Raw genomic sequence first — 72,089 nt, 5'->3', positions numbered from 1 at the left:
ATATTCATCATGCATGGCTCAGGTTACATATATTTTGGTGTCCCACACCAAGCATTCTGTTTTTGTTTGTTTTGTTCCATAACACAGTACAAGGAAGGCTCAATTTTCCAAAGGAGATGGGTTAGAAAAACAACATGAACAGAGTTTTTGGCTTTGCCTCAAAATATAAAGATGTTTGCTGAATATAATTTTGTTATTTGTTATTTTTAATCATGACCACCTAATAAACAGTGTTGAAACTGATGCATCATATGGCCCAGGCATTCAACAGGCACATGAAAAGCTGCTTAACATCACAAATTATTAGAGAAATGCAAATCAAAACTACAATGAGGTATCACCTCACAGCAGTTAGAATGAGCATCATCAGAAAATCTACAAACAACAAATGCTGGAGAGGCTGTGGAGAAAAGGAAACCCTCTTGCACTGTTGGGGGGGAATGTAAATTGATACAGCCACTATGGAGAACAGTATAGAGGTTCCTTAGAAAACTAAAAATAGAATTACCTTATGACCCAGCAATCCCACTACTGGGCATATACCCAGAGAAAACCATAATTCAAATAGACACATGCACCCCAATGTTCATTGCAGCACTATTTAGAGTAGCCAGATCTTGAAAGCAACCTAAATGCCCATCAACAGATGAATGGATAAAGAAGAAGTGGTACATATATACAATGGAATATTACCCAGCCATAAAAAGGAATGAAATTGGGTCATTTGTAGAGACATGGATGGACATAAAGCCTATCATACAGAGGGAAGTAAGTCAGAAAGAGAAAAACAAATATAACATATTAATGCATATATGTGGAATCTAGAAAAATGGTACAGATGAACTGGTTTGCAAGGCAGAAATAGAGACACAGATGTAGAGAACAAACATATGGACACCAAGAGGGGCAAGCGGGGCAGTGGGTGGTGGTGGTGGCGGGATGAGTTGGGATTGACATATACTAATATGTATGAAATAGATAACTAATAAGAACCTGTGTATAAAAAATAAAATAAAATTCAAAAACAAATCAAAACAAAAAAAATAAGGTCCAGGCATTGACAAAAGTAATTAAAGAAGAGACAAATAAATGGAAAGACATTCATGTTGATGGATTGGAAGTTTTAATATTATTAAAATGTCCATACTACAGATTCAGTGCAATTCCTATTTAAATCCCAATGACATTTTTTTTTTACAGAAATAGCATAAACAATTCTAAAATTCATTTGGAAACACAAGGAACACCAATTAATGAAAAGGATGCTAAGAATACACAATGGGGGAAATATAGTCTCTTCATCAAATGGTGAAGATATCAAACTGGATATCCACATGTAAAGAATGAAACTGGTCCCATTTCTTACACCATATACAAAAACACAACTCAAAATGGATTAAACACTTAAATGTTAAGGCCTGAAACTGTAAACCTCTTTGAAGAAAACACAGTAGAAAAGCTTTATAACATTGGTCTTGGTAATGATTCTTTTTTTTTTTTTTTTGGATATGTCATCAAAGCACAGTGAACAAAAGCAAAAATAGATAACTGAGATTGTATCATAAAAACAAAAACAATAAAACAAAACAAAATATAACAACAACAAAAAAAAACCTTCTGCACAACAAAGGAAACAAAAAGTAGAGTCAAAAGGCAATTTATGGAATGGGAGAAAATACTTGCAAACCATCAATTTGAAACAGGGTTAATAAACAAATTATATTAAAAAACTCATGACTCAATAGCAAATTAAAACAAAACAAAACAAAGCAAAACAAATAACTCAGTTAAAATAAGAAGTGATAGAATTGGCCAACAGGTATATGAAAATGTACTCAACATGACTAATCATCAGGGAAATGCATATCTAAAACACAATGACATATCACCTCATGCTTGAAGGATGGCTATTATCAAAAACAAAACAAAACCAAAGACAAGTATTGACAAGGGTGTGGAAATATGGGAACACTTATATATTCTTGAAGGAGTGTGCAATGTTGCAGTCGTTATGGAAAACACTTTGGAGATTACCCAAAAAATTAAAAATAGAACTACCATACAATCCAGTTATTCCACTTCTCGGTATTTATCCAAAATAATTAAAATCAGGATCTTGAGGATATATTTGCATACCCATGTTCACTACAGCATTATTCACAGTAACCAAGATGTGAAAATAACCTAAAATTCCATCAACAGATGAATGGGTAAAATGTGGTATATACCTGCAACAGAATTTTATTCAGCCTTTAAAAAGAAGGAAAGCCTGCAATATGAAACAAAAAAGATGAACTTGCAAGGCATTGTGCTAAGTGAAATAATCCAGTCACAGGAAATCATATCAAGATATATCAAGCATACAAAACATTCATACTCCTAAAAGCAGAGAGATGAATTGTGGTTGCCAGGGGCTGGGGAAAGGGGAGATGAAGAGTTGCTATTCAATGGTTATAAAGTTTAAATTATGCAGAATGGATGAGCCTGCCCATATTTAACAATATTGTATGGTACACTGAAAACTCTTTTAGGAAAGCAGATCTCATGTAAAATGTTTTTTCTACAATGAGGGAGGGGGCTATAGTTAAACAACAACAACAACAAAACAAACAAACAAACAAAAAAAACAAGGTTGCAGGATACTTGAGGACACAGCTGGACCTGAGGCTAAACTTTCTCTTGTTCTGGACCCTACCTACAACTAGCAACCTTAATTTTTTTTTAACTTATTGAATTAGAATTGTTCACTGACATATTTAACATGTTAGCATTAAAATTAGAAGAGGCCAGCAACCATTGTGCTTCTTTGTATTGATTGTGGTTTGAAGTACAGTAACTTGCTTTTCATCTTAAGCAAGCTGCAAAAAATTGGACCTTTAGAAATTTACTAATATGATAAGTCTTTTAATCTTCAAAGGGCTTATATCATACCTCTGTCAATTGTATAACTCACCATATCCTGTCATCCGTATAACAGATCATCTCTGTATTATTTTGTAATACAGAGAAAGAAAATTAATATATTTCTAGGTTAAGACACTGTCTTTGTTCCATAACAGCAAACTGATACTGATCATTTTCACTAATCGGATTGGAGAAAAGAGCACTTTCCAGATCAATAGCTACATGCCAGTACCTGAGAATATGATTATTTCCTCCAACGGGGTACCACATATGGCATGGCAACTGCAATTTGAAACATCATCTGATTATGTGTGCAATAATTCTCCAATAACTAGCTGGTTTTTACACTACTCCTAGATGTGAGATTTTTAAAAAAATTGATAGAAAACATCACCTTGCATCTTTTAAATATTTATTGGTCACCCTAATCTTTGCAATTACTCAATGGATGTGGTTTTGCTTTAGGTTCTCTATTTTGGTTGAGTAAGGCAGATCAAAGAGCTTCCATTTGATACTTGCAAATATAATAGCTTTTAGTATACAGATCAGGATACCAGTATGGGGACATTTTCAGTTGCCAGAAAATAATTATCTAGTTCAATGTTATCAGCAACTGGATAAATTATTGCCTGATGGTTCAGCACATCCATTGGGAATATTGTGAGATTAACTTGGGCTGAAAGTTAATTTCCTACCTGACCTCCCTAAATCTCCTTTCTGACCACAGGACAATAATAGTATCTAGGTTCTCTAGGTATTGGCATCAATTTATAGCCTCTGTCATATAATCCCTGAAACATTCTAGGTATTTTTGTTTTCCCAGTGCTCATTCATCTGTGAAGATGCTCATAGAGGCCTTTGGAAAATACTTGGATAAATATTTAGAGTATTAACACTTAACAGTGGCACAGGGTATTTTCTCAGGGAAGACACTTCTATCATGGGATCTTGATGTATAGAGTTAGCTTAGGTTTCAGAACTAACTGAGAGGCTAAGAATCTTTGTTGTGTTCTCTAATGTCAGAATTCTATTCACCAGAACCCTTTACTGTTATATAGATTAAGAAATAGTAGATAATCAAAACGTTTAATTCCTAGTGTCCTCATGATTAATTAGTAACTACCACAGATCCTGGCTCAAAATACTCTGTTTCCACTCCATTCCTGATCCCCATTATGGTCATTGCATGCATTTTGCCTCTAATGGTGAATGTTTCAAACTGAACTCTATCCATCTTGTATTCAATAATTTACATGGAAAATATGCTATCCACTTCATTGTCATTATTCCTAGCATCCAAAAGCATTTATCATTGAGATTTCCAAGAATGCTTGTGCTCCCCTTGCCAATATATTTTTCATTGTCTTCTTGAATGTGTTTCCTGGCCCTTAAGGGATATAGTTTGCAGGAATGGGGTGTAGATTGTAGTTAATAAAGCTGTTCAATCAATCTTATCATAAAACTTCGAATTTCATCAGAAAAGTCCTAGCATGTATGCTTCATTAATAAGCCACTATTGTTTCTATCTTCAGTTAGTTGACCAAGAAAACAACCAGATCCATTTTAAGATATACAAGCTAGCTTATATTAATTCATAAATCAAGGATAAGTACCTTTGATGAATAAATATGGAGTGAGTTAGTGGAGGGATAAAGATTATTTCTGGGGGTAGGTAGGTTAAAAGCCTGTTTTCTATTTTTATTTATTTTTATGTCTTTGCATCATAAATGGGACTCAGTGGGTAAAACAGTAGGTCACTTCTCCCCAGGTCTTCCAGATTTAACATACCCATATTTATAAGTCCATCTCTTTCATTTCTATACTAGATATACATTTCTTTGCCCATTCAAAGACAACACTTAAACAAAATTCACTTCTCTCTTCAGCTTTTTTCTTTTTTTTAAAATTCTCCCACTTTTTATAAAAACCTCCTGTGATTCCACAATTTCCTCCAAATTCTCTCTGCCCTTTTACCAAAACTCCTCAAAAAGATCACTTATTCCTCTGTCTCCAATTCACATCTTATTTGCTTTTCCTCAAGCTTATCCCAGTCAAGATCTGACTCCTCCTCTCTCCATGCACTTAAGAGCAGGGGTCTTCTTTTTGTTTCTGGAACATGATATGCTGGCTACTACTCAGGGATTTTGAAAATGGTTCCTTCTTACCATAAGTAAGTTTGTTTGGCCATATTTATTATTTATACCTTATGTCTTTCATGTGTTTGCTATAATTTTCATTGAAGGCTTTTCTGGCCATCCTATTTAGATATTAATATATCATTCTTTCTTCAAAAATGCTACATAATTTCCTTAATTTTTATATTGAATGCAAATGCTTGTTAGATAGAAATTTCCATTAAAATAAAGGCCTTTTTAAATTCTATTTTGTTTGCTGATATATCCGCAAAACGTATCTGGCATATGAGAAATTCTTAGCAAATATTTGTGAATCAAATTTAAAAGTGTATATTTCTAATAATGACATTTTGTTAACACTAAATCATGAGTAAGTTCAAAACATATTTGAAAATTTATTTTGTTTTATGGTATACTGTTTATATATATATATATATATATATATATATATACATATATATATATATATATCAGTAGTTATAGATTACTTAGCAATTGTTTACAATTAATTTTCCAGTTTTATTCTATTATAAAATGATGTACAAGATTTGTTTAGCCTATGATCAAAAAATCCATAGGATAGTTTCCTGAAACTGAAATTACTCTATTCAAATATCCGGACATGTTTAAGGTACTCAGTTTTAATATCTTACCTTCCAGAACACCTGGACAGATTTACACACAGAAACAATCTCATGAGAGTATCTGTATGTTTGATCTCTTTAAGGTTCTATAGATAGTTCTGTGCTTTGGCACATAAGATTTTTTTAAATCTAAATGATCAGTGAAATTATTTTAAATTTTAATAACTATGAAAAATATTGAATTACTAAAAGGATATTCAGGGAACAACTATTCCCTGAAAATTGGAAAATAATATAATATATTGATACAGATTTTGTACCTTAAGATTGATCCTAATATGATCTAACAAGAACTGAAAAAGTGTAAAAAAAAAATTGTGGTGCTTTGATATAGTATTTATCCTTATAATTGTCAGAAGCTCTCAGTTTTTTTTAATATATATGTTTCAATTTCATACATACACCAAAGTCTTTGAGTACAATAAAGATTAAAGGTGATTTTTAAAATATATTATTTTCCACATATTTTGCTATTTACAAAGGCTTTTCAAAATCAATTCATCATATGATATAAAAATAGGATATGATATATCATATGATATAAAAATAGGATTACATACTTTTTCTTGAAGTTGCCAAAATAAAACTCTAAGGTGATGAGTAAAACTTGTATGAAAATATACTGTTATTTCCTTGTATTGCAGATATACTCTGATTGCAATTCAAATATTCTTTGAGTTTCACCAATAAGAGCTCTAATAGCATTTCATATCTAAGGACCAATACTTCATAGGTATAATATAATATCCTGTATTAAAAAGGAAAACTATGATTCTGTCTACTCAAAGAAATAGACATGGCTGGCTTTCCACTTTCAGTCATTTAAGTTTATGAATATTGTTTATTTTATGACAATCTTCTGTTCCCCATGAAAATATCTCGTGCTCCGAATTTATTTTTCTTATTGGAAACTCATAATATCAGCAGTCTTTACAACATTAAGGTGTCAGCTCCACTCTTGTGGTTCAAAAAGCTAGCCTGTTATATTTCCATATTATATTACATTTTTATTATTGTATCTAAGAAACCATCATGACTTGTATGAGTTATTATGGAATAGAGATCACATACTAAGAACTATAAGGGCCATTCCATGATAGAAATTAACAAAGGAAATGGTATAAGAAATAAAAATAGGAAATTGTGGTGCATTGTGTAAATAAGCAGCTCTGCTACTCTGCTCAAGTGCACTATTAATTCTCTGGGATGTGAGTCCATGTTTGCCAAATATTCCAACTTCTGGAGAGAAACAAAAATGCATGTTTTTTTTTGGTGAAATAGCTTGATTTTTAGTGTTGTTAATTAATTTACATTTTAAAAAGACTGAATGCCAAATAGATTACAAGAAGAGTATCAGTCTGGCTTTATTCACTGGCAAACTGATTCACAACTTGCAGACAGTTATAGAAAAACTGGGGATGCTTGTTCCACTTTACATCATTACTTAAAGCTTGGTACAGATATTACAACCATCTGTCAAGTGATAAGATCATTATCTAATAATTTTAAACAGAATGGTAGGACTTGCAATGTTATCTCAATAAGATAGGATACTCCTGTTAAGGATCTCACTATATAATGGTAGAGATTTAATTATGGTATAGTGCTATAAATACAAAGTCACAAGGCTTGACTCTGGATTCCTTCAAACTTTTAAGTAATATGTAAGAGTTCTTGAATGGTAACCTGTATTTTGAGGGGTTTGAAATTTTAAAAATGCTTAATATTTCCAAAAGAAAAATTCAAACCGAATAATATTTTTGGAACTTATAATTAACTAATTTTCTTTTCTTTTATTTTATTTTAAATTTATCAGCATGATAGTGTAAGACATTTTTTATTATTTTAATTAATTTATTATTATTATTATTATTATTATTTTTGTGGTATGCGGGCCTCTCACTGCCGTGGCCTCTCCCGCCATGGAGCACAGGCTCTGGACGTGCAGGCCCAGTGGCCATGGCTCACTGGCCCAGCCGCTCCACAGCATGTGGGATCCTCCCGGACTGGGGCACGAACCCATGTCCCCTGCATCGGCAGGCAGACTCTCAAGCACTGCACTACCAGGGAAGCCCAAGACTTTTTTAAAATATTCACAAAGCTCCACACAAGGTTTTCTTTTTTTTATGCACATTCATGGTATTGTGTGTGTCTCTGTGTGTGTTTAATTAAATTCCTTCTATGAAAGTGATGGAAATATTACTGAAAGAATACTACTGGCATTAGTAGTCACAAAACTAAACATTTTGATGGTTAAATAATTATTTGAAAAATGTAGTCTTTAAAATGTAAAAACATTCTTTATGTATTTCAGACTTTCTCTCTTTGACTCTCGATTAGCTGCTTTGATGTAACCAGCACTTAAGTGCCATTCAAAAAAGTATACATTTAGACTGAGATTATAATGGAGTAATCATATTTTGTATATTACCTTATAATTCCAAAAGTTCTTTTAGGTCACACAAATAAAATACTTTGAATTTTTTTTCTATTGATTCAATAGCTTGATTGTAAATTTATTGTTCACTGAAAATCTTGTCTTTATTCTCAGGCTTATAGTGAGATGTGATTATATTGCTTGGGATTTTTACTCTATAGAGTAGTTATGAATTCTACATTTTATTGCAATTTTTATGAAATTTTCTAAAATATAGCTATATAAATACCAAGCATGACTAGTGGCATTTAAAATTCTACACTCGTTTTGTAGATGTATGGAGCAGTGAAATATAGGGTAATGATAACCGTAGAAGAACCTTAAAACAGTTTTAAATACTTGAGATATCAGCATATATTGATTTGGCAAAGCATTTGAAATATACTTTAATTTCATAAACAGAATGTTATCCCTCTTTTAAAAATTGCAAATTATTTGTACACATAGCATTCAACATGACTGTTGGCTTTGAGCTCAGAACCCCAGCTGAAAATAGTTTGGCCAAAAATGGGAATTCATTGATCCCTCGGTCAAGTATGGCACTAAAGTTGTAGAGTTAACCCAATCCATACACAAGAATAACACCAGAAACAGCTCTCCCCTTTCTCTTTTACTGTCTATTCTGATTGTTGGTTTCAATATCAGCCAGATCTTGTCCTTTGACTACTGACAGCCCTTGAGGTGTAAATCTAACAGTTCAGTAGAGATGGATAAAATATTTATTTTCTATTAGCTCTAGTTTAATAATAAAAAAAAATTCTTAAGAAGTTATTCAGGTAACTGATATGATTCATCATCTGATAGATGAAATTTATGAGTTAGCAGGCCATTGACCGTCTCATCTTATATTGGGTAGTGCTTCAGGACATGAGATTTAGTACCTCCAGGAAGTCCCATTTGTTGTCACGTATATTACCCATCTTGAGTGGGACCACCATATTTTCCCTCTCAGGAATAGGTGACCTACTATGCTAACCACCAGGTTCCTATTCAATGAAAAATCATTGAATGTATTTTGAACCTATGGGAAACATAGAAATTATCACAATCTGTCCATTAGTTCACACTTAAGTGTGAACCATGAGCAATCTTTTTCTAGTCTTTCCTCCTCACAAGTAACATCTAATCCATATCCAATTTCCATGAATTTTGCTTTCTAAATTTCTTCCTAATGTAGTCTATATATTTTTCAATTAAACCCAGATCTGAGGAGTAAGGATGAAATTTAACTCATCTATATTCATTGCAACAGCCATCCTATTTTTTAGATAAGGGGAGTAGACATCCAATGAGTCTTCCTGTATCTTTTCCAAATTAGTCTTCATGTTGCTACTAAATATTTTTTTTTAAATAAAATTTGACCAAGATAGCACATCAATCTACCTTCTTTAAATTACACCATATACTAATCATGACCACATTAATACTCTAAGCATCGTTGTTTTCTGAGCCCCAGATGCATATACTCTACTTCTAATATTTTTCTATCTTTAGATATCACTTTAGCATTTCTAAGTTAATGGGAATGAATTTATAATAAAACATAATTTTATCAGAAGACTTTCCTTTACCATAATTTTGATATGCATAATTTTCATAATATCTCAAATAAGTTTTCAATAATAAATTGGCAAATACAGATTACTTCTGTGAGGGTGTGTGTGTATTACAGTATTCATGTAACCATCAGTGTTATACAAATAAATGTAGTAGAATGAAAAATTCCTGTGATATTGTTCTGATAAAAATGATTACAGATACTTCTGTCATCTAAAGATAGTACATAGTTTTATATCAGTGGGAAAATAAATATTTTTTGCTCACTTTCCTCTATAAGAACCTGGAAAGGGAGAAAGAAAAATTTATATTTCTAAACTTTGTCATGTCTTTTACATATGAAGTGATGAGACACTGATTAAATGATTCTGTTCAGCAAATCCCATTAAAAATACTTTCTATATGAAAAAATAAACCCAGAGCTGAAGAGTAAGAGGGAGATTTAATTCATCTATATGATGAAATAAACAGAGGAGCTGGAGCCACTGAGCACTGGAGAACTTAGAGGCAAATTAATCTCTTATTCAATGGTGGAGCCATGTCAGGAGGTGAAACCCTAGGAAAATGGATAATGAGAACTCATTTGCAAGATGACTAAAGGACTACATAATAGTTTCAGTTTTAAAGGTTTTAAAGTTGGAAATCATGTATACATCCAGTATATTCCCCTAAAACCTTTAGCAAAATATAATATATGCACGTAAATGTTTTTTGTGAGTGTTGTGTAAGAAAACTCAATTTAAAGGGGCTACATTCCTTGGCTAGTTTTGAGTAGTTAACTCAATTAATCCAATTAAGTATTGTCACAAAGTTGTCAATTAAAAACAGCAATAGAATCTCAGTGGCATACAGAAATGAATATTTGCTTCTCATATATAAGCAGTGATTAGCTGATTCAGACTTAACTGGCTGTTTTCCAGGTATTTTTCATCCTTCTCCTGGATCAGTGAGCATGTTTGGACATATTCTTCAGGATGGCAAAAATGAAAGAGTGGAAGAAAAAGCATGCAATAATTCTTGAGGTGTAGGGATGAAACTGACATATCATCACTTCCATCTCTTCATTATTTTACTGGTCAAAGCAAATGAAAAGACTAATCCCAGATTCAAATGTGGGACAAATATCTCCTTCATTTTAAGAAAAACTACAGTCATATATCAAAATTCATAGAGAAAGGGACATTGGAAAAATTATGTATAAACTGTTCTATATTCATCTCATCCCTATACTGGAATAAAAGATAAACTTTGCTCCAAATCTTCTCCCTTGTCTCCCCTAGAATGTGCAGTGTTCGTGGAAGAAGCACCAGGCTTCAGAGCAAAGTATAATAAGAGAGTCTAGACATTTTTCTCATCAAAGATAAGAGTAATCAGAAATACCATTCTGAAGTACTTTTGAGGGATAAATTTGAAGTTCTTATGAGTCCACATGCAGCACAGTCTGTATCTTGAGCCAATTATTATCTAAGTAATTAAGGCAGTCATGTGTGAATCTTCACTGATTATCTAAATAATTGAGACAGTCATGTGTGAATCTTCACTATGCCTACTTTTAAAGAAATAATAAAAATGATATTTGACCCATTCTTATAACATTACTGCATATTCACAAGTAAATATTGGAAATCATTTTGGGATTGAGATTGCATCTTCAACATTTAAATTTCAGACAGAAAGTATTATCAATATTCTAAAAACATTTGAGATTGTAAATGTCTTAGGATTTCCTCCTTTATGTTGCAGGCAATAGAATAGTTTGAGTTATTATGCAAACCAGCATCAAAAAGATACATCTGCATATATCAGAGGTCACAATCTTGTCTTGGGTAAGACTGATTCAGAAAAAAATGAGGTCTTGTATGTTAGAGCATTTAAGCATAGTAGAGCTTATACCCAAGAGAATTGCTAGGAACAGCTTCAGGAAATGCCAGAGACTGATTCAGAATTGAAGACTTAAAATAGTAGATGGATTACCACAAAGTGATGCAAAAATTTATATATGAAAGGAGTCCGGTGCAGATAGGTAAAATATACTGTTATGAAGCCTCTGAAGCCATCATATAAAAGTCATCAATAGTTTACAATGTCATGTGCATCAGAATAACAGCACTTAAATATCTGTAAAAGTGTATGTTGAGGAAAGGGGATTAAAACTTCAGTTTTAATTAAGCACCAAAAATAAGCATATATCACTTGATTGATATTAGTGTTATAATGATATCAAGCCAAAAATAGTAGAGATGGGTAATATTAAATGAAGAAGGGAAAAACAGAATAAATCTAAGTAAGTCACCACAGAAACTCTTTGGGGGGGTGGTGGTGGGATGAATTGGGAGATTGGGATTGACATATATACACTAATATGTATAAAATAGATAAGTAATAAGAAACTGCTGTATAAAAAAATAAAATTCAATTTAAAAAAAAAAAAGAGAAAGTATTTAGAGTGGCCTTTCAGGAAAAACATAATATAATGAAAGAGTTTTCTTTCTCTAAGTCTAGTTAATTGAGGAAAAATAAAAAGATAGTCAACAATTGCTACTCTCTTTAAGGAACAGTACAAGAATGCATTATGCTGGACACTGAAACTCAGACTAGGAGAGCTCATGAAGGCTGACAGCCAGATAAGTCAGTGGCCTCAAATTTCAAGGAATAGGCAGTTTACTGACCTCTAGATAGACATCTTTCCAAACCATGCACTGTGTTATTTTGTTTCCAAATATTTCAGGGTTTTTCAGAGACATTTCTATACTTGATTTTTAATTTATTACCATTGTAGTCTGAGAACAGACAATATAACTAGAATATTTTAAAATTTAGTATACTTATTTTGTTAACCAGAATATGTAGGTCTACAAATATAAAATTTTGGGATGAATTAAAGGACTGACCATTTTGAATTGTGCTATTTTTACATCTCTCTGCAAATTATCTGATCAAAATAATGGAAGCTTATATAAAAGTTAAAAGGTTTCATTTTATGCCATAATGTCTATTAATTAAGTTAATAATTTAATTTCTTTTCTCTCGAAATGGTCTGCAGAAATAACATGTTTTCATCATTCCTCTAAAGGCAAACTTTTAAGGAATTTTCTGAATCCCAATTCTTAACCAGGAGAAAAATTTCCGTCGAGGAAGATACTTCAGGAGGCCTTCCCAAGATGGCGAAGTAGAAAGGCCCTGAGCTCAGCTTCTCTTGCAACCACATGAAAATTACAACTATTTACAGAACAACTATTGATGAAAAGGAAAATAACTTATCAGAAAAGATCTTCTACAACTGAAGATATAAACAAAGAAACAAAGTGAGATAGGTAGGAGAGGCAGAGTTGCAGTATAGTCAAGACTCATACCCCCTATGGGTGATCCACAAACAGGAGGATAATTACAATTGCAGAGTTTCTCCCCGAGGAGCAAGGGTCTGAGGCCCACATCAGGTTCCCCAGCCCTAAGGTCCTGTGCTGAGATGAGCCCCCAGAACATTTGGCTTTGAAGGACAGCAGGACTTACTTTTGGGAGACCCACAGGGCTGTGGGAAATAGAGACTTCACCCTTAAAGGGCACAGACAGAATCTCACACACTCCAGGACCAAGGGAAGAAGCAGTAATTTGAAAGGATCCTGGGTCAGATCTAACTGCTGATCTTGGAGAATCCCCTGGAGAGGCAGGAGGCAAATACAGCTCACCCTGGGGAGGTAGACACAGATGGCAGCCATTTGGGGGAAACTCTTCTACCACACAGACATTGGTGCTGGCATGTGCCATTTTGTAATGCTCCATCCAGCTTGCTAGCCCCAGGACCCAGCTCTACCTCAGCCCACTATCCTGTAGGTACCAGTACTGGGACGCCTCAGAGCAAGCAACTAGATGGAAAGGGACATAGCACCCCCCTACCAGCAGATAGGCCATCTTAAAACCCTCTGAGCCCACAGCCACCACTGGACATGGTCCTACCCAACAGAGGGACCAGGACCCATCCTGCAGGTACTAGACCCAGGACCCCCAGAGCCCTGCAACCAGAAATCTCAGAACCAGGTCTGCCCACTTGTGGACAGGCACCAGCCCAAGAATCCCTGGTCCTTGGCCTTGCCCACCATCAAATCTGCTCTAGAATTGGGGCCAGCCTCACCTACCAGAGGGTAGACACTATCCCCAGGACAATGGCAGCCCTGCAGCCTGCCATGGCAGGAGCCTCCTTAAACACCAGCAGACCAGTATAAGCCTCAGGACATCCCAGGCCCCTCAGTGAACTTTTTCAGGAATTGACCTCACTCACCACTGGTCAGACACCAGGTATGGGGCCCTAAGCCTTGAGGCCAGACCCCACCATTGGGTCTGCCAGTTAGTGGGCTAGTACTAGCCCTAGGACCTGTCTTCAACCACCACTGATTGAGCTCCAGGCCCTAGATCTTCTGGACCATGATTCCACCCAATAGTGAGCCAGCATTAGCTCTGTGAATCCCCAGGGTTCCATATCCAGCTGCCTCATGACCCAACACCACCAACCAGTGACTTCCACACAAGGCAGGGCCTGGCAACCAACTGGACCGGGGGCCAAGCAGACCTACCAGACCCACCACAGTGGTCAACCTATCATAACAGAAGAGTCCATGCAACCCACATACTGGGCACCCCTAGAGCATATAGCTCTGGTGACCAGAGAAGGGTGTGCTGTTGGGACACATAGGAACTCTCCCACAAAAGGCCACTTCTCTAAGGCTGGGAAACATAACTAAACTACCAAATACATAGAAGTGATAATAGCAAGCTAGGCAAAATGAGGTAACAGAGGAACATGTTCCAAACAAGATAAAACCCCAGAAGAGTTAAGTGAAGTGAAAATAGGCAAACTCATGAGAAAGAGTTCAGGGTAATGATCCAAGATTACTGAAGAACTTGAAAGAAAAATGGATGCATAGAGCTAGAAGTTAAAATATTTAGCAAGGAGCTAAAAATATAAAGAACAATAAAAAATATGAAGGATACAATAACTGAAATGAAAAAGTTACAGAGAAATTGATCAGCAAGCTGAAGGGCAGAGTAGTGGAAATCACTGAAGCTGAACAGAAAAAAAGCATAAAAAGAAATCAGGGGAGTTTAAGAGAACTCAGGGACAACATCAAGTATACTAGCATTCACATTATAGGGGGTCCAGAAGGAGAAAAGGGAGAGAAAGGGGGAGTGAACATATTTGAAGACAAAATAGCCAAAATTTCTCTAACCTGGGAAAGAACACAGACATCTCAGTCCAGAAAGCAGAGTCCCACCCAGGATCAATCCAAGGAGGACCACAAAAACACACATTGTTATTAAAATGGTAAAAAATAAAGTTGAAGAGAGAATATTAAAAGCAATATAGGAAAACCAACAAGTTACATACAAGGGAACAGCCATAAGGCTATCAGCTGACGTTTCAGCAGAAACTCTGCAGGCCAGAAGGGAGAGACACTATATATTTAAAGTGATAAAAGGGAAAAATGTATGACCAAGAATATTCTACCTGGTAAGGCTCTCATTCAGAGTTGATGGAGAGATCAAAAGTTTTACAGACAAGTGAGAGTTAAAAGAGTTCAACACCACCAAATCAGCTTTACAAGAAACGTTAAATGAACTTCTCTAAGAGAAAAAGAAAACGCCAGAGCTAGAAACATAAAAATTATGAAAGGAAAAAGCTCATCAGTAAAAGCAAATATACAGTAAAGTTAGTAAATAAACCATATACAAAGCTAGCAGGAAGGTTAAAAGGCACAAGTGGTAAAGTCATCTGTATTGACAATAAGCAGTTAAGGGATACACAAAACAAATAGATGTAAAATATGATGTCAAAAAGAGTAATCATGAAGGGAGGAGAGTAAAAATGCAAGCTTGTTAAAATGCGTTTGAAATTACGAGATCAGCAATTTAAAATGAGTACATATATATTGCTATATATGAACCTCATGGTAGCCACAAACCAAAAATCTATAATAGATACATACAAAAAAAGAAAGGAATCCAAAGATAACACCAAAGATAATCATACAATCACAAGAAAAAAAAATAACACAAGAAGAAGAAAAGAGATAAAAGAACTACTAAACAACTCCAAAACAATTAACAAAATGCTAATTATAAAATATAACTGCACTGAAAAGAGTAAAAGAGAACCACAACTCCATCCACAAAACATTATCAACCAGGTACACAATATTTGTTTTGGTACTTGCTGGAGGAAAAGGAAACCTGAAACTATAAACACACTTGCTACCTAGATATTTCTCTGTACATAATGCACAAGTAAAAAAATCTTAAAAAACAATGAGGGAGAAGAAAATATGTCAGGAGACAATATATCTCTATCTTTAAAATGCAGAAGGAAATAACTGCTAAAATATTATTCAAGGTTAAGGGAAAAGTAAATATATTTTCACATAAGTGTGAAAAATCTCCTTCCTATCTCCTTTCTGGGGAGTCTCATACTTTCTTGGCATCTACAGGACACAGTAAGATCAGTTGATTTTACTATTACAATACCTCCAATCACATTTTAATCTTTATACATTGCTAAAAGAGGAAACTTCATCATTTTGTGAGATGCCAATAAATATATAAATGGAAATTATATTATCTCTATGCATATCTTAGGAAAGAAAAAATGTAAAAGAAAAAGAAAATCATTATCCACATGGGGAACCTTGAAAAAGTTTAACTAAGTACCTGTACCTGGAAGTAGTTGCAAGGAAGTATCTCCAAAAGTGCATAAATTAGTGAAATAATATTAAAGTAGCAATTCAATAAATGTATTTAACCAAAAGCAAGCATGTATAAAATAAAATTGGAAAGATTGTTCACAAAAAAACACAAAAAAAAACAAAAAGGAACACCATCCAAGTAAAGTCAGGACTGAGAAAGAGGATGCAATCACAGAGAAAATATCAATTAAAATATACATATGAAGACTATTGACAGCCATATGCCATGATAAATATGAAAGAAAATGAAATGAATAATTTCTATAGAAAAATATATATATTAGAAAAATTATTTCAAGATGATATAGTGTACTTAAAGTGATATCAGAAGTGTTAGGTTAAAAATGACAGGAAGAATCTTTTAGAGGTGATGTATAGGTTTATGGCATAAACTTGTGGTGATACCTTCATAGGTATATAGTTAACTCCAAACTCATCAAGTTGTGTACATTAATTATGTAGAGTTTTTGGTATGTAAAGAGAAAAAAATGTGTCTTCCCACTCCAAAACAAAAACATATTGTGCAATTAACACACCCACATCCACACACACAAAGAGCTCAGATTGTTTTAAAAAAGAATTCTAAAAATAAATCCAGAAAGAGATAATTTCCATTATTTTAGAAAGGAGAAAGACTTTCTAAATCACCTTATGAAACTAGAATTACTTTTTAATAAATTAAATGGAGATAACACAGGTAAGAAAAACCATAGATGACTATCAAAGTAAAATTTTAAACAATAAAGTCTACAATGGTATACAATAAACAAATTATATTTATCTCAGAAGCATAAGGTTTATCAATAAAAGTATTTATCAAAGTAATTTATAACATTCACAGATTAAAATAGGAATAGCTTTAAATTATTTCAATTAATGCTAAAAGTGAATTTTATAAAATTTGTGTATTCATAATATAATATCTCTGCAGCCCAGTAATAGAGGAGGTCTGATTTAATTTGATAAAGTTTGTCCACCAAAAACTTACTGAAAATAATATTTAAGAAATATAGAATTATTATATTTAAAATAAGGGAAATCACAAATGCTTTTCATTTTAATTTAATTGGGAAAACTCTAGTGAGGCAAATTAGAAAAGAAAATAATAAATTATATCAGGATATAAAAGGGAAGAAACAAACTATTGTTTTCACATGATATAATTTACCAAGAAATAATATATTTACAGAGAATTGATTATAATAAGAAAGTTGGGCTAGCTTTCATATATGTTTGTGTGTGTGTGTGTGTGTGTGTGATATGTGTATCAATAGCATTATTATACATTAACAACTGTTTGGAAAATATAATTTAAGGAAACCATTTCAGAAGGGAACAAACTGTTAAGTATGGGGAATAAATCTACTAAAAACTTGTGAGAATTTTATTCATAAATTTATAAATCTTTATTGATAGTAATGTATATAGAACAAGTTGCTCTATTAAAATATAAATATTAAATATAAACATTACATATAACATATAAATATTACATCCTATATATGTGGATGGGATAGATTTTAAGAATAAATAATGAAAAAAACCAAAGGTTATGTGCATGAAGAAACAAACATTTTATGGGTAAATACATATATAATATAGCACAGATATACACTTTGTAGACATGATCATTGATGTTAGAATAATTTCCTCTGGGTAAAAAATGAGGAGGAAGTAACTTGATTTGGATTTCATTATAAATGTAATGATATTTCATTCATATGTACAAATAATTTTTTCTCAATATTTAATGATATCCAATTATTTTGTGATGTCTATTTTTGCTAATATGAAATCATCTGCAAGTCTAATTATTTTGTTGAAAATTTGATCAGCTTAATATATATATGTATAGTTTAATTTATGACTCCTTAGTTGTTTTTTTTTTTTTTTACATGTGTATTATTATGTGTTTGTGAGTTACATTTTATTTATCCTGCTTAGGTGCATTTATTTCAGTATCTAAGGATTCTTGTTTTCATCAATTCTGAGAAATTTGTAGTCATTACCTTTTGCATATTGCCTCCTTCATCTATTTTGTTTTATGTAAATCATATTAGATGTGATTGTCCATATGTTCCTACTCTCATTTTCACTTCTTTCCTTGTTAATTGTTTCTGGAAATGTATTTATTTATTCACGTCTTTGCATTGAAACAGATGTTTATTGTACTTTTTTAGTCACTTGTCTTGGGAGAGGTTTTATGGTTTCTAGACTGCCACTTTCACAGAGACTCTATTCAAAATTTTATTATGTTTCCATACATTTTTGGATGGGAAAATAATATATATTTTTCATAACAGACAAGTATTTTACTATCTTTAATATTTTTTATATTTCTTGTTTTTTTTCCTAGTAAAAGTAATATAAATGTAATCAAAACATTCTAAATGTATAAAAATTCTAATCATGTGTTAATATGGGACATCCCTGGTGGCACATCCCTGGTGGCACAGTGGTTAAGAATTTGTCTGTCAATGCAGGGGACACGGGTTCGATCCCAGGTCCGGGAAGATCGCACATGCCATGGAGCAACTAAGCCTGTGTGCCACAGCTACTGAACCTGTGCTCTAGAGCCCACGTGCCACAACTACTGAAGCTCATGAGCCTAGAGCCCGTGCTCTACAGCAAGAGAAGCCACCACATTGAGAAGCCCATGCAACACAACAAAGAGTAGACCCCATTTGCCACAATTAGAGAAAGCCCGCACACAACAAAGAAGACACAACACAGCCAAAAATAAATAAATAAATTTATTTTTTAAATGTATTAATAAGTTTATCATTCTTATAATCAATCAAATCATCTACTATTTACAGTGTATGTTGGTTAGTGATATAAAGGATACAAGTGTTATAATATGTAATCTCTGTCCTTTTCTCATGAAGTTATGGTTAGGTGAGTTGAGTTGACTGAATATCTACCAACCTATCTACCTAAACACACACACACAACACATATACACACAAAGAGAAAATTGTGTATGGTACCCCCATAAAACTAAAGATAAAATACGTTAAGTAATACATTTTAAACATGTTCTTCTATGCTATTTATAGTAGATATGTTAATTTATATTTAGGGGATTAAAAAATACTGCTTAAGTTGATTTACATTTCTCATTGCAAGAAATATTTCTGATTCATTTAACATTTAGAAAATGGTATCTTTGCATGAGTTTCTAAGATTGTAATAGCAAGGAATAATTAAACAGTAACAAAACTTTTTGTAAAACCAATAAATTAAAACCATTTTCACCAAAGATACAGAGATACAAATAATTTTATCATGTGCAATTACATTATAGAAATTTAATATAAAGCTAATCAATTTTTAAAAATCTTAGATGGCATCAAGTTTTTATATATTTTAAATTAATACAACCTAAATCCTCCTCCTGATGGAAGACCTTTAAAAAAGGACAAAATTTCTTATATAGAGTATTAGGCATGTCAGGAAAAGATTTTAATGTTGTAACAAATCAGTGAAGGAGTAGAGATTTACTAGTCTCAAGGGACCAATGGCCTTTTAAGGTGACTTTTAAATGTCTTTTTTGAGTGGAAGATGTAGAAGACTAAGAAATAAAGAAATGACTGTTCATGATTCACACTAATAAAACTGTAAAGTCAGAATGCATGCATATATTACAGATGCACAGAAAGCAGCTCAGCTAATTCCTCCAAGGTGAAATTTGTATATTTCTTTCCTGAAGAAGTACAGATAGGGGAGTGATAAATTGCAATGCTCCTAGGAATAAGAATAGTCATGGTTCCACATTCTATTGCCAGGTCTTTTAAGAGGTATAAGGATGTGTGCAGGCCCCTGAGCATTTGTCATGAGTGGATATCCCCTTTATGATGCTTTTATATAAAGCTCAGAAAGAGACGATGTTATAGGTGACTGTCATGTATAGGTGTCTCTGTCTTAAACACAAGCAGAATCTTGAGTTTTTCAGGATAGTTATGAATGAATTGGATTCCCTGTACAGCTCTCTCACCAGACCCTCATATCCCCCCCACACAACCTAACTGGCAAGAAGCCATTTCAGTAGCCAAAGGGAGAAATTACACAAATATTTCTGTTTCATATGATTTTTAGCCTTTTTGTTGAATCACTTACTTAAAGAATGAGCAAATATCTTCAAATATTGGTGCTAACACAATTCTCATATATATATTTTTAGTTGAACCTAATGTTTAACATGTTTACATTGAGAAACAAAAAACAAACAAACAAAAAGAAAACACCATACAGAAAATTAGTGTCATGAGTTTGCTTCAAATGAGTAAAAATGATAATTATGTCTAAGAAAATAAAATAGATCAATAATTCTCAAAATTTTGGTTATAGGAATATTTAACTTATTTTAATACTTGGAAACCTAAAGATATATTGTTCATTTAGTTTATAGGTAATAATATCTACCACATTAGTTATTAATATATTATATTTAAAATTATTTGTGAAATTATTACAAACAATACTAAGCCCATTATATTCACAAAACTGGAAGATTAAAATATATTTTCTCCCCAGAATAGTGATGAGTGGAATTGGTTTACATTCTTCCCTTTTTTAAAAAAAAAAAATCTAGCTTGATAAAAGATATCTGAATTCTTCTTTCTGCCTTTGGAGACAATCTGCTAAGGTTTGTTGTTTTGGTTGAAGTATGGGGGGAAATGTGGTCTTTTTACAGAAAGGACAACAGTATTCCAATAGACTCTTTAGCAAATTGTGAACATTCTTTGTTAATACACCCAACTGGACAAGCAGGGTGGTACTTTTCCTTGCTAATACACAGAAAATAGACAAACAGCTTTTGTTTTTATATTTTTTTTCAGGATTAGTTGAAAAATACAATATATCACTCTATTTCACTAAGACTGTGTTTAGTATAAAACAAGTTTTCATGCGTTTGAAAAGAGGCAGCAGAAGACAGTGATCTTTTAGTGAATGGAAACAAACAAGGCAACTCATTGCCTACACAAGCTTGCTGTCTGAGAAGACTTCCCCCATAAAGCAGAGTACCAAAGAAGAGAAAGCACAGGGAAAGAGTACCAGACATCTGCTGAGGGTTCCCTAGAGTCTTAACAGAATACAGACCAGATAATTCATATGAGGATAATTCCTGAGGCTGGGAAAGGTTCACTGGAGATTAGTAGGCAGAACAATCTCAGGAGTTCACACAAGGCCCAGAATTGTTTGTGTGCCATCAGTCAAAGTGTAAAAATATCATACTACATGGGGCATTGGTTAAAGTATTCAGTATGCTATTGCCTTAGGAATGAAAGGAAATTGGCCTTAAACGAAAAGCTGTTCTGGTCCAATCTAACAAAAAGTAAAAGCAAATCTGGATAAGACTAAAGTTTCTAAGTTACTTAACTGCATCCCACACAATCTCAAGAACATATAAAGGAACATAAAAATAACCAGCCCCCCCAAAAGTTATAAATTATAATGGCTGGCATTCTATTAAAGCTCAGAAGGTATGCAAAAAAACAGAAAATAATGCCCTCTAATGAGGAGAAAATCAGTCAGTAGAAACAGACACCAAAACACCACATACAAAAAGACACTTTTAAACAACCCATGAGTCAAAAAAAGATGTCAAAAGGGAAATTAGAAATATTCTGAAAGTGTAAATGAAAACAAAACATATTAAAATCTTGGGCAATAGAGCTAGTAAACTACACACAGGGAAATTTATAACACTAAATACCAATATTGAAAAGAAGAAAGTTCCCAAATCAATTGCCTAGGTTTCTACCATAAGAAACTAGAAAAAGAAGAGAAAATGAAAACCAAAGTAAAAAGAAGAAAGAAAACAATAAATAGAAAATAGAAAAACCTGAAACAGAAAATTGAAAAAAAAAAAAGAAAATCAAATCAAATCTGTATTTCTAAGATCAGTAAAATTGATAAAACTCTATCTAGTTTGATCTAAAACAAAAAGAGAAAAGACACAAATTACCAAGATCAGGAATTAAGGGAAATCACTGAATCCTACAGTTATTAAATATATAATCAGGGAATGTTATTAATAAAGTTATGCTAGTAATCTTGACTCCACAGATTAAATGGACAAATTGCTTTAAACACACAAATTACCAATGCTAAATTAAGAAAAATGTCATCAGAATAGCCTGAATTTCTAGTTAAAAACCTTTTTCAAAAGTAAACTCAGCTGCTTTTCTGATGAATTCTTTGAAAACAATTAAGGAAAGATAATACTAATTCTATGTAAAATCTTCCAGAAAATTGAATATGAGGATATGTATAATTAATTCTATAATGCCAATAAACCTTGATATAAAGAACAGCCAAATACATTACCTGAAAAGAAAGCTAATGATCAATAACCCTTATAAAGTTATATGCAAAAATTATTAATATCAATTAGGTTATTCTATACCTTGAATGGAACATTTACCTATTATGGTTTTGTCAAATATACTTTGCTCATTTGGAAAATGTTGATTTACAGAGTGATACAAATTTTTCAAATTTTGACACATTTTATCATATAATATCTAAAAATCAAAGATTAATATCGTCACCAATCCCAGCAGAAAATTCTTGTAATCAGATGCTGGAAAGCTCACATTTGAAGCATTAATTTTCTTAAAAAATGTTTAAAACAGTTCAAATTTTCCCATATACATCATATTTGGAAAAGAGTCACTTAATTCAGTTTTTAATTAAGCTCACAAATATTTTTCCTCAACAAAATAATTCCACTTAAATAAAGCGGTATAAGTGATATGTACATTTTTCATTTTACTACATAGAATACTAAAAAGACGAACAAGAAAGAGTCAATAATTTTAATTGTAATTATATACAAATTATATACAACTAATTAATTGTAATTACTATTTAATTAGTAATTTTTACTTTCACCTCAAAGACATGCAAAACTCACATTTTTCTTATAATGAATGCATAGTGGTACAGAATAAAATAAATATGACTAAATACAGTTTATTTCCACAGTTTGTGCTAAGTCACCTGCATAGTTTGTGCATAGTTTGTGCAAAACACTGAAAAAGGCATCTTATTATTAGGATAAAAATATTTGACACCACAAACCCTCCAGAAAAGTCTCATGGATCACCAAGTTTCCACAAACCACCCTTTGAGAACCATTTAAACAGATTTTGATGTGGGAAGAGTGCATACATAATTAGCTAACTTTTAGCATTTTCTAACTTTTTTAAGTCAAAATAACACCACTTTTGAGTGGGAAGATGGTTCACGAAATTGTACTGTTTAATTATTATTTATTTAATAATAAATATATTATTTATTTATTAAATTATATTATTTATTAAATAATAAATATATCATTAATATATTATTTAATTACACATCATATGCACAATACTTTATTGGTATGAAACATTTTCAACAACAAAATATTTCTTCACATGTATTTTGAAATATATGTAACGCCCCCCCATCTGTGGAGAGTATTTTGCGAGAACTAGAGTGGGTGCCTGGCACCATGGAGAATGTTGAACCCTATATATACTGTGTTTTTTCCTATGGATACATACCTACAATAAAGTTTGATCTATAAATTAGGCATGTAAGAGATCAACAAAAATAACTAATAATAAAATAGAACAATTATAACAATATAATATTTATTTTTGTATTTTTTAATGTTGGAATATTGTCAAGCTACTGAATCTCTTCCCTTTTCCTTGCAATTTCATCTTCAATAAAATTATTTTAACAATTTTGGTAATTTAGATGTTGTTGAAGTGAGTACCTAGAGGTAGTGTAAATGACCACCTCTCCTCTTTGGTTTATTAGTAACCGAGGTCTTTCGTTAATGACTTCTGTTTATTTAGATACCAAGTTTTAAAACCTTCAAAACTATTAATGGAATAATAATTATTTTTATCATGTTTTTATTGAGGGACCATTGGATATACTTTAATTTTGATATACTCAATTAACTTTATTTTTATTTTATTTCAATTTTATAAAAGTGTATGATCCAAAACTAATGGGGATAATTTAATTTAGATTAATGATAATGTGTGTGTTTGTTGTTGCAGTTGTTTAGTTTTTGCAAATGGAATCCTCTATCTATAATAGATATCCAGATAGATTTTTAAAGTCTTCACCTAAATGTAAGTTTTTACCTGGGAAATTGATACTTGCCCCTTCCTCCACACACTCTTTTTCTAACTTTCTCCCACTTTTTCTCCCTCTTTTACTCTCTTTCTCTCTCTCTCTCTCTCTCTTTTTTTTTTTTTTTCCTCTCTCAGTAATGGAAATTCTGCTTATACTTTCCCGTTGGGTAAGGATTTTTCTTCCTTGTTATCTAGACTTATTATATGTACACTATCTTAATGCATTTATCTCATGAAATTTTAAAAACTTTATATGTCTAATGTATATTAGTATAAATTTTTCACCATGTTTTTTGTTTTGTGAATTAAATATCAAAAGTGAAAATGATAAAATGAATGAGGGTGATCAAATTAGTTTCTTTTTAAAAGTGAACTTCTAGAATATACATTCCAGAAATAAGGACATTAATCTTGCTCATGACAATTTGCTCATGTAAAATGTTATATGATGTTTTCCATTAGACTGAAAAACTAAGGGAAACTAAAACACATATTTAATATAAATTATTATTAGCCAGAAAATCCATCATAAAATTAGTAGTGTCATTTCTTTAGACTTTTCTGTTCTAGAAAAATATTGGAAGAGATTGCCACTTCTAGAATAGTGTTGTAGCTTCTAATCAGCTCTTTGCTGCTTACATGTGACAGCATTCTACTATTGAGGTGGATGAAGATGCTTATGAAGTAATTGGATTTTGTTTAAAATATGATGTTTGACAATAAGACATGGTGAGTATACATTTGATCTGTGTGTGTGTATTTGAACTATTCGGAAAGTGCAGAAGTAAAAACTATTTACTTTGAGTGATTAATCATGATCTGAAAGCTTTTAAAGATTTAGATGCTTTACTTTATCTTCCCGGCATCACACATCTGATTATGTACATTTTCTTCACCTTTCCATTCAGAGCAAGATCCTCACAAAACAAATGTCATTTATTACTTTATTTACTTTCCTTTAAAAAATTGAAGTACAGCTGACACACAATATTATATTAGTTTCAGGTGTACAACATAGTGATTCCACATTTATATACATTAAAAAATGACCACCACAATAAGTCTAGTTTCCATGTGTCACCACACAAATTTATTAAAATATTTTTGACTGTATTCCCCATGAAGTACATTTCATACTTGCAACTTATTCATTTTGTAACTAGAAATTTGTACCTCTTAATCCCTTTCACCTATTTGCCCAGCCCCCAACCTCTCCACACTGGTGACCACCAGTTCATTCTTGATATCTGTGAATCTGTTTTGTTCCATTCTTTTGTTTTGTGCTGTAGACTCCATATATAAGTTAAGTCATATGGTATTTGTCTTTGTCTGACTTATTCCACTTAGCATAATACCATCTAGGTAGGTCCATGTTGTCCCAAATGGCAAAATTTCATTCTTTTTTATGGCTGATTAATATTTAATTGTATAAATATACCACATCTCCTTTATCCATCATCATGGGCACTTAGGTTGTTTCCAAACCTTGACTATTTTGAATAATGCTGCAATGAACATAAGGGTGAATATATCTTTTCAAATTAGTGTTTGTGTTTTCTTGGAAAAAATACTCAGAAGAGAGAGAATTGCTGGATCTTATGGTAGTTCTATTTTTTTTTTTTTTTTTTAATTTTGGGGGGAATCTTCATACTGTTTTCCATAGTGGCTTCATGGATTTGCATTCCCACCAACAGTGCAGGAGGGTTTCATTGTTTTCATATCTTCACCAACACTTGTCATTTATTGTCTTTTTTACAATAGATATTTTGACAGGTGTGAAGTGATATCTCATTGTGATTTTGATTTACATTTCCCTGATGATTAGTGATGTTAAGCAGCTTTTCCTGTGTCTATTGGTCATCTGTATGTCTCCTTTGAAAAATGCCTAAAAAAAGAAAAAGAAAAATGTCTTTCAGGTCCTCTGCTCATTTTTTATTTATTTATTTATTTATTTTATTTTTTGCAGTACACGGGCCTCTCACTGTTATGGCCTCTCCCATTGCGAAGCACAGCCTCCAGGCAAGCAGGCTCAGCAGCCATGGCTCACGGGCCTAGCCGCTCCACAGCATGTGGGATCTTCCCAGACTGGGGCATGAACCCATGTCCCCTGCATCAGCAGGCAGACTCTCAACCACTGCGCCACCAGGGAAGTCCCCACTGCTCATTTTTTAATTCAATTGTTTGTTTGTTTTTTTGGTATTGAGCTATGTGAGTTCTTCATATATTTTGGATATTAACCTAACATCAGATATATCAATTGCAAATATCTTCTCCCATTTATTAGGTTGTGTTTTCCTTTTATTGATGGTTTCCTTCCCTGTACATGGTTTTTGTTTGTTTGTTTGTTTGTTTTTAGTTTGATGTAGCCTCATTTGTGTATTTTTTATTTTGTTACCCTTGCCTGAGGAGACAGACCCAAAAATTATTGTTTAGACCAATGTCAAACAGCACACTGCTTATGTTTTCTTCTAGAAGTTTCATAATTTCAGGTCTTACATTTAAGTCTTTACTCGATTTTAAGATTATTTTTGTATATGGAATAAAAAAAGTTGTCCACTTTCATTCTTTTGCATGTTGCAAATTTTTGAAGAGACTGTCTTTTCCCCACTGTTTATTTACAGCTCCTTTGTCATAAATTAACTGACCTTATAATTATGAGTTTATTTCTGGGCTCTCTATTCTGTTCGATTGAGCTATGTACCTGTTTTTGTGCCAGTGCCATACTGTTTTGATTACTATAGCTTTGCAGCATAGTTTAAAATCAGGGAGTGTAATACCTCCAGCTACGTTCTTCTTTCTTAAGGATGTTTTAGCTATTTGTGATCTTTTATGGTTCCATGCAAATTTTATAATTATTTGTTCTAGTTCTGTGAAAAATGCCATTGGTATTTTGATAAGATTGCATTGAATCTGTAGACTGCTTTAAAGTACTATGGACTTTTTAATAATATTAATTATTCCAATCCCTGAGCATAGTATATCTTCCCATTTACTTTTGATGTATTCAATGTGTTTTATAGTTTTCCAAGTACAAGTCATTTACCTCAACTTGGTTAGATTTATTCCTAGGTATTTTATCCTTTTTAATACAACCATAAATGGGATTGTTTTCTGATAGTTCATTTTTAATGTAAAACAACAGATTCTGTATGGTGATTTTATATCTTGAAACTTTAATAAATTATTAATCTTAATAGTTTTATTGGTGGTGGTCTTTGGGGTTTTTAAATCATGTCATCTGCATATAGTTGCAATTTCACTTCTTCTTTTTCAATTTTATTGTCTTCTACCTCTTTTCATGTGTGATTTCTGTAGTTACAACAGCAAATACTCTGTTGAATAAAAGTTGCAAGAGTGGACATCCTTGTTTTCTTCCTGATGTTAAAGGAAAAGTTTTTAGCTTTTCACCACTGAGTATGATGTTAGCTGTGGAATTGTCATATTTGACCTTTATTGTTTCCTCCATAATTCTGTTGCTTGGTTACTTATTCATTTTTATCACTGAATGATATTTCATTGTATGGAACTACCATAGTTTATCCAATAATTTATTGAAGGACATCTAAATTGTTTCCACATTTTGGTGATTTTGAATAAAGCTATTATAAACATTTATGTGCAGATTTTTGCTTGGACATAAGGTTTGAAATCAATTTGGCAAATAGCTAGAAGCACAGTGAGTGGATCATATATTAAAACAATATTTAGCTTTGTAAGAAACTGTCAAACTGTCTTCCTAAATGGCTGTACCATTTTTCATTCAGAGCAGGAATAGAGGAGAGTTCCTGTTTCTCTGATTTTATGCCAGCATTTGGGATTGTCAGATTTTTGGATGTTAGTCATTTTAGTTGGTGTACAATGTGTCTCAATGTTGTTGTAGTTTTAATTGTTCAATTCCATAATGACACATAATGTTGACTATCTCTTTATATACTGATTTGGTACTTGCATATCTATATTGTGAGGTATCTATTGAACTTATTTTCACATTTTTAAATTGTGTTGTTTATTTTTACTGTTGAGTTTTAAGTGTTCTACATTATTTCTACTAATTCTTTATATGTGTTTTGCAATTTGCTTTCTCCCAGTCAGTGACTGGTCCTTTCATTCTCTTAACAGTGTCTACAGCAGAGCAGAGGTTTTCCATTTCAGTAAACTCTCATATGATTTTATTTCTTTCATAGATTGTAACTTTGATTTTTGCATCTAAAACACATAAACCAAAAATCAAATCAGTTTTTGCCTAGATTTTTTTTTCTACAAGTTTTATAGTCTTTCTTTATATTTAAGTTTTTTGGTGTACATTGTGTTAATTTTTGTGAAAGTTGTGAGATCTGTCATCTGTTTCTACATTAATTTTTGGAATTTTTTAATAGCCATTGGTTGAGAAAACTGTCATTTCTCCATTAAATTTTCTTTATTCTTGTAAAAGATCAGTTTACTCTATTTATGTGATTCTATTATGGACTTGCTATTTGTTCAATTAATCTATATTTCTATTTTTTCACTAGTACCATGGTGTCTAATAACAAAAGATTTATTGAAAATCTAGAAGTAGGGTAGTGTCAGTGCTCAAACTTTGTTCTTTTTCAGCACTTTATTGACTATTTGGTGGCTCCTGCTTTTCCATATAAACTTTAAGTTTAGTCATAGGTATCTACAATGTAGGTTGCCTAGATTTTCATTAGGATAGTCTTAAATTTACAAATAAAGTTAAGAATAATCACCATTTTTAAGATATTTTTCTATCTATGAACATGAAATGACTCTCCATTTATTGAAATGTTCTTTGATATCATTCATCAGAGTTTTTCAATCTTCCCTATACAAACCTTGCATATATTTTGTTAGAGACATGCCTAATTTTTTTGGTATTACTATAATGGATGTACCATGATAATGCCAACCAAAAGATGCTAGTGTAGCTGTATTAATTTCAAACACAGCACACTTCACAATAAAGAAAATTAAAAATTTTAGGTATAAAGAGAAACATTACAAAATAATACATAGGTTAATTCTCCATGAGGACTTTTTTTTGAACTATACTTTTTATCAGAGGCTGTCTTTCCAGTTGAAACTGTTACAAATAGTATTCTGGAGCACTAACATGACATATACAGAATAACAAAAAGAAAACTAATTATAATAACTTAATTAGAGCTTTATTTGTACCAGATTATTATTCAAATAATTAATATGGGTTACTAAATAATATTGTGTGGATCTAACTTAAGAAGAGATCTTCAGTGCAATAAACAGTAAATTTAGGATAGAATCCTTGTGTAGTAAAATAATAAAATTTATATAATATCACTTGTTTTTAAATGTTATTCACAGAATGACAGACAAAGCAATTTTGGAAATGTGTGTGGTACAGTACTTAATTCAATTATGTTTACAATGTTTGCAAGATGTATTAATATCTTGATATTCATTTGTAAATTACTTTCTGAGAAAATTCAATGAAATGAAAATAAGATCATTTAGAACAATCATCCTGATGTTACAGGATGAAAAAAAAATATGTCAAAAGAAATAATGAATGAATGGTACAAAGAACAAATGATGTTTGCCTGCAAATGTTAGTCATTAGGCTATTAGCTATTTGAACCACTATTTATGAAGGATTTTATAGGTATAATTATGCTCATTGAGAAATACACTTAGCTGTCACAGTACTTCTCCCCCTCTGGTTTTAGATATAGGAAATGCTATTAGAAGGGTGACAAAAAATTAAATAAGTGAAAAACTATAGTGAAGGAATGTGTCAAGACAGGTTGCCTTCAAACTAGGAAAGTTAGGTAAAGCTTAATGTCCAAGTTGACAATCAGACACTGATCCAGTTACAATGAAAGAATAAAGAAAGAATTTTTTTTGAAAAACTTGAAGCAACTTGAAATGCAAAATCATGGTCATGAAAATATAGTGGCTGCAGTAGTGCCCCAAATTGTTTCTGAGAACTGCAGTTAAATTGAGCTGTGATAAGATTTTTGACACGAAATGAACATATAAAAATTTACAATTTCCAACTATGTCTGTTGTTCATTTCACAATGTAAATTTTAGAAATGTCAGGGAAAGCTTCTATGGCTGGAAACTTGGAAGTCCACCTTGACTGGCTCCATTTGAAAGAAATCAACACATATTGTTGTCAAACTGAGTTACTACCTTTCATTCCACAGAGTAAATCTTCAGTAAAGGGCTTGTATTAGTCCTTGAATACTCAATGACAAATAATGTATTTAAAGGGAAGAGGAGGACTTTCAAGATGGCAGAGGAGTAAGATGTTCCCCCACAAAAACATCAAAAATACATCGGCACATGGAACAACTTCTACAGAACACCTACTGAACACTAGCAGAAGACCTCAGACTTCCCAAAAGGCAAGAAACTCCCCACATAACTAGCAGAGTGGCTGAAAGATCTTGGTGCTTAGGCTGGGTGTCAGGCATGGGCCTCTGTATTGGGAGGTCTGAATTCAGTACATTGATCCACTATAGACATATAATGTTAAACAGTGAAAGCTCTCCAAGAGACCTCCATTTCAATGCTAAAACCCAGCTCAGCTCAACACCAAGCAAGCTACAGTGCTGAAAAACCATGACAAACAACTAGCAAGACAAGAACACAACCCCACCTGTTAGAAGAGAAGCTGCCTAAAATCATAATAACTTCCCAGACACACCAAAACACACCACCAGCTGTGGTCCTGCCCACCAGAAAGAAAAGATACAGCCTCATCCACCAGAACACAGGCATCAGTCCCATCTACCAGGTAGCCTACACAACACTGAAACAAACTTACCCACTGGAAGCAGACACCAAAAAAACAGGAACTACAAACCTGCAGCCTGCGAAAAGGAGACCCCAAATATGGTAAGTTAAGCAAAATGAGACGACAGAGAAATACACAGCAGATAAAGGAGCAAGGTAAAAAAACAACCACAACAAACAAATGAGGAGGGTATAGGCAGCCTACCTGAAAAATAATTCAGAGTACTGATAGTAAAGTGGATCCAAAATTTTGGAAATAGAATGGAGAAAATACAAGAAACTTTCAACAAGGAACTAGAAGAATTAAAGAGCAAACAAATGATGATGAACAACACAATAAATTAAATTAAAAATTCTCAAGAAGGAATCAATAGCAGAATAACTGAGGCAGAAGAACGGATAAGTGACCTGGAAGATAAAATAGTGTAAATAACTACCACAGAGCAGAAAAAAAGGAAGAGGAATGAAAAGAATTGAGGACAGTCTAAGAAACCTCTGGGACAACAATAAAGGCACCAACAGTCAAATTATAGGGGTTCCAGAAGAAGAAGAGAAAAATAAAAGAACTGAGAAAATATTTCAAGAGATTATACTTGAAAACTTTACTAGTATGGTAAATGAAATGGTCAATTAAATCCAGGAAGCACAGAGGTCGCATACAGGATAAATCCAAGGAGAAACATGCAAAGATGCATATTAATCAAACTATCAAAAATTAAATATGAAGAAAAAATATTAAAAGCAGCAAGGGAAAAGTAAAAAATAATACAAAAGGGAAACCCCATAAGGTTAACAGCTGATCTCTCATCAGAAACTCTGCAAGCAAGAAGGGAGTGACAGGATATATTTAAAGTGATGAAAGGGAAAAATCTACAACCAAGATTACTCTACCCAGGAAGGATCTCATTCAGATTTGGCGGAGAAAGTAAAACTTTTACAGACAAGAAAAACTAAGAGAATTGAGCATCACCAAACCAGCTTTATAGCAAATGCTAAAGGAACTTCTCTAGGCAGGAAAAACAAGAAAAGGAAAAGTCATACAATAACAAACCAGAACAATTAAGAGAATGGTAATAGGAACAGACATATCAATAATTACCTTAAATGTAAATGGATTAAATGCTCCAACCAAAAGACATAGACTGGCTGAATGGATACAAAAACAAGACCCATATGTATGCTGTCTACAAGAGGCCCACTTCAGCCCTAGGGACACATACAGACTGTAAGTGAGGGGATGGAAAAAGATATTCCAAGCAAATGGAAATCAAAAGAAAGCTGGTATAGCAATGCTCATATAAGACAAAATAGACTTTAAAATAAAGACTATTACAAGAGACAAAGAAGGACACTACATAATGATCAAGGGATCAATCCAAGAAGAAGATATAAGAATTGTAAATATTTATGCACCCAATGTAGGAACACCACAATACATAAGGCAAATGATAACAGCCATAAAAGGGGAAATTGACAGTAACACACTCATAGTAGGAGACTTTAACACCACAGTTTCACCAATGGACAGATCATCCAAAATGAAAATAAATAAGGAAACACAAGTTTTAAATCATACATTAAACAAGATGGACTTAATTGATAGTTACAGGACATTCCATCCAAAAACAAGAGAATACACTTTCTTCTCAAGTGTTCATGGAACATTCTCTGGGATAGATCACACCTTAGGTCACAAACCAAGCCTCAGTAAATTTAAGAAAATTGAAATCATATCAAGCATCTCTTCTGACCACAACACTATGAGATTAGAAATGAATGACAGGGAAAAAAACATAAAAAATACAAACACATGGAGGTTAAACACACACTACTAAATAACCAGGAGATCACTGAAGAAATCAAAGGGGAAATCCAAAATTATCTAGAAAAAATGACAATGAAAACACAATGACCCAAAACCTATAGAATGGAACAAAACAGTTCTAAGAGGGAACTTTATAGCAATGCAATCCTACTTCAAGAAACAAGAAACAACTCAAATAAACACCTTAACCTTACACCTAAAGCAATTAGAGAAAGAAGAACAACAGCAAATAATACAAATTTAGCAGAAGGAAAGAAATCATAAAGATCAGATCAGAAATTTTAAAAAAAGAAGGAAACAATAGCAAAGATCAATAAAACTAAAAACTGGTTCTTTGAGAAGATAAACAAAATTTATAAACCATTAGCCACACTCATCAAGAGAAAAAGATAGAAGACTCAAATCAATTGAATTAGAACTGAAAAAGGAGAAGTAACAACTGACACTGCAGAAGTACAAGGATCATGAAAGATTACTACAATCACTTATATGCTAATTAAATGGGCAGTCTGGAAGAAATGGACAAATTCTTAGAAAAGCACAACTTTCTGAGGCTGAACCAGGAAGAAATAGAAAATATAAACAGACAAATCACAAGCACTGAAATTGAAATTGTGTTTAAAATTTTCCAACAAACCAAAGTCCAGGACCAGATAGGTTCACAGGCATATTCTATCAAACTTTTAGAGAAGAGCTAACACCAATCCTTCTCAAACTCTTCCAAAATATAGCAGAGAGGGGAACACTCCCAAACTCATTCTGTGAGACCACCATCACTGTGACACCAAAACCATACAAAGATGTCACAAAAAAAAGGAAACTACAGGCTGATATCACTGGTGACCATAGATGCAAATATCCTCAACCAAATATTACCAAACAGAATCCAACAGCACATTAAAGGGATCATACACCATGATCAAGTGGAGTTTATCCCAGGAAGGCAAGGATTCTTAAATATATGCAAATCAATCCATGTGATACACCATATTCACAAACTGAAAGACAAAACCCATATGATCATCTCAATAGATGCAGAAAAAGCTTTTGACAAAATTCAACACCAGTTTTTTGATAAAAACCCTCTAGAGAGCAGGCATAGGGGGAAATTACCTCAACATAATAAAGGTGACGTATGACAAACCCACAGCCAGCATTGTTCTCAATGGTGAAAAATTGAAACCATTTCCACTAAGATAGGGAACAAGACAAGGTTACCCACTCTCACCACTGTTATTCAACATACTTTGGAAGTTTTAGCCACAACAATCAGAGAAGAAAAAGAAATAAAAGGAATCCAAATCAGGAAAGAAGAAATAAAACTGCCACTATTTTCAGATGGCATGATACTATACACAGAGTATCCTAAAGATGCTTACAGAAAACTACTAGAGCTAATCAATGAACCTGGTGAAGCAGCAGGATACAAAATTAATGCACAGTAATCTCTTGCTTTCCTATACACTAATGATGAAAAATCTGAATGAGAAATTAAGGAAACACTCCCATTTACCATTGCCAGAAAAGGAATAAAATACCTAGGAATAAGCTTACCTAAGGAGACAAAAGACCTGTGTGCAGAAAACTATAAGACCCTGATGAAAGAAACCAAAGATGAAACAAACAGATGGAGAAATATACCATGATCTTGGATTGGAAGAACCAACGTTATGAAAATGTTTACTACCCAAAGCAATCTACAGATTCAATGCAATCCCTAACAAACAAGCAATGGCATTTCTCACAGAACAAGAACAAAATATTTCACAATTTGTATGGAAACACAAAAGACTCCAAATAGAGAAAACATTCTTGAGAAAGAAAAACATAGCTGGAGGAATCAGTTTCCCTGACTTCAAATTATATTACAAAGCTACAGTAACCAACAGAGTATGGTACTGGCACAAAAACAGAAATATAGATCAATGGAAGAAGATTAAAAAGTCCAGAAATAAACCCATGCACATATGGTCACCGTATCTTTGATAAAGGAAGCAAGAGTATACAATGGAGAAAAGACAGCCTCTTCAAAAAATGGTGCTAGGAAAACTGGACAGCTACATGTAAAATAATGAAATTAGAACACACCTTAACACCATACACACACAAAAAAACTCAGCATACATTAAGGACCTAAATGTAAGGCCCGACAGTATATACATCTTAGAGGAAAACAGAGGCAGAACACTAGAAGACATAAATCATAGGAAGATTCTTTTTGACCCACCTCCTAGAGAAATGGAAATAAAAACAAAAATTAAAAAAAATGGGACCTAATGAAAGAAAAGTTTTGTCCAATAAAGAAAACCATAAACAGGACGAAAAGACAACCCTCAGATTGGAGAAAATATTTGCAAATGAAATAACCGACCAAGGATTAGTCTCCAAAATATACAAGCCGCACATGCAGCTCAATAACAAAAAAGCAAACAACCCAATCCAAGAATGAGCAGAAGACTTAAACAGACATTTCTCCAAAGAAGACATACAGATTGCCAACAAACTTGTGAAAGAATGCTCCACATCACTAATCATTAGAGAAATTCAAATCAAAGCCACAGTGAGGTATTACGTTACACCGGTCAGAATCGCTATCATAAAAAAATCTACAAATAATAAATGCTGGAGAGGCTGTGGAGAAAAACTTACCCTCTTGCACTGTTGGTGGGAATGTAAATTGTTACAGCCACTATGGAGAACATTATGGAGCTTCCTTAAAAACCTAAAAATAGAACTACCATATGACCCAGCAATCCCACTGCTGGCAATATACTCTGAGGTAACCATTATTCAAAAAGTCATGTACCACAATATTCATTGCAGCACTATTTACAATAGCCAGGACATGCAAGCAACCTAAGTGACCATCGACAGATGAAAGCATAAAGAAGATGTGGCACACATATACAATGTAATATTACTCAGCCATAAAAAGAAATGAAATTGAGTTATTTGCATTGAGGTGGATGGACATTAAGTCTGCCATACAGTGTGAAGGAAGTCAGAAAGAGAAAAACAAATACTGTATGCTAACCCATATATATGGAATCTAAAAAAAAAAAAAAATTGGTTCTGAAGAACCTAGGGTCAGGACATGAATAAAGACGCAGATGTAGAGAATGGACTTGAGGACACAGGGAAGGGGGGAATGGTAAGATGGGATGAAGTGAGAGAGTGGCATGGACATATATACACTGCCAAATGTAAAATAAATAGCTAGTGGGAATCAGCCACATGGTACAGGGAGATCAACCCGATGCTTTAATTCTACCTAGAGGGGTTGGATAGGGAGGGTATGAGGGAGATGCAAGAGGGAGGAGAAATGAGAATATATGCATATGTATAGCTGATTCACTTTGTTATACAGAAGAAACTAGCACACCATTGTAAAGCAATTATACTCCAATAAAGACGTTAAAAAAATAAAGTGAAAAAGGGATGCATACGATGAAGGCTCCTTTTCTCCCCACACAGAGTACAGAGAGTTCTGTGCAAAAGATTCAGATTATAATGAAAGAATGAAGAGCCCTACAAATTGTAGCTCAAACTGAGCTGTTTGTTTTCTTATAAATAAATCTGATAAACTTCCTAGATCATTACTGTTTTTATAAGGCAATATATTTTTGAATGATGAGGCTGAAATTGGAGTGAAAATAAAAGAGCTCCATCTCATCACCAACGCAAAGGCTTTGAATGTTGAATTCTTTCTAGTGTTGCCCAAATATTTTCAAGATTTTTTGCACCTTCATTGATCCACCTGCAAAACTCTTTCATATCTTATTCAACACACACACCTAAAGAATTCATTATTCTGAATAGACTAGTAAAAAAAAGTGATTATTATGCTTTTTATTCTAATATAAAAATAACAAAAAATATTATGGTATATAGCAATGTTAAATAATTCTTCAAAACTTTACAATTACATAAAACACAGGGAAAATAATCACTGGCTTTTAACCCTAAATTTGACTTCATTTCTTTTCCCTTGACTTTTGAGTTTAGCAAGAAAATGATCAAATCATCTAATAATTTCCTTTATAATTCATATCTTCTACATAAGGTTTAAGTTATGCACAGGACTTAAGCATAGAAATTTAGAAATGAACAAATCTGTTTCATAGTTTAAATTTGGCAGTCAGGCAATAAAACAAGTTCCTGAAACTTTAGTGATATTTTTATTCTGATTTTTCATTTTTGACTAGGTTATATTATAAGTATTATTAGATAATCTTCATTGTATATATTGAATAGCAGTTTCTTTTTTTAAAAAAAATAATTTTCTGAAATTCAGTCTCATATGATTCCTAGGTGAGAAAAATATTTACCTTGTTCAAAGTATTGTGCTGCTTTTTTTTTTAATCACATTATCTCCATCTGAACTTCCTTTTGTTGTAAGCATTAAAGGAAGTCTTCTCCATCTTGTGGTGGTTCAGAGACCTGGAAATGCGATGTAGGTATTTTGCACCATTAAGTGAGACATTAGATTTATACTGGCTCTAGGCAAGACAAAGAATAGGAGGTTTGACTTGAAGATGCATACAAATTTAGGTTTGCCTTCTGTGGCCAGTGGTTCATTCCCTCTTGGCAGAAAATCTAATTAAAGATCCCAGGAATACAAACTCCTTTGGATTTAGTTCAGAATCCAGACTTTCACTGAAGCCCAGAGATGTGATTAAATAAAAACTGAAAAGTACATCAGACCTATAGATAAATAAAAGATACACAAAGTGGGAAAGCATTAGAACCATGACACATAATGATTGAGTTGCTCTTTAAATACACTGTTCAGCATACATCTGTAATAAAATTATTTTATGAAAAATATTATCTTAATTCCCAATGTTCATATTTATTTATTAATTAAAAAATAAATGTTATTTCCTATGATTTCAGAAAAGTGATGACACTGAAACTTACAATTCTTTCAGACTTTGGAAGAAACCTTCATTATCCACAGTGAAACTTTTAGGAAAATACATTAAATCAGAAATAGATTGTGTTACATTCATGTAATGTAATGATGTAAAAGACATATATATATATATATATATAAATATATATATATATATATATTAATTATTATTAACCACCCACAGAAAAATAAAATACAGTCATGAATACTGTATTCATTTGATTAAGAAATAAAAGTGTTACACATATGGGGAAGTAAATATCAAATATTTATAGTTAGTATCTTTTAAGGAACTCCAGTGTTTAATCTTGCTCATTTTGTTGGTCACATTTTGATAGATATATTAAATATATGCATGTTGAATTTTTACTAATTTATTCTCTTTTAAAACTATCCCATTTGAAAGATGATGTTCTAAGTAATGATATCATTGTATCAGCTAATAGTGATTAATCTAAATTTTGACATTTTTCCCAGAAATTCCATTTTCAGTATTAATTCTTCCAGTAACTATGAAAATTAAATTCATGTATTAATTGAAATAAAATATTTTGTAAAAACCCCAAGGTCACAGCTACAAAAGCAGGAAATCAAAAAATGAAACTTTCTATAAAATCAAAGGAACTATATTTCATTATTTTTCAGTAAACAAAATAAAATTAAAAATAAAATAATAAGCTCACTGACAAAAACCTATATTTCATAATGTCATTTCAAGCATTCTAATATTGGTGTAACAGAGAATTTTTAAAAAATTAATACAACTGTATTATGGAACTTCATTTTCAAATGCATACAATATTAGATTTAACTTAAATATGTCAAAATACTAAGAAAGAGAATTTGGAAGAAGCAAATGAAGATAAGGAAATAATTTTAAAACATATAAGCATGTGGGAGATGTCCCAAAGGAGGCCCATATGTTACCAGTTGGAAAACAACTTATAGCTTATCTGCATGTGAATAAAAATATTTCAGTCTTATATCCATGCAAGTTGTGTAAAGCAAGAATATATTTATTGGACAAAAATTAATCACTTTCTATTCAATTATCTCTTTTATCTGTAATAATACTCCATGATATATTATCAATGACCTGAGTATTGGTCATGATTTAAATATTTTCAAATTTAATTTGCATTATTTTCTTCTCCAATAATCCAAAACTTACCATTCCAGGATTGAACCTTTTCTAATTTTCTCCTGAATACTTTTGTTTTAAAATTTCTGAAAGTAAATTTAAGCCTTTTGTTCTCACTTTATTATCTGTTACTATATATTAACCTTAGGGATTCACAGAGCTTCCCATCTCTTCTTTCATTCTATAAAGTCTCTTAATTCCTTAATGAAACATTTCTTATTAAAAACAGTGTATTTTGCACTAATTCCCTTAAAATATAAAGGTAATTTCTAACACAATAATAAACCAATAAGCATATTTTTTCTTGACTCTACTAATGATTGTATGTATCTCATAACATTAATAATATATCAACTCTATTAATAGAAAAAAACAAATAATTATAATATAATATTAATATAAATATGAAAAGAAAACAAAACTGGGAAACTAGAAGACAATAGCTAAAGGTTGACTCTCTTTTTAGTCAAATTTTGTAATCTCTCCTCACCTCAATGAAATCATTTTCTAAAATTATCTCTTTTAATTTGCTAATATATAAGGCTTCTGTAGACTTTTAAATCATACATATTTATCTATTTAACTGAGATGTTGAAAGATGATTATATATGTTTCCAGGTAAAAGTTGAACATATTTATTTTGTATTGACTCAAATTTAAATTGATTTAGTCAGTATTAAATAAATGGCAATATGCAGTTTAGGTTCTGAATATATGAAAGATTTTTTTTCTCTTGAGGAACACTTAGAAATGGTAGATAAAATAGAACACTTTTCAATGCATACTAGATCTTTAAAAGCAAATAAAAATATTAATGAAATTCTAATTGACCATAAATGAAGAAGGAATTAAAAAATCATAACACTTTATAACTCTATTAATCTAGGTAATTCATTTTTAAACACAGGCTGAGAATGCACAGTAAAAGGAAAATTACTCTAGAAGAACTTCAAATGTACTGTGTAGACATAGAAATATGGAGTTGATAAGTAAGATACTAAAGGGAAATTATTAAATTGTAAAAAAGATCTAAGAAAAGTATGCAGAATTTCATACAGAAGGAAAAAATTGGCATTGTGAAATAGAAAAGAGACTGTATATCTAAAACAAGTATTATGAAGAAAGGTTTGAGATAATGAGAAAATCCTACAATTAAGCAGGAATTGGCCAAGAACTCTCTAGAACTATCAGAAGATGTGGCTTCTCAAACGAATAACACTGCACTTATTTAGGATGGAGTAAATAAACATAAATCCTCAATGAAATCTCAAATAAACAACCTAACTTTTTATGTAAGGAACTAGAAAAAGAAAAAAAAAATAAAAATAAGTCCTAAGTTAGTAGGAGGAAAGAAATAATAAAGATCAGAGCAGAAATAAATGAAATAGAGACTAAAAAACAATAGAAAAGCTTAATAAAACTTAAAATATGCTTCTCTGAAAAGATAAATAAATTGCTAAACCTTTAGATGGATTCATCAAGAAAAAAGAGAGAAGTCAAATAAATAAAATTGAAACTGAAAGAAGAGAAGTTACAATAGAAACCAGAGAAATGCAATGGATCATGAGATTACTACAAATATTATTCTCCAATAAAATGGACAAACTAGAAAAAATGCATACATTCCTGAAAACATACAATCTCCTAGAACAATATGAACAGATCAATCACCAGTAACAAACAGAATCAGATTAAAAAAAAACAAAAAAAACTCCCAAAGCACAAAAGTCCAGGACCAGCAGTCTTCTTCTCAGATGAATTCTACTAAACATTTAAAGAAGTGTTAACATATATTCTTCTCAAATTATTCCCCAAGTTGAAGAGACAGGAACACTTCCAAATTCAGCATCACCCTGATACCAAAATCAGACAAGAACACGACAAAAAAAAAAAAAAAAAAAAAATTACAAGCCAATATCACTAATGAAAGTAGATGCAAAGACCCTCAACAAAATATTAGCAAAACAAATTCAACAATACATTGAAAGGTTCATACACCATTATAAAGTGGGAATTATCCCAGGGATGCAAGGATCAGTCAATATCCAAAAATTGAGAAATATGACACACCACCTTAATAAATTGAATAAAATGATCATCCCTATAGATGCAGAGAAAGTTTTTGACAAATTCAATGTCCATTTATGATAAAAACTCTCAACAAAGTGAGTGTAGAGGAACATAATACAAGTCAACATAATAAAAGTCATATATGACAAGCCTACATTCAACATCATACTCAATAGTGAAAAACTCAATAGTGAAAAGCTGAAAGCATTTCATCTAAGATCAGGAGCAAGACAATGATGTCTATTCTCACCACTGTTATTGAACATAGTACTTGAAGTCCTAGCCACAGCAATTAGAGAAGAAAAAGAAGTAAAATGAATCCAAATTGGAAAGGAAGTAAAAGTGTCATTGTTTGCAGATGAAATGACACTATATGTAGAAATCCTAAAGATGTCATCAAAAAAATTACTAAAGCCAATAAATGAAATCAGTAAAGTTGCAGGATACAAATTTAATGTACAGAAATCAGCTGAGTTACTATACACTAGCAATGAACTATTAGAAAAATAAATTTTAAAAAGTAATTTACAATTGTATCAAAAATAATGAAATGCTTAGGAATAAATCTGACTAAGGAGGTAAAAGAACTGTACTTGGAAAATTATAAGACACTGATGAAAGAAATTGAAGATGACACAAACAAGTGGAAAGATATACCATGTTCATGGACTGGAAGAACTGGATACTGTTAAAATGACTATACTCCCTAAGGCAGTCTAAAGATTTAATGCAATTCCTATCAAAATGCCAATAGCATTTTCACAAAACTGGAGAGAATCTTTCTAAAATTTGTATGGAACTATAAAAGACCCCAAAGAGCCAAAGCAATCTTGAGAAAGAGGACAAATCTGGATGTATCGTTTTGCCTGGTTTCAAACTACACTACAAAGAGAAAAAAATCAAAATAGTATGGAACTGGCACAAAAGCAGACATACCGATCAATGGAACAGAATAGCAAGCCCAGAAGTAAACACAGAGTTATCTGGTCAATTAATCTGACAAACGAGTCATAAACATAATGTGGGTAAAGGCAGCCTTTTAAATAAATGGTATTGAAAAAACTGGACAGCTATGTGTAAATGAATCAAAGTGGACTACTCTCTCACACTGTATAAAAACATGAACTCAAAATGGATTAAAGGTTTAAATATAAGATGTGAAACCATAAAACTCCTAGAAGGAAACATACATAGTATGGTCTTTGACACTGGTTTTCCCAATTTTTTTTTTTTTTGATCTGTCTCTTCAGTCAAGGGAAACTAAAGCAAAAATAAACAACTAGGACTAAATCAAACTGACAATCTTTTGCATAGGAAAGGAAACCATCAACAAAAGGAAAATATCACCTAGTGACTGGGGGAAGATATTTACAAATGATATATATAACTAGGGGTTAAAATCTAAAATATAAAGAGGGAAGAGATATGGGAACATATGTATGTGTATAGCTGATTCACTTTGTTATAAAGCAGAAACTAGCACACCATTGTAAAACAATTATACTCCAATAAAGATGTAAAAGAAAAATAAAGCACCACAGAACTCAGAAAATATTTTTTAAAAATATAATTTAAATTTAACATAAAAATAGAAAAATAAAGGACTAGAAGAAAAATAAATTAAAAAAATCTAAAATATATAAAGAAGTTATACAACTCAACAAAAACCAAACAATCTGATTAAAAAATGGGCAGAGGGGCTTCCCTGGTGGCATAGTGGTTGAGAATCCGCCTGTCAATGCAGGGGACACGGGTTCGGGCTCGGGTCTGGGAAGATCCCACATGCCGTGGAGCGGCTAGGCCCATGAGCCATGGCCACTGAGCCTGTGCATCCAGAGCCTGTGCTCCACAACGGGATAGGCCACAACAGTGAGAGGCCCGCATACTGCAAAATAAATAAATAAATAAATAAATAAATAAATAAATAATAAAAAATGGGCAGAGGACCTGAATAGACATTTCTCCAGAGAAGACATACAGATGGCCAACACAGACACGAGAACATGCTTCACATCTCTAATCATCATGGAAATACAAATGAAAACCACAATGAGGTATCACCTCAAACCTGTCAGAATGGCGTTTATCAAAAAGAAAAAAAAATAAGTGTTGGCAAGAATGTGGAGAAAAAAGAATCCTCCTGTACTGTTGGTGGAAATGTAAATTGGTGCAGCCACCTTGGAAAATAGTACGGAGAGTCTTCAAAAAATAAAAAAGAGAACTACCATTAGATCCAGTGATTCTACTTCTGTGTATTTTTTCCCAAAGAAAACAAAAACGCTAATTTGAAAAGATATATATAACCTTATGTTCATTGCAGTATTATTCATAATAGCCAAGATATGAAAATAATGTAGGTGTCTATTGACAGATGAATCAATATAGAAAATAATGAAATTTTGCCATTTGTGATATGGATGGACTGAGAGGGTACTATGTTAAGGAAATCATTCAGACAGAGAAAGACAAAACCATATGGTTTCACTCCTATGTGGAATCTAAAAAAATAAAATACATGAAAAAACATAACAAAAGAGAAACAAAGTCATATATATGGAGAAAAAGTCATTGCCACAGGGGAAGGGTGTGGGGGGATGAGTGTAATAGGTTAGGTTACTTACAAAATAAGTAAGTCATGGGGATGAAATGTAGAGCATGGGGAATATAGTCAGTAATAGTGCATTAACTTTGTATGGTGGCAGTGAAATACATCTATGTGTATCAATATGAGTTGCACTTCATAATAATAATATTGAGCAATGAATGACATTTGTAAACTGACTTTACAATATGAAAGAGTATAATAGAAATTTTATAAATTTTACAACACAAAAAACAGTAGTGTGTACTATGGAGAGTAATTTTCGTATTAAAAAGATCACAGAAACAGCAATCAGGAGGAGAAACACATACATCACAATAATAGTTACTTGTATTGGAAGGAGAAACAAGGGGAGATCTGTTCATAAATGGCCTAGCAGTTCATGACGGTTTAGGTGTAACAGAGTAGAGAGAGAGAGAGAGAGAGAGAGAGAGAGAGAGGGAGGAGGGGATGCAGGAGCATTTGTCTGTTACATTTCTTTTGAGCTTTCTACATATTTGAACTATTGCACAATTAAAAAACACTTTAGTATGATTTCACACATTCTTCATATTGCTATACTCTTTGGGTATAATCTTGTGTACTGTTCTTTAAAAAAAAATGAAAGAAAAACACTATAAAACCAAATAAATCAATGAACTTATTCCACAGGACTAACTGTGATATTGAGAGCATAAAGTCTTAGACACAAGAGATTTTAATGTCAAAAAAGTTAAGAAACCTTAACTTCAAAAATTGATTTGAGACACACCACCCCCCACGTTTCCAAAATATTATCTGAAACGTTAAAACCACCTTGATACCAATTTATAGGAACTAGTTACATAAATTAAGATCTATCTAAATGATGTAATAGTGTGCAGTTACCTCTCCCCAAATAAGGGAAACACCTCTTCACATACTGCTTTGTAATGATCTTCACAATATACTGAAAAGTTAAAGAAAAAAACAGAAGCAAAGCAAGGTGCAGAATGATGTTTCACATATGAAATTTATATGTACAATTTCATATTAACTGAAAAATAAATTAATAAAAAATAGGTATGGAACCTGATATATTTACATTTTATAGAAGGCTAACTTCTGGAATATTAAATATATATATATATATATATATATATATATATATATATATGTATATATATATATATGAAATTTTGAAGCATGTAACCATCTGCTATTGACCATCTAACTTTGCATGGTAATTTCCTGGTGTCAGTGTCTCTGGTGATATACTGAATTATAGGAGATCTGAAGTATGGAGATTTAACAACTCTCTAATTAAACTGCAGCATTTGTGCCACAAATGAAGACTATTTCAGAATAAATTAATATCAATAACAAACAAGAAACTAGCCTGAGTGTTTTGTGGGAAGCTGCCAGAGCAGTCATGAGGGATAGAATAATTTGCTTCATGTCAACAGCAGCACAAAAAGTATACATTGAGTACCAGTGTCAATTAGAAGAAGTTAATGAGATATAAAAAGCTACACAATAAGGCAGGTATCCTAAGACCCTCCAGCTTTGAATAGAATGAGTAAAACAAAATTCTTTGTGGTGAATAACACAGACAATGTGTTAAAGCTTAATGAACAAACCACCAAGAAAGGGAAATAAATTTAACAATTTATGTGCATATGATCAGAATGCAAAAAGTAGGAAAATATATTTAATAAGGAGAACAAGGGCTTCCCTGGTGGCGCAGTGGTTGAGAGTCCGCCTGCCAATGCAGGGGACATGGGTTCGTGTCCCGGTCCGGGAAGATCCCGCATGCCGTGGAGCGGCTGGGCCCGTGAGCCGTGGCCGCTGGGCCTGCGCGTCCGGAGCCTGTGCTCCGCAATGGGAGAGGCCACAACAGTGAGAGGCCCGCGTACCGCAAAAAAAAAAAAAAAAAAAAAAAAAAAAGGAGAACAGTTTTTCTGGTTAAATAATGATTATCAAAAATATTTCAGAATATTTACCATATAGTAAATTTATGCTTGCTGAAAATTCTTCACAATGAAAATTCCTGTATGAATGAATACACTGTGGATTAAAAGGTAACTTTATTTCTTCTCAGACTTTGTGAAATAAGAAAAACTACTGAATTACTTAGTTTTAAAAATATATTACCATAAATTGAGATTGTAATTTTTAAAAAGTTGCTTGTATTAAAGGAATATCTTACAAATTAAATGTGGGCATTGCCCTATACTTTTAAATTTAAGATTCACTGACTAATTTAATTTGCATGGTGCTATATCCTGTTTCTTCAGTAGCATTTTATGATAAAGATTTAAATGAATATTTGCAAATAAAATCAACAACCAATATATAGTCAATAGCAGAATTTTTAAGATCGCCATTGAAAACTGTCATAACAAAGCACTACAACAAGGAGTTTACCATACTTTTTTTCAAGATGTAACTGGTAGCATGTTAGATAAAATATAGAGGATCTATTGCTCTCTCATATTCTTTTACTTAAAGCTAAAGTTCTTAAAATAGCACAAAAGGTGTTTGCTCTTTTGATAACAACGGGTTAAGAGACAGAGGGTTCTCAGGGCAATTATCAGTCAGTCATCCGAATAGAAAAGAAAACCCAGCGTAAAGACCCCAGAATCTGGAGTGGTATTTTCCTTAGAGCAATTTGCTTATTAAGAATCAGCCAAGTAGGTCTGTGTCTTTATTCCCGTTTTGCCCCTAGGTTGACACAGACCTACTTGAGAATGGACTTGAGGATATGGGGAGGAGGAAGGGTAAGCTGTGACAAAGCGAAAGAGAGGCATGGACATATATACACTACCAAACGTAAGGTAGATAGATAGTGGGAAGCAGCCACAGAGCACAGGGAGATCAGCTCGGTGCTTTGTGACCCCCTGGAGGGGTGGGATGGGGAGGGTGGGAGGGAGGGAGATGCATGAGGGAAGGGATGTGGGAACAGATGTATATGTATGACTGATTCACTTTGTTATAAAGCAGAAACTAATAAAAAAAATGAAAAAAAAAAAAGAATCAGCCAAGGTTCAAGAGGTTAAGAAAGACTTTCCATACCTTTATAGAACAGGGAGGGCAAAAGTAGGAACCTTAAGCCTACCAGAGGGAACACAATCCACCATTCCCTAGTGGTGGAAAAAAAACTAGAAATACTGAAAGTGTTACTCAAGTCCAATTTGGGATGGTCTATGTCCTGACATTGGATTTAGCTATATGATGATTACTAATGCTCCTAGCTTACTGCCACATGTAAATACTTTCTAGAAGAAGACAAATCATTTTAAGTCTCATGTTATTTCTATAATTTTTCTAGTGGTGTGCAAGATAAGCAGTGGTAAGATAGAAAATTTTATCCTGGAATGCATTTATTGGAAAAAAAGAGAAATTAAATTAATGATGTACATATATAGGTCAAGAAGTTAATCAAAGAAGAAGTTAATCTGATGAAAGTAAAATAAACTAAAGAATAAAGATCAGGAAAGAAAATTTTAAAATAAAAAATAAACACATAATGCAAGTATCAATAGTGATAACTGATGTTACTTAATAAAATAACTGAAGTTAATAAATTTATGACCTCGGGTGAGAGTAATCAAGAGAAATTATAAGGTATATTAGAAATTACATTACCAAACTTTTCATTCTCTCCCACCATCAAAATATCTCTATGTCTGTAAGATAATTTTATTACAATTATATGACAATATAAGTATATGTTAAGAAAATAATGGGATACAATCCTTACTATGTGGCCAATGAAATATTAGGGGCCAAAGTATCTTACCTATCCTATTTGTCTCTTTCCTTAAAGCATATATATAACTTCTGTGACTTTGTGATTTAAAATGATAAAATAAAGTTAAAGAATTATAACTATGATGTACATGGTATAACTTGAAACCCTGGTTAACATCTGATCACTGGAATATTGCTTATTTCAATGTGCTACAATTTATCAAATACGTTATTGTTACCTGGCAATTGACCATATAATAACACGCACTTGGTTTGTCAAAAATCTCTGAAAGTATTAAAATCTAAATCACAAAAATAACATCTATAAAGCTGAATTAAAATATTTAAATTCTAATAGAAAATTTTGTCCTAGCAATTATACTGTTTAATACCGTGAGCTCATCCTAGTTAAACACATAGTAAAAATGTATGTCACTCATTTAGCCAATGATTATATGACTTCTTTTAACAGTATTTCTCATTAACACATTTTTAAAATAGATTTATGTTTTAACTTTGAACTAGGCAGAAAGTTATTTAAGAAGGTAGAAAGATTGTTTCAGAAATTTTATCTGAAATATCTCAGGTTACTCTACATGTAATGAAGTGCACAGTTAATATTTATTTTACCCATGAATGGGTAAAAAAATGTTGAGAGTTTAGCTACACCACTCCATGGTATTTCTGCCTCAGCATCCATTTTCTTTGGCAAAGCAGCCTGGAGGGACCTTAAACTAACAGTAGCCGCCTTGTTCAAGCTCATACCCTACAAAGCAGCACACAGAATCACAGGGAATGTAAATTCCTGATGCAACTTTCCGAACAGCCCTTATGATTAACAGCTTCCTGACTCCCAGTGCATAGTCTGTCTTATATGCCTCTTAGATAATACTCCCTGTGGGGCTTACCAAAGCTCTGCACTTTTGGTTTAAATTGACAAATATTTTTTAAACTTTTTTTTTTTATTGGAGTATAGCCGATTAACAATGTTGTGATAGTTTCAGGGGCACAACAAAGGGACTCATCCATACATGTACATGTATCCATTCTCCCCTAAACTCCCCTCCCATCCAGGCTGCCATGTAGCATTGAGCAGAGTTCCCTGTTCTATACAGTAGGTCCCTGTTGTTTATCCATTTTAAATACAGCAGTGTGTACATGTGAATTAACCAATTTGGCCCCAGCCTGGGAACCCCAAAGCACTGAACCCAGGGACCCTAATAAAGGTATGTCCCAGGATGACCTTTCTGCTTGCACTCTGCCTTGACTTCCCACTGTGGCCCCTACGGGCGTGTTGGTTACTTCCTCCAGGACCTTTGAATAATAAACTTCGCTATTTCAGTTGCTCTTGTGGTCAGGTGCTGAGCCAATCTATAACTAATGAGAACCTACTATACAGCACAGGGAATTCTCAGTGCTCTGTGGTGAACTAAATGGGAAGGAAATCGAAAAAAGTGTGGACATATGTATACGTATGACTGACACTTTGCTGTACAGCAAGAAACTAACAATATTGTAAAGCAACTATACTCCAATAAAAATAATTTAAAAAAATTTTAAATAAAAATAATGTTAAAAAAATCAGCACCCTCTGCTCCACCTAATACATGTCAATTTAACAAAATCATAGCAAAGATGGAATGAATAAAATGATTAAAATTTCATTTATTGAGACACACCCTTAAATTATTTTTTGACAGAGCTATCCAGTATAAGGAAAATAAAGTCCATAATTTTTTAAATAATCATTTTTACTCAAATAAAGTTGGTTAAAAATCAATTACCAATTACTTGATCAGAATATTCTAATATGCCAGAAAATGACCTTAATATATAAAATTTGCTCTCAAGTTATCATATTTTGCAAAGATGTATTTCCTTAGCATTGGTTTATATAAATTAGTTGAAAAAAGTAAACATAACAGATATAAAATAGAATAATGTATAACCAGTGGAAATTAAGTACAGCTAAAAAGACCTGTAATGTTTTATTAGGAATTAGAATAAATGAAAAATAAGATGATACCAGAAGCTTATAAAGCCAAAAATAATTTTGCTTTGCTTTTGCTTTTTTTGTATTCATATTTTTATAGAAGTACATATTATCTTATATGTTCAGTACTTGATTTTTTCCCAATAAATAAGTGAAAGGCAATTTGGTTCAGTGAAAAAGAAAGAATCCTTCAAGTTTATCAAAGACACCACACCAATTACCTATATGACTTGGAAAGATTAATTAATTTCTTTATGACACCATGAATTATGCTCTTTTGTCTATTAATTTAGTGTTGCCAGACAAAAAGCAAAAGCTAACAGAGGCAGATGCTTTCAGTTTCCTCTACCAGTTAAAGGAATTACTCCTTTAAGGAAGTTAAAGTTACTGGTTAAAATACTTCTTTGACTTTAGTGTTTTTTGTTTGCTTTGTTTAAGACTCAGCATGCTACCTATTATCTGTATTTGCTTCAAACATGTTATAATTCTTCTTTTGGGCTGAGGCATTCAGAATCCTGACTCTACTGTTAAAATTCATTGTTTTGAATTACAGTCCATTTTTGTTAGTCTGTTTCTCCTTTCCTATAGTATCTATTGTTGTACAAATTCCAGAATTCAGATTCAGTTTCAAGAGATTTAGGGAGAGAAAGAAGATGTGAATTTAATGGTGATGAACATTCCAAGGAAAATTTCAAATTTCATGGAAGTGGTTTAAAACAGATTGCTCTTACAAATATTGTCTCATCAATTTCAAAAGATATAAACAAAACTATGACTTTATTGTTTATCCTATCACAAATTATCCACAGTTTTATCCTTTTTTCATCCTATGCAAAGAATATATTTTATAGCTGTTTTTCTATGCCATTTACAAGGTTTTAGAATAAGTCTTATAATTCTGTACTTAATCTTCTTCATGAATTTGTATTACTAATGAAAAAAACCTGCTTTCACATTTAAATTTCTTTTAACTCTTTACTTTAGAATTTAAAAATTACTTTCTCTGAAATTACAATTTGTTTACCCTTTTGAAAAGCAGGTTCCTTTTGGATACAAAATGCTTATAATTTTTATGCATCATATAAATATATTTTATTTGTTACAAACTACATTATTTTACTTTTAAAAAAAATTTAATGTTTATAGATTTGCAGAAGAGTTATGAATATAGTACAGAGATTGCCCATATGCTGCCCATTTTTCCCCTCTTATGAACAATATTACATTAATATGATACACTTATCACAATTAAGAAACCAATATTGATACATATTATTAACTAAAGTCTATACTTTATTAAGATTTCCTGAGTTTTTATGTAATACTCTTTTTCTCTTACAAGTTACCGTCTGGATACCACATTACAATAATGTGTCAGGTCTCCTTAGGTTCCTCCTAAGTCTGATTTCTCAGACTTTCATTGGTCTTGATGACCTTGAAAATTTTCAGGAGTACTGGTTAGCGTTTCATGGAATGTCCCTCCATTGGGATTTTTCTGGTATTTTTCTCATGACTAAACTGGAGTTATAGATTTTTGGAAGGAAGACCACAGAGGTAAAGTACCATTTTTCTCATCATATCGGATAAGGGTACATAAAGCCAACATGCTTTGTCACATTTGTCAGCTTGCTCCACTAGAAAGTTACACTTTTTCCTCCTTTCTGTATTGTATTGCTTGCAGAAAAGCTACTACATCCAAGCCACACTTAAAAGTGTTAGTTACACTTCATGTAGAGGGTGGAGTATCTACATAAATTACTTGGAATTATTCTGCAAAAGAGATTAGTCTTTTTCCCCTCTTTCACTTATGCAATGATTATTTATATTAGTATGGACTCATGGATATTTATTTTATATGTTGGATTATAATTCAGTACTTATTTATTTTATTTCACAAAATACCCCAGTTTTGTGAGCACTTTCACTTGGCTCCTTATTTCTTTGACATACGTCTCATCACTGAGAGTTTTTGTTTGCTTATTTTCTTGTTTGTTTGTTTGTTTTAGTAATCCCTTTCTTTGTAACACTAGAAGATGTTCCAGACTCCTCTTGTACATATCTTGCTTCAGAGCTATAATCGGTCATTTCTCCAAGGAATGCTGGTCTCTTTTATTAAAGAATGATATTAGAAATGAAGATCTGTGCACAATATATAGTTTTATTTTTTAATAGAATTTTTTAAAGGAGTTAGTTTATTTTGCCTCTAGGGAGCTTGTTCTTTCACTCTTGAAAGATGCTTTCTTGAGTATTTGTTAATATTCCACTGTTATATGTATTGACATAAACATTTGAATCAGTAAAAGAACAATTATATATTTCATAGGTACTGCTGAATGAAGTTAAAGAAATTGTGCCTAATTCCATTAGCTTAGACTATAATAAAAAGTTGAAGGGAAATTATTTTATTTCCAATGGTGTTCTAGATCAAGCTCTTTTCCTCTTACACACAGATATATTATCACAAGCTTGTTAGAATTCATCTTTATGTTTCCAATTTTTCTCCCCTGAGTGAATATAGAACTCTTCTAGATCCTATGAATATAGATTCTTAAAGTATTATGATAAATGTGTAACCATCAAACATTAAAAGAGACTTCAAGTTTAAGCAATGTTTTGTTAGCACCTGCTTGTTCATCTTTTAGTGATTTTTAATTAAAATGAAAAAAATCTGCTAAAATATAAGCAATACAAAAACCCAAATAAATTTGAAACATAGATAAAAAACACTTTATATAATGTTGAAATATAACGTGAATCTCTCTAAATATTAATACACTGAAGAAAAATTGAAAATGAAACAAATTTTATGTTGTCCTCAAAATATTGTCTAAAAATAAAACATGCCTAAACATAACTTCCCCATTCTCTTCCTCCTTACTGAGACAAAACTTATGTTTTTGTCATGGGAATTCTTGAGGTAACTGAACTCATATCTTCCTTACTAAATCTATTCTTTAATTCTGTATACATTCATTAATTCATCAAGTAGTATTTGACTCAAATTGTGTTTTCTCAAGGAGGCACTGTCATATTATCCTTTTATTAAAAAAAATAAAACAACTAGATACTTTGTATTACTTATTCCAAGTATTTCCTTAAAAGTACTTGGACTTCCCTGGTGGAGCATTGGTTAAGGATCCACCTGCCAATTCAGGGGACACGGGTTTCAGCCCTGGGCTGGGCAGATCCCACATGCCATGGAACAACTAAGTCCATGCACCACAAGTACTGAGTCTGTGCTCTAGAGCCCTTGAGCCGAAAATACTGAGCCTACGTGCCACAACTACTGAAGCCCGTGTGCCTAGAGTCTGTGCTCCACAACAAGAGAAGCCACTGCAATGAGAAGCCCGTGAACTACAACAAAGTGTAGGCCCCACTTCCCAGAACAAGAGAGAGAGCCCGCACACAGCAAAGAAGACCCAACACAGACAAAAATAAATAAATAAATAAATTGCTTTAAAAAGTACTAATCACAATAAAAAATTATCATGTCCGTTTAATATCCTTATCCCACTACTAGAATATAAATTCATTGAGTAAAGAGAACATCTCTATCCATCTTATGCACTGTTGTATCCACTATCATATCCACTACTGTATACATTGAGTAATATTGTATTACTTGTATACTTGATGAGTGAATAAATAAGTGAACAATTTGAAAAATGAGAATCTACATGTTAAATAGTATTGAGAATTGTATCATATTTTAATCATAATAGCAGAGATCAGTTATAAGGCTCACTGCTCTGATTAATTTGTACTAACTTACCACTAATAGTATCACTTTGACTACAAATTTCTATCAATCTACTCTTTTAGAAATGTTTAACCTTTGTTCCAAAGTATACTGATTTCAGAAGATGCTGTGTGGGAAGGGGTGAATTTCACACTTCAAATGAATTTCAATTTTAACAGTATTTATCTATAGAGATTCATAATTGATACTGGCAAAAGTAAAATATAGGACTTTTTATTTAGTAAGCAAACCTCTTTAACTTTTTGTATTCTAGTATTTTTCAAATGTAGTCAGTCACAAACTGTTTTTCTTTTAAATATTTGTTGTCATTTTCTTCAAAATAGTATATCTCAGAATCTAAAGTCAGGAGTGTGCATGAAATGAAGATCTTATTTTTATATGGTTGATTGATTTTTTTAAGTTCAAGACAATTTTTGAATTTGTTTCTTTTAGAATTTATGATTTTCAGATAGTCCTTCTGTTTGAAAACATCTTTTTTTATTTTATAGTCCATTGAACATGGTTATCATTCTCAAACCTATATATCCAGCAAAATTCACAAGCATAGGTAATTTAACTTATTGGTAAATTTATTGAATAGGAAACTAGAAACAAAGAATAGATCAAATGGCAATACTTATAGGGAACTTTCTCCAGGCTCACATTGATTTATTAATCATGAGAAAACTATTTTCTCAAGTCAAGAAACAGTTTTTTTTTTCTCTAATAGACTCCTAGTCTTCAATCTATTGACACTGCCACACACACACACACACACAAGAAATTGTCCTTTTTTTATCTTGACATGTTCTTCATGAATCATAGTAATATTTAACCCTATTGATATTTTCTTATTGAAATACTCATTCACCATCTTTTTAAAAATAATATATTCATAATTTTCCATTTATTAATATAAGTTTAAAGGTGGGACTTATACCACATATCTACTCAAGTTAAATATTAAATAGAGTATTCCATCTCAATTTAGCATCACCTGTGCCTTAACATGCCTTACTCCATTTAACTTCTGTGCTATATGAACATTCTCTCTTTTTTGCTTGATTAAATCCTAATTATCCTTCAAGTTTTTTCCTTAAGTATTAGTATTACCTCCTTGCTGAATATTCTCCAACATTATCTTGATTGGTAAGTAAGCACTACCCTCTATCTAACTGCATCTGTACCTTTCTTTATCTGAACTGATAATATCATATTTGAATCATTCTCATATTTTTTTTCTCACTAAATTATGAATTACTTGCAGGCCAAGGTTGGGAAGATAATTTTATGAGAACCGACTTTACGTGAGTTATTCTACTAAACACTTTATCTAGTTTACCTTATTTGATACAATGATGATAAACAGTATTTACCTCCATAGAGTTGAGGAGCAGGATTCTTAGGGTAATTGATTTGTTCAAGGTTAAACAACTGGTGATTGGGCACTTCTTTTAACCATACATCATCTGATGCCAGAGGTCACACTCTTCATTATCAGTTGCATTTTTCATATGTAAAGCAAAAAAAAAAATTATATTGAAAATTAAAAGAGAACTGGAATTATTGAAAGAAGAGATGACAGTCTAAGAATGGATAATTCTACCTCTGTCTAAAAAGATAGTATTTTCTGGGAATTTTGTAGGCTCTCTCACTGTTAGGCTAAATGGGTAAAGAAAATATTTGAGGTTGGTGTAAAAACATATAGGTAGTGAATGATATATATATATATATATACATATATATATATATATATATATATATATATATATAGGATTCCAAATTTGTTGCAGTTGACTCAAATAATATGTTCTTTGCATGCTGTTTATTAAGTGTTTACCAGGTATGAAACATCGGGCTATATATTTTTAGAATTCTGCCTGTTTAAAAGACTTCAGATTTATTACTAGTTCTGTTAATACTAGATTATTTTAATTACTCTATGAATAAGCTGATTTGTACATCAGTTAACAGTGATAGAATTAAATTCATAAGGTCCTAATTAAAAGCTATCTTAGCTTGGTTGTTTGTTTTGTTTTGTCTTGTTTTTTTGTGTTACAGGAAAGCCAGTTTATTAGTTCCTCACTCTATGCTAGATACACTATAAGTAGTGATAGGATGGTGGTGAGCAAATATGTATGATGACATCTGGCCATTTGGAGCCTGTATTTTAATAAAACATAAAGGTATTAAACACATAAATACAATCATTGTAAGGCTAAAAAGAGTATCACAAGGTGCTAAGTGTTCTTTACTGAGTCACTGATTCAGACCAGATACATAATATTGTCATGATAATATCACTAATTAAAAAAAATAATTAACTTGAAAAATAATTTTTTTTTTTCATATAAACTGTCTGTTCACTGTAGGCTGTCTGGAGTCTCTGCTTCACATTATATATACTCTGATAACCAGATGATGTAGTAACCACAATTAAGAGCATGGGTATTCTCTTTGGTAGATAACAAGAGAGGATGAGAGGGGATAGAACTTAGAACTGCCCATTACCACTCATACGTCTTTGGATAAAGTAAGTTTCATGAAAACACATAAAATTAAGCAGATTGAAAAGTAAAATTTTTAGATGTAGATAGAAACAGAACTGAAGATCCTTCTTGAATGCCCTAATGCCTATCCCAAAGATTTCAAATTTTGTCATGTTCATTATGGGACCTATGAAGATATAGAGAGATGCTAAATGAGAACCAACTTCTGAGCTTAGAAGAAAGATCTGCTCCTTTTCCCTAGTTGAAATTTTGAAAATTTTCAATTTTCCATAATTACTAAAAAATAAGTAGTTTGTAAAAGTAAAACCATGAAACAGAGAAATTTAATTTTCTTTAAAATAATTTTTATCTTGTACTCTATTTACATAGAAGCTCCAGCAATATCCATCATGCTAATAAACTTTGGATATTTTCGCAGTCATTAAGTGTTCTTGGCAACATGAGAGAAATGTATAGGGTACTAGTTGTAGAAGAAAAATGTAGAGATGAAGAAGAAAATAATCTTAAGAGCTCATCTGTCAGAAAATATTGCACTCTATAATTTTATTTTTTAAATATTTCTATTTTGATTTCTCTAATTTGTTACTATTAAGTTTTTGACAATGAAAGTTCTGTTACTGGGATATAAATAAAGCATACTATTTAAAATATCTGCAAGACAAGAAATAATGAAGAAACCCATTCCTAGTGGGCTGACACACCCTCTATATAAGGGTACTCCTTTATCACAGAATCCAAAGGTGAATAGAAATTGACAATCAAAACAAATTAAAATAAACAAACAAACAAAAAGCACATTGGCTTCTGAGATATGTTGTAGACTTAATGGATTAGGAATAACATTAACCCAATTCAGAATTAAGTTAGAAGAAGTAGTTTTTTAATGTATATGTACACAGAAAAATACACTTCAAGTCTTTCCCCCTTTTACTGTGATTTATATTACGTCCCAAGTGAGTTTTATATCTATTATTAGGGACCCAATACAATCTGCAAGGGACAGTACCACCCTTCTTTCATTATATTACTGAGCTTTGTTTTAGCTAATTTGGGCAGCTACACAGAGTATCATAGAACAGGATGGAAATTTATTTATTACAGTTCTAGAGGCTGGCAAGTCCAAGATCAAGGCACAGGCAGATTCAGTGTCTGGTAGAGAATCCATTTCCTTATTCAAAGACAGCCATCTTCTCACTGTGTTCCCACATGGCCAAAAGGGTGAGAGAGAAATCTGAAGTATTTTTTAAAAGGGCACTATATATTTCATGAGGGATTCACCCTCATGGTCTGATCACTTCTCAAAGGCTTCTCCTCTAAATATTATTACATTGGGGATTTGGTTTCAACATATGAATTCTGAGGGAGACAATCATTAGTCTACAGGTTTCTACCCCAAGACTCCCCAAATTCATGTTCTTCTTGCACACCAAATACATTCATCAGATCCTAGTACCTCCCCCTCCAAATTATGACTTGTTCAGTATCAACTTTTAGTCTAAATTCAAAGTTGCACCTAACTATTGTCTAAATCAGATAATAATTGAGGCTCAATGGAAGCTTCATCCTGAGACAAAATTCCTCTCCAGCAATGAACTTGTGAATCAAAACATGTTATGTGTTTCCAAAACAAAATGTTAAGGTACGTATAGAATAGACATTCTTGTTCCAAAATGGCGAAAATAAACTGATAGGTCACAAGGAAGTCCAAACAAAACCTAGTGGGTGTTGACCTAAGACAAGTAGACTGCTAAATATTTCTCCAGCAAACACGGGTTTATCTGGAATCAGCAGAGAATTGCGATTCAGGATCTGAAGTCATGGCAAGCCATGTGCAAGTCCCTGCATGGAAAGGGAAGAACACTTTTATAGAGGGAAAATGGAAGTTAGGAAAACTATTGTAAGCAAAAAGTCTATGACTTTTCATTGGCTGAGTCCTTACTAGGAAAGAAAAGGTCTTTATTCTTCCTGTTGGCTTTGCTATACTCACAGGGCATGAGAGCTCTTCCCTCTGGCATCCTTATTCTATTTAATTGAGGATTCTGTTTATTAATTTTTTGCATTTCCTCCTTTGGATCAAGATCTTTCTCTGAAAACATTGCTGACCAAAAGTCAGGTTTTCCTGTTTCAGTGGATTTTTATCCCTCAATAGCAGGAGGACCTTTCCTGAGTGTAGTGTCTCATGTTGGAGGAAAAGTGCACAGACTGAAAACCTACTGAGGTCACATTTGTGTAATAAGTGAGGTAAGAGGGAGAACTCTCATATGCTTTTAACTAAAGTACACAGGTTATCAAGATCATAGACATTGGAGGTCATCAATTTATTATGTCATCATCAAGGATTTGGCAGACAACCTTCCAAGAGACCTAGTCCAGATACTTTGGGAAAGATGTCTCATCAGATATGTGCTTCAATTTTAGGAAATTTTTACTGTTAGGTCACCAGATGATGTGCAGGTCCACTCAGTGTTCTGTGCTTTCTTTAATTGTGTCCTGTGAATCCAAGAGTCTATTTCTTGGAGTTTGGTTGCACAAGGGTTGGTTAACAGTACCTGATAAGGGACTCTCCAGTGAGGTTGAAGAGAGTCCTTCTGGTGTCTTTTCCAATAGATGAAACCTCCAGGTTGCAAGGTGCAGTGCTTAAGGTCTTAATCTCCCATGAGTGCACTGTGTAAAGATGGCTCTACCAAAATATAGCTATTTTTAATAGAAACAACTGGGCTTTTGAAATATTGGAATAGCTCTTCTTTTTCCTGTTGTGGGTCAAAGAGGAAGGAGCTAAGTGCATTGGGTATCCTGTGACTATCTCAAAGAGTGAGAGTTTGTGAATTCCAAAAGGAGTGAATGTGAGATTTAGAAAGAAAAATAATAATGCTTTTGGCCAAGGTATTTGGAAAGCCTCTACAGATTTTGCCAATTGAGTCTTAATAATTTTGTTAATGTATTCAACTAAAGCAGAGGATCATGGGTAGTAAGTGCAGTGAAAGTGTTGCAAAACCAACCAAACAGCACATACTTGTCAAAGCCCTGGCCAGTAAAATGGGTTGCTTGATCACTATGAAATACAAAAGGAGTTTGCCAAATAGGGTTAATCTTTTCCAAAAAGACTTTAGCCACAGAAAAGGCATAGTCTGTCTGCACGGAAAGGCTTTGGTCCAGTGTGAAAACATACAGACAATGACTGAAACATATTTATATTCATAAGATGGAGAAAGTTGTATGAAATCTATTTTCTCAACTTTGAAATGTCCATTAAGCTGTTAAATGTCTGGGAGCAGAGTAAACAGGATCCCTTGAGTTATACTTCAGACAAGGGGGACAAGTGAAGTAGGCACTTTTTATAGCCTTGTTAATGTTCTCCACCACTACTGATTCATGAATGCTATCATTTTGTCAGTAGACCAATGGTGTAATCATGAACAATGTTGAGAAGTGAGAATTTTAGAGTCTCCAGTACAACTGACTTGTTACTTGGTACAAACCAGAAGTCTGTCTTTTTATCAAACCATTAATTATTGAATTTCCAATCCTGTTTGTTTCCTGTGGCCAATTTTTGGGCTTCTGTAGCCAATTTTTCTAACTTATCATTTGGAGAAATAGCCCTTTGGACAATGTCAGAGGTTTGGCAGCTAGTGGTCCCATTAAGGGCAGAATTTCTTGTAAAAATATCAGCAAGTTTGTTTCCCTTAGCTTCTAGAGGCTCAAGTTTAGAATGCCATAGATTCTAAATAGTAGCTAAAGTGGCAGGTTAAAGTATTACATCTAATAATTCCTGAACATAGGGGCTGTTTTAAATTGTATTTCCACTGGACGTGAGAAAGCCAAGTTGTTTCTACAACATTCCAAAGTCATGAGTTACTCAGAAAGCATATTTACTATCAGTACAAATGTTGGCAGTTCTGTCCTTGGCCAAAGCATAGGCCCACGTAAGAGTGTTCAGCCTGTTGAGCTTAAGTAGCCATAGGTAAAGATGGGGCATCGATAATGTCAAAAGGAGTTGCAATAGCATACTCAGCAAAATATTTGCCATTGCCGTCTTTAAATAAGAACCAGCAGTGAACAATGAGATGTCTGCATTACCTATAGGAATTTTTTGTAGATCATCATGAGGAGTCAGGAAGCAATCCCTGACCTCCAGCTGTCTTGAGGAACATCTTTAGTGACAGAGGAGAGAAGAGTAGCAGACTTAATGTTATCTTAGAGATACTTGAGGAGCAAGTAACAAAAGGATATTATAGGAGGTGAGACAGCTGGCTGAGAAATAATCAATGTGATGAGAATTCAGGAGAGCTTCTACTGCAACAGAGACAAAAGTCATTAAAGGGGATTCCACAATGAATTTCTTGGTGGTCCTAATCAAAAGGGCAGTGACTGTAATGACTCTAAGGAAAGGGAGGTGTCCCCATTTCACTGGGTCTAGCAGCTAACTATAACACCCTATAGGTCAAAAGTGATTCCTGTTTTCAGGAGAGTAAACCAAGGGCATTTCTTTCCTTTTTATATACAAAAAAAGATAAAAGAAAATATGATACTTAGGATGTCTGAGGGCAGGTGGGTTCATCAGAGTCTCCTGTGAGGCACTAAAGACTATTTAAAATTGGGTCAGAGTTATTATCGTTTAGTAACATACAAAGGTTTGGCCATAAGAGAAAAAATCTCTCTTTTCTCATTTTACTATTAAGCAGTCAGGATAAGCCAAACAATGCCTTCAACAATGTGACTAGATATCTCTTCTGCTAAGGACACAATTTCATCACTAGCAAGTTTTACCTTCCACAAAATACTAGAACATGAACACAACTTCTTTGCCAAATTTATAGCAAGAATAACTTTTCTTCCTGTTTCCAATAACATGTTCCTCATTTCTATCTGAGACCTCATCAGAATGGCGTTTACGAGTAATTTTTTTAAATTTAATTTAATTTTATATTTTTAACGTTTTTATTGGAGTATAATTGCTTTACAGTGGTGTGTTAGATTCTGCTTTATACCGAAGGGAATCAGTTATATATATATACATATATCACCACCTATCTTCCCTCTTACGTCTCCCTCCGTCCCACCCTCCCTATCCCACACTTCTATCTAGTCACAAAGCACTGAGCTGATCTCCCTGTGTTATGTGACTTCTTCCCACTAGCTATCTATTTTATATTTGGTAGTGCCTATGTATCCATGTGTACACTACCATTCTCTCACTTTGTCCCAGATTACCCTTCCTCCAACCTGTGTCCTCAAGTGCATTTTCTAGTAGGTCTGCATCTTTATTCCCGTCTTGCCACTAGGTTCTTCATGACCATTTTTTTTTTTTTTTAGATTCCATATATATGTGTTAGCATATGGTATTTGTTTTTCTCTTTCTGACTTACTTCACTCTGTATGACAGACTCTATGTCATCCACCTCACTACACATAACTCAATTTTTTCCTTATATGGCTGAATAATATTCCATTGTATATATGGGCCACATCTTCTTTATCCATTCATTTGTCGATGGACACTTAGGTTGCTTCCATGTCCTGGCTATTGTAAATAGAGTTGCAATGAACATTGTGGTACATGACTCTTTTTGAATTATGGTTTTCTCAGGGTATATGCCCAATAGTGGGTTTGCCGGGTCATATGGACATTCAATTTTTAGTATTTTATGAACCTCCATACTGTTCTCCATAGTGGTTGTATCCATTTACATTCCCACCAACAGTGTATGAGGGTTCCCTTTTCCCCACACCTTCTCCAGCATTTATAGTTTGTAGATTTTTTGATGATGGCCATTCTGAAGAGTGTAACATGTTATCTCATTGTAGTTTTGATTTGCATTTCTCTAATGATTAGTGATGTTGAGCATTCTTTCATGTGTTTGTTGACAATCTGTATATCTTCTTTGGAGAAATGTCTATTTAGGGCTTCTGCCCATTTTTGGATTGGGTTTTTTGATATTGAGATACATGAGCTGCTTGTAAATTTTGGAGATTAATCCTTTGTCAGTTGCTTCATTTGCAAATAATTTCTCCCATTCTGAGGGTTGTCTTTTCATCTTGCTTGTAGTTTCCTTTGCTGTGCAAAAGATTTTAAGTTTCATTAGGTCCCATTTGTTTATTTTTGTTTTTATTTCCATTACTCTAGGAGTTGGGTCAAAAAGGATCTTGCTGTGATTTATGTCATAGAGTGGTCTGCCTATATTTTCCTCTAGGAGTTTGATAGTGTCTGGCCTTACATTTAGGTCTTTAATCGATTTTGAGTTCATTTTCATGTATGGTGTCAGGGAGTGCTCTAATTTCATTCTTTTACATATAACTGTAAAGTTTTCCCAGCACCACTTATTGAAGAGGCTGTCTTTTCTCCATTGCATATTTTTGCCTCCTTTATCAAAGATAGGGTGACCATATGTGCTTAGGTTATCTCTGGGCTTTCTATCCTGTTCCATTGATCTATATTTATGTTTTTTGTGCCAGTACCATACTGTATTGATTGCTGTAACTTTGTAGTATAGTCTGACGTCAGCGAGCCTGATTCCTCCAGCTACGTTTTTCTTTCTCAAGATTTCTTTGACTATTCAGAGTCTTTTGTGTTTCCATACAAAGTGTGAAATTTTTTGTTCTAGTTCTGTGAGAAATGCCATGGTAGTTTGATAGGGATTGTATTGAATCTGTAGATTACTTTGGGTAGTATAGTCGTTTTCACAGTGTTGATTCTTCCAAGCCAAGAACCTAGTGTATCTCTCCATCTATTTGAATCAACTTTAATTTCTTTCAACAGTGCCTTATAATTTTCTGCATACAGGTCTTTTGTCTCCTTAGGTAGGTTTATTCCTAGGTATTTTATTCTTTTTCTTGCAATGGTAAATGGGAGTGTTTTCTTAAATTAACTTTCAGATTTTTCATCATTAGTGTATAGGAATGCCAGAGATTTCTGTGCATTGATTTTGTATCCTGCTACTTTACCAACTTCATTGATTAACTCTAGCAGTTTTCTGGTAGCATCTTTAGGATTCTCTATGTATAGTATCATGTCATCTGAAAAGAGTGGCAGCTTAACTCCTTCTTTTCATATTTCAATTCCTTTTATTTATTTTTCTTCTCTCAGAGCTGTGGCTAAAACTTCCAAAACTATGTTGAATAATAGTGGTGAGAGTGGACAAACTTGTCTCATTCTTCATCTTAGAGGAAATGGTTTCAGTTTTTCACCATTGAGGACAATGTTGGCTGTGGGTTTGTCATATATGGCCTTTATTATGTTGAGGTAAGTTCCCTCTATGCCTACTCTCTGGAGGGTTTTTATCATAACTGGGTGTTGAATTTTGTCAAAATCTTTCTCTGCATTTATTTCAATGATCATTTGTTTTTTCTCCTTCAATTTGTAAATATGGTCTATCACATTGATTGATTTGCATATATTGAATAATCTTTTCATTCCTGGGACAAACCCCACTTGAACATGGTGTATGATGCTTTTAACGTGCTCTTGGATTCTGTTTGCTAGTATTTTGTTGAGGATTTTTGCATCTATGTTCATCAGTGATATTGGTCTGTAATTTTCTTTTTTGTGACATCTTTGTCTGGTTTTGGTATCCGGGTGATGGTGACCTCGTAGAATGAGTTTGGGAGTGTTCCTCCTTTTGGTATATTTTGGAAGAGTTTGAGAAGGATAAGTGTTAACTCTTCTCTAAATATTTGACAAAATTCGTCTGTGAAGCCATATCATCCTGGGCTTTTGTTTGTTGGAAGATTTTAAATCACAGATTCAATTTCAGTGCTTGTGTTTGGTCTGTTCATATTTTCTATTTCTTCCAGGTTCAGTCATGGAATGTTGTGCTTTTTGAAGAATTTGTCCATTTCTTCCAGATTTTCCATTTAATTGACATATAGTTGATTGTAGTAATCTCTCATCATCCTTGTATTTCTGCAGTTTCAGTTGTTACTTCCCCTTTTTCATTTCTAATTCTACTGATTTGAGTCAGCTCCCTTTTTTTCTTGATGTGTCTGGCTAATGGTTTATCAATTATGTTTATCTTCTCAAAGAACCAGCTTTTAGTTTTATTGATCTTTGCTATTGTTTCCTTCATTTATTTTTTAGTTTATTTCTGATCTGATATTTATGATTTCTTTCCTTCTTCTCAATTTGGGATTTTTTGTTCTTCTTTCTCTAACTGCTTTAGGTGTAAGATTTTGTTGTTTATTTGAGATGTTTCTTGTTTCTTAAGGTAGGATTGTATTGCTATAAACTTCCTTCTTAGAACTGCTTTTGCTACATCCCATAGGATTTGGGTGGTCGTGTTTTCATTGTCATTTTGTTTATAGGTATTTTTGGACTTCCTCTTTGATTTCTTCTGTGGTCTCTTGGTTATTAAGTAGTGTATTGTTTAACCTCAATGTGTTTGCATTTTTTACATTTTTTCATGTAATTGATATGTAGTCTCATAGCGTTGTGGTCAGAAAAGACACAATAAAATTTCAATTTTCTTAAATTTACCAAGGCTTGATTTGTGACCTAAGATATGTTCTATCCTGGGGAATGTTACATGAACAATTGAGAAAAAGTGTGTTCTGTTGTTTTTGGATTGAATGTCCTATAAATATCAATTAAGTCCATCTTGTTTAATGTATCATTTAAAGCTCATGTTTCTTTATTTATTTTCATTTTGAATGATCTATCCATTGGTTAAAGTGGTGTGTTAAAGTCCCCTACTATGATTGTGTTACTGTAGATTTCCCCTTTTATGGCTTTTAGTATTTGCCTTATGTATTGAGGCGCTACTATGTTGGGTGCATAAATATTTACAATGGTTATATCTTCTTCTTGGATTGATCCCTTGATCATTATGGAGTGTCCTTCTTTTTCTCTTGTAATAGTCTTTGCTTTAAAGTCTCTTTTGTCTGATATGAGAATTGCTACTCCAGCTTTCTTTTGATTTCCATTTTCATGGAATATCTTTTTCCATCCCCTCACTTTCAGTCTGTATGTGTCCCTAGGTCTGAAGTGGGTCTCTTGTAGACAGCATATATATGGATCTTGTTTTTGTACCCATTCAGCCATTCTGTGTCTTTGGGTTGTAGCATTTAATCCATTTACATTTAAGGTAATTATTGATATGTATGTTCATATTACCATTACCTTAATTGTTTTGGGTTCGTTATTGTAGATCATTATTTCCTTCTCTTGTGTTTCTTGCCTGGAGAAGTTCCTTTAACATTTGTTATAAAGCTGGTTTTGTTGTGCTGAATTCTCTTAGTTTTTGCCTGTCTGTAAAGGTTTTAATTTCTCCATCATATCTGAATGAGATCCTTGCTGAGTAGAGTAAACTTGGTTGTAGGTTTTTCCCTTTTATCACTTTAAATATGTCCTGCCACTCCCTCATGGCTTGCAGAGTTTCTGCTGACAGATCAGCTGTTTACCATATGGGGATTCACTTTTATGTTATTTGGTGTTTTTCCATTGTTGCTTTTAATATTTTTTCTTTGTATTTAATTTTTGATAGTTTGATTCATATGTGTCTTGATGGCTTTCTCCTTGGATTTATCCTGTATGGGACTCTGTGTGCTTCCTGGACTTGATTAACTATTTCCTTATCCATATTTAGGAAGTTTTCAATTATAATCTCTTCAAATATTTTCTAAGTCCCTTTCTTTTCCTCTTCTTCTTCTGTGACCCCTAAATTCGAATGTTTGTGCATTTAATATTGTCCCAGAAGTCCCTGAGACTTCCTTAATTCTTTTCATTCTTTTTTCTTTATTCTTCTCTGCAGTAGTTATTTCCACTATTTTGTCTTCCAGGTCACTTATCTGTTCTTCTGGCTCAGTTATTCTGCTTTGATTCCTTCTAGAGAATTTTAAATTTCATTTATTGTGTTGTTCATGAATATTTGTTTGCTTTTTAGTTCTTCTAGGTCCTTCTTAAATGATTCTTGCATTTTCTCCATTCTATTTCCAAGATTTTGGATCATTTTTACTGTCATTATTCTGAATTATTTTTCAGTTAGACTGCCTATTTCCTCTTAATTTGTTAAGTCTGGTGGGTTTTTACCTTGGCCCTTCATCTGCTGTGTGTTTCTTTGTCTTCTCATTTTGCTTAACTTACTGTGTTTTGGGCCTCCTTTTCACAGGCTGCAGGTTGGTCATTTCTGTTGTTTTTGGTATCTGCTCCCAGTGGCTAACGTTGGTTCGGTTGGTTGTGTAGGCTTCCTGGTGGAGGTGACTAGTGCCTGTGTTCTGGTGGATGGGGCTGGATCTTGTTTTTCTGGTGAGCAGGTCTACATTTGGTGGTGTGTTTTGTGGTGTCTGTGACCTTATTATGATTTTAAGCACCCTTTCTGCTAATGGGTGCAGTTGTGTTCCTGTCTTTCTAGTTGTTTGGCATAGGGTGTCCAGCACTGTAGCTTGCTGGTTGTTGAGTGGAGATGGGTCTTGGCATTGAATTGGAGATCTCTGGGAGATTTTCACTGTTTGATATTATGTGGAGCTGGGAGGTCTCTGAACTTGGCTCTCCCACCTCAGAAGCACAACCCTGACACCTGGCTGAAGCATCAAGAACCTGTCATCCACACGGCTCAGAATAAAATGGAGAAAGAAAGAAAGAAAGAAAAAGATAAAATAAAATAAAATAAGCTAAAATAAAAGTTATTAAAATAAAAAAAACAAAAAATAATTATTAAATAAAAATTTTAAAGTAAGTAAAAAAAGAAGAGAGAAAAAAGAAGAGAACCACGAAACCAAAAAATAAATCTTCCAATGATCACAAGCGATGAAAACTATACTAAAAACAAAACAAAACAAACAAAACGAAAAACAAAAAACGGACAGACAGAACCCTAGGACACATGATAAAAGTAAAGCTATACAGACAAAATCACACACAGAAGCATGCATGTACACACTCACAAAAAGAGAAAAAGGGAAAAATGCATATATATTGTTGCTCCCAAAGTCCACCTTGTCAATTTGGGATGATCTGTGGTCTATTCAGGTATTCCACAGAGACAGGGTACATCAGGTTGACTGTGGAGATTTAATCTGCTGCTCCTGAGGCTGCTAGGAGAGATTTCCCTTTCTCATCTTTTTTCACACAGCTGCTGGGATTCAGCTTTGGATTTGGCCGTGGCTCTGCATGCAGGTTGCCTGAGAGCGTCTGTTCTTTGCTCAGACAGCACGGAGTTAAAGAATCAGCTTCTTCTGGGGCTCTGGCTCACTGAGGCAGGGGGAAGGGAGGGTTACGGAGTGTAGGGTGAGCCTGTGGTGGTAGAGCCCAGTGTGACGTTGCACCAGCCTGAGGCATGCCGTGTGTTCTCCCGGGAAAGTGTCCCTGGACCCTGGCAGTGGCGTGCTGCACAGGCTCCAGAGAGGGGAGGTGAGGATAGTGACCTGTGCTTGTACACAGGCTTCTTGTTGGCTGCAGCAGCAGCCTTAGCATCTCATACCCGTCTCTGGGGTCCACGCTGATAGCTGCGACTCGCGCCCGTCTCTGGAGCTCCTTTAAGCAGCGCTCTTAATCCCCTCTCCTCTCGCACCAGGAAACAAAGAGGCAAGAAAACCTCTCTTGCCTCTTCGGCTGTTCCAGAAATTTTCCCAGACTCCATCCCAGCTAGCCGTGGTGCACTAGCCCCTTCAGGCTGGGTTCACGCCGGCAACCCCAGTCCTCTCCCTGGGGTGTGACCTCCGAAGTGGGAGCCTCAGCTCCCAGCTCCAACCCGTCCCAGTGGGTGAGCAGACAAGCCTCTCGGGCTGGTGAATGCTGGTCGGCACCGATCTTCTGTGCGGGAATCTCTCCGCTTTGCCCTCCGCACCCTTCTTGCTGTGCTCTCCTCCATGGCTCTGAAGATTCCCCCTCCGCCAACCACAGTCTGCGCCCATGAAGGGGCTTCCTAGTGTGTGGAAACCTTTCCTCCTTCACAGCTTCCTCCCACTGGTGCAGGTCCCGTCCCTATTCTTCTGTCTCTGTTTTTTCCTTTCTTTTGCCCTACCCATGTATATGGGGAGTTTCTTTCCTTTTGGGATGTCTGAGGTCTTCTGCCAGCTTTCAGTAAGTGTTCTGTAGGAGCTGTTCCACATGTAAATGTATTTCTGATGTATTTGTGAGGAGGAAGGTGATCTCCATGTCTTACTTTTCTGCCATCTTGAAGCTCCTCCTTCTTTTTTAATTATTTATTTATTTATTTATTTATTTATTTATGGCTGTGTTGGCTCTTCGTTTCTGTGCCAGGGCTTTCTGTAGTTGCGGCAAGCGGGGGCCCCTCCTCATCGCGGTGCGCGGGCCTCTCACTATCGCAGCCTCTCCTGTTGCGGAGCACAGGCTCCAGACGCGCAGGCTCAGTAATTGTGGCTCACGGGGCTAGTTGCTCCGCGGCATGTGGGATCCTCCCAGACCAAGGCTCGAACCTGTGTCCCCTGCATTGGCAGGCAGACTCTCAACCACTGCGCCACCAGGGAAGCCCTTTTTTTAATTTTTAATCAGCACAGCAAATCTCTCTGCACTGGCTAGGCTGCTGGCTGAGGCAGGGAATGTGGAAGCGAGCTGAGCAGTTTTTCTGAGCTCTCCCTAGAATTACTTTTACAGGTTCATTCACAGCAATATAGGCTTTTTCTAGCATGCCCCTCCAAACTCTTCCAGCCTATACTTATTACCCAAATCCAAAGCTTTTTTCATAGTTTTAGGTATTTCTTACAGCTGTGCCTCACTCCATCAGTGCTAGTTTTTGTCTTAGTCAGTTGAGCTGCTATAGCAGAATATCATAGGCTAGGTGACTTAGAAATTTATTTTTCACAGTTCTGAAGGCTGGGGAGTCCAAGATCAAGGCACTGGTAGATTCTGTGTCTGGTGAGAATTCAAGGAATGTTCATTTTGAGATCACACTTGTTTAGGCAGGTTGAAGCCCTTCATTGCTCATCACTTGTCCCTTAAGACAATGTTTTTTCTATCCACTGTTTCTATACTCACAGAGCTGAAGCATCATAGAAGCCTCAGTCATCTATTATTGGGATGGTTTTATAATCAGGAGGGGTAGACATTACTTTGGAAGGCTTTCAATACTTATTCATTTTCTGCCCATCACCTAGATAAAACTAAAATTACTTATTAAGAACTCACTATGTTTTCAGAGGCCTGCATACTGTATTTATTCAGTCATTTCCTGACATTCTCTTCCTTGTGTTTCATTCTATCATATTATCAAACTGTTTATAGTCTCCTTTTCCATTTGTCTGTGTTCAAGTTATCATCACTCGTTCTATAATTCTTCTTAGCCTTTTATCAATTTTCCTATCTCATATTGATGAGCTTTCCCAATAGAAGATTTGCTTAAACAACTAGGTAGAGCTAGTATCCTTTGCTGTGTTGCTGTTGTAACCTGAGTATACCTTTATCACCACACTAATTTATACATACAAACTTATTTACTTACCTTCTTATTATGTCTTCTTAGATTATAAGAACTTTATAAAAATAGTTTTCATAATTATCTCTATGTTTTCAATAAGAAGATGAATGCCTAGATATAACTGTCAGTCAATAAACATTTTTGAGCCACTGTTGATAAAAATCCATGTTATGTTAAAGGTAAAGTATCACCTGCATGCAGTAAATTCCAGAGCAACAGTTAGTAATTTTTATACAGAAACTCTAACATAACCAAAATACACTTTTACCACGTTCTGTTATATTTTACAAGATGCTATAATTTGGGGGTGGAGAGGATGCATATTGCAATATTAACATCTGGAGTTTGCATCTTTATTATATTTTATGACTTTGATAAAATAATTTTCTTTCAGTTTTGCTCTGCAAAATTGAAATAATGCTGATAACATAATTAGATGTAAAAATACATGTGAATCTTCCTTATATTAACACATTAAACTTACTTTTACATATGCAACATGCTTAAAATTATAAAAATATGTGTTTATAAGAACACTGATATGAAATATTGCATAAATTTAGTATTATACTCACTCATCTTACTCCTAATTCAAACACATCTACCTTTACCAAAATTCCTCCTAGTAATACTTTATATCACTTATTAAGTATTTTATATATGGCCATGGGAAATATTTTAATGTTTTCCTAAGAAGTGTTCACAACAAATATCTTTTAGGTAGTCATTAGCAATACTATTGTTTGCAATGTGAAATTGCCCTCTCTAAGACTTAAAAATATCATATAAATAAGAATTACTATGTTTAACTAGAATAAAAATATCTTATAAATTACTATGTTTAACTTGACCCTAGTTCTCTGAGTTTTCTAGAGCAATGTGTATATAGGTCAGTTGAATTAATACTCTCCATCTAACAAATTAGTTGGGATATTTTTATCCATATATATATATTTTTTTTCTTTTTGCGGTATGCGGGCCTCTCACTGTTGTGGCCTCTCCCGTTGCGGAGCACAGGCTCTGGATGCGCAGGCCCAGCGGCCATGGCTCACGGGCCAAGCCGCTCCGCGGCATATGGGATCCTCCCAGACCGGGGCACGAACCCGTATCCCCTGCATCGGCAGGCGGACTCTCAACCACTGTGCCACCAGGGAGGCCCTATCCATATTTTTTAAACCTCTATAAAAGTCTCAGGTAGGAGTAGTTGTGGTATCTGACAATTGATCCAAGCTATTCTTTCACTTTATAAGCCCACTCTTCCTTAGGTGACCCCATATTACCCTGTCAGATAATTTTGATATCTGTAAAGATCCTTTTGAATCTTTCTAGGATGAAACAGCCCATCCTTACCTTACACTGACCCTAGTAAAACTCATCCATTCATTCATTTCTCTCTTTAGTAAACATTTATTGAACATCTACTGCATGTCAGGTGTTGATTTAGACATTCAAGAAAAATTTGTTAATGAAATAAGCATATCACTGTAATACAGCCTGAATTCTGGGACAGCTCTAGTTAATGATACATTTGGTAGTTTTCTGTTGTTCTTCCTACCAAAGTACTTCTGATGCTGTAATTCTATTGCCATTGCATTTCGTGGACTATTCACAAGGTGGTAATAGCATGCCCTTGTCCCCATGGCCTATCTCTTGAAGCCTTAAGAAGGTACCAAATTGTTTCCAATGGTTGATTCCCCTGACTCAATGATCGTTTCCAAGGAGAGGTCCTTTCCTTAAATAATATTTAGCACATTCAGAAGGAGACCTCATCACAGTAGGTAGAGATGCGTATAGTTATCTGTATAAATTTTTCTTCTGCTTTTTTTCTAGAACTCACTGGTACTTAAAAATATGGATTTGGGGGTAGACTTTGTCTTGGTGCACAAAAGGAACTCTCCTAGTAGCTGGAGCCACTACTCCATCCTGGAACTTAGAAGTTGTCTGTAAAAGTAGACTATTAGGGTAGAACTTCTCAGTCATTCAGGGTATTTTCCCCTCTCTTTGAGTGTCCATGTTGCACACTCTCCACTGTATTTGTCAGGAATTTCATAAAAAGACAGGCCAGAGTTTAACGTTTACCCCATGTCGTGTCCAAACTCTAGGTAAGTTAGAAAAGTCAGGACACCAGTTTTAGTGCCTCAAAACATTCCAAGTAAGTTGATAGGCTAGGAGTTGCAGGGCCTGAACTTGGCATTTGTCAAGTACCACCATTATATATGTAAAATACTGGTGCAGTTTTTAAAAAAAAGACAGAATATTGGTAATTTAATGGATGATTAAATAACTACTAATGTGTAAGAAATATTCCAAAAAATATGATGATTTAAAGCAACACTTAATATGCATTATCATATACATTTTCTGGTTCAAAATTCTTGCAGCAGCCCAGCTGATGGTGTGGTGGCTCAACGTCTCTAATGACTTCAGCTAGGGTTCTTAAGGTTGCTATTCCAAATTTAGGTTACTAATCTTAAACTTTTCGGGTTTAGTACTATTTCATTATAGGACATAAGTTGTGTGTTAAAATACAGTGTATTTTACTCATATATATTCTCTCATTCACACATATATTTAAAAAGAAACAGCAAATCAATAATATTTTTAAATTCATTTAACAAAAAATGTGAAGAAGATAGAGTTTTCATCAGTTTATTAAAATGTTTAAATCCATATTTTAAACTATGTTTCCATTTTCTATCCACATGTACTCTAAAGTCATAGTATACTTTTCCTCTTCATGGGAAGCTGATTAATTTTAGGTATTTATTTATTTAATGTCTCACCTCCTACTCTTCAGGGTAATTTGTTTTCTATTTCTGAGCTAACTCTGTTTCTCCTCAGTGTGATGGCAGTCTCCATGTTGACAGGGATCAGTGTTGAACAAGGAG

The sequence above is a fragment of the Mesoplodon bidens genome, assembly GCF_964165515.1.
Source record: "Mesoplodon bidens genome assembly, chromosome: 17".
NCBI lineage: Eukaryota > Metazoa > Chordata > Mammalia > Artiodactyla > Ziphiidae > Mesoplodon > Mesoplodon bidens.
This window is presented reverse-complemented; position numbering follows the sequence as displayed.